Source organism: Furipterus horrens, unplaced genomic scaffold (assembly GCF_987537825.1).
Source record: "Furipterus horrens unplaced genomic scaffold, mFurHor1.1.pri manual_scaffold_6, whole genome shotgun sequence".
Classification (NCBI taxonomy): Eukaryota; Metazoa; Chordata; class Mammalia; order Chiroptera; family Furipteridae; genus Furipterus; species Furipterus horrens.
The window spans coordinates 102,967,418-103,039,506 of record NW_028327176.1 but is presented as its reverse complement, the minus strand read 5'-3'; the positions used below and the strand labels follow the sequence as shown (position 1 = coordinate 103,039,506).

Genomic DNA, 72,089 nt, shown 5'->3' with positions numbered 1-72,089 from the left:
CTGAAATTCCATGTGTCTTCAAAAGCTGAATATCATGAACTGTTGTTCACAAGCCTAGTTTACTTTGCCTGGAAAAATATTATTCATATTTATGATTTCCTTTTAGATACTAATATGTATCCATGAAAGTATGTAAATATAACAATAATATCTATAAATATATGTACAAAAATTTCTCAATGAAAATATAACAAATTAAATTAGTAAATGAATACAAATTAGGAAGAGCTAGTGATGGTTAGCATTTGATTTAGAAACATTTTGACACCAAGAAATGTCTTTTCACGTTGTTTCTACACAGATAGTAGAAGTGGTCCCCAAACATTTTATTTTTATTGAGAACATTCGATTAGTCTTAGTTTACAACATAATGACTTGATATACATGTCTATACTGTGAAATGGTTACCATCTATCCATTTAGTTAATATCTATCATCACACATAGATACTTTTTTTTTCCTCACAAGGAGAACTTTCACAATCTACTTTCTTGGCTATGATATTTCAACACTGCAGTGGAATGTCTAACACACTGATTTACAGATGCTGTCTTTGCTAGGGTATGTTTATTTCAAATCAGTCAAAATCATTTGCTAATGGCTCTTCTACTTTAGTTTTAAAAATGTACTTTTTGTATTCTTTCATATGTGCTGGTAAAGAGTAGTCTTTTTTTTTTTAAATGAATTAAGACAATGAATTTTCACGTGGTCAGGTAGTTGTAGGCAATCTATATTCTTCCTGTATTTTGCTTTAAAATTAATTATATTACACCTGTCAGTGATCAGTCATTTTACTGTTAACCAAGGTAACAGACATCAGCAGCTGCTGTAGCTTTAAAAAAAAAAGAACACCAAAAAGTACATTATTTAGTAACTTCAAACATACTTGGCCATGGAGACATACAGAAGTCCTTTCAGGTAGTTAACTTAGAGGTTCCACTGTAAAAGAGCAGACTAGTTACAAGCTATAAGCAGAAGTTATCATCATCATACACTATTTAAGATAAACTTTAAAAGTAATATCGGGACTTGAAAACGGGGCGCGAGGGCGGGGGCAAAGGGGTCAGGGGAAAAAAAAAAAAGCAAAACAAACAAACATCTTTCCATCTTTTAAAATACCTCCACAGGGCGCAGCTGTCTTGGTGAGCAAAGGGAAAAGGGAAGTCTTTTGCCCGGCGGTCGCTACCTGGCTGCGGACAGGAGACTGCTCAGGAGAGGATCTCACTGCTCTGAGAGGCAAGTTTGCTCCATTTCAATGAACATGAAAAAGTGTATTTTTAGGAGTCAGCCAACTCTGACTAGTCTCCTGTCGGATTGTATTTTGATTTGGGGAAGGCTGTGAGAGAATTGAAACCACTTGTTTCTCTCTCTCTCTTTCTCTACTTGTCACTGCAGTAAAGTTGGCTCTGGCTCCAGGGAGCCCTTGGTAAAGTACAATGCCCAGGGCTATGGGAGATGGAGGCCTCAATAACTGATATGAAAGGTCCTTAATTAAGCACTTAGCATTTCAAGGCAGTCATCACTGCTCGCCCACAGCCCGAGCTGGCAGTCCGTCACCGCCGATAGGCCACCGAGAAGACTAACGTGAGTTGAGTCCAGTCTTTTGTACTTGAGGCGAGCCGCCCCGAGGCACAGGCTGATCCGGTGACCCTCCCAGATACACTTTCTCTGCCGGAAGGAACAGGATATCGGATGTGACAACACCGCAGCTTGGGAAAGGATTCCCCCCTCCTCCCGGCCACCCCACGCCCTCCGGAAGATCAGGGATTTGAGGAGAAAGTTAGAATGACAGTGGCACTTTCTTGGCTCAGCAGACCAGCATTAATACAGCTGAACCCAGTGAATGAATAATGATGGATGTATTATGAAGTAAAAGGGAAACGCCTCCCCTCCCATTGCAAAATGTCAATTATTTTGCAATTACCCAGGGCCCCGAAAAAGTTAAATAGGAAAGAAACATTTCTTTTTCCCCCTCCCCCATCCCAGCACGGAATTCTCTGGGCATGCAAAACCAGAATAAACGTAAATGTTAGGGGAAGTTTATCTTCATATTAAGGAGCTGGGGGACTTGGCGGCATTAAAATGGAAAGGGTTAATGGAATGAACTATAGATTAAATTGTAAAGCAATCAAAGAAAACCAAACAGTTTATAGCAGACAACCATCTTCTGGTGTTTGGGTCTGTGTCAAGCCATGGATGTGGAAAATTAAAGCCATACTGAGAAGGGAAATGAACCATGTCTAATACATCCCCAGCAATAAAATGTTTTCACTAGGACTGTAAAACTGTGGCTTACATTAGGAAAAAGAAAATCAAACTATATGTCAATTCCACATCATGGGACATGAAGTGTCCACAAAAATTTATATTACTATTTAGAAGTGTTTCATTCTGGTGTTTTATTGTGATTGGATGCGCCCTCCTCAGTATCTTTTGACTGGTATGAAAATGATTTGAACTACTTTTTTTAGCATTTATTTTACATCTATTACCTGTTCTATTACTTTTTATTATTTTATTGTGCTTGTGTAGAGGATTTTGCACAGTTTTCATTATAATGTAACATTAAGTCAATTTATTTGTGTATTACATGCTGTATAATTGCACCTTTTTCTAGAACAATTTGGATTTCATTATCTAACAAATCAGCACTGCTACATTTCTAAAAGCTCTTGTTAGCAATCAAGAGCATTTTCAAAGTAGGGCAACAGAGGTCAAGTTTGCACCAAAAAGATTCCTTAGTAACGCTGGAGCTATTTGAACATCAGGTGAAGGTCATATTGAAAAGAGGGAAAGATGTGTTTCTTTGAGAAATATTTAATTATTCACTATTGTACCAGGTTAAGATCAATAAGGATCAATTCTGCAAGAAAAGAAATCTTGTAGAACAAAGGGTTCTGACATGGAACAGATAAGAGTGAGATATAGATCATGGACTATACAAATTAATCCAGGAAAAATGTCAATTGTAATTGTGTTTGGTTTATTATTATAAAGGCTATCAAGATACCATTTGGATGCTTAGTTTACAAAGGCTATAAATTGTAAAACTACCAGGCATGATGAGGTGTACATATGTTTTTACAGAGCTATTTTCATAAACTGATCTATGCCTAACACAGAGGTGGCATAAATGATTTCAGCAGTCACATAGGTAACAAGCAAAACACTAAAGAAACTAAACAACAACAAAAAGTAAAAGCCCTGCAATAACTAAGAAGTTGCTTAAGTTGTCAGTCATTAACAGAATATGGATTGAGGTTTATAGGCATAATTATATTTTATATTTTAATAAGTTAGGATGTAGGGATTGTAAAGATGGTAAGATCTCTGAGACTATGTTTTCTAGACTGCATACTTGGTATTTATCCCATATTATTTTGGGTTATTTGTTAATTTCTTGTGAGTGTTTGCCTTTTTGTTCTCATTAGACTGTTAATGGTCAGGATAACTATCATCTGATACTTATATTTTAGTACCCCTTATCTGTGGTTTCAGTTACTTGTGGTCAACCACAGTCCAAATTTTAAATGGAAAATTTCAGAAATAATTTATGTTTTTATTTTTTATTTATTTATTTATTTATTTAAATTTATGTTTTTAAATTGTGTGCTGTGCTGATGAAATCTTTTGCTGTCCTGCTCTAGCTCATCCAGGACATGCATCATCCATTTGTCCATCGTTTCCATGCTGTATACACAGTAAAATGAGACATTTTGAGAGAGATCACATTCACATAATTTTTATTACATTATACTGTTATAATTGTTCTATTTTATTATTAGTTATTATTGTTAATCTCTCACTGTATCTAATTTATAAATTAAGCTTTATTATAGTTATGTATGAAAGGGGACTCAAAAAAACAGGAATTATCTTCTGGAAGGCAGGCCCCTTGTAGTACAGGCTTCACCCTCCTGGTGAGTGTTCTAGCCACCCACTTGTATCTTTGTACCAGCTGGCGTTGTTGTGAGAGGCTGTGTTTGACTTGAATGAAATGTTTTTGAGGACTCTTTCAAGGTACTTGTCTATTTCATCATGGGTGATTTACGAGTGCACTTGTACATAACATGCTGAGTGTTCAGCAGTTTTTAACCAAAAATGGCTTGATCCCCATGCCCCACCTTCCCTATTCACCTGAGCTGGTCTCTAGCAACCTTTTTTTTGTTTCCCTGGATGAAAAGAGTCCTCAAAGGGAAACATTTTGCTGATGTGAAAAGGTGAACCAAAAAATGGCATAACCACTAAAAGGAATCAAAATCAACAACTTCAGAAACTGTTTTGAGCAGTGAAAAAATGTCTTGATAGATGTATTGCATCAAATGGAGAGTGCTTTGAAGGTGACTGAAGTTTAAACATGTAAAAATAAATACACAATATTTTATAAGTAAATTCCTGGGTTTTTTTGGGTCCCTCCTCATAGTTAAAAAAAGCAACAACAACATAAAACTGGGTGAAAAACAAAAGTGATTATTACCCAAAACAAAATAACTCAATTTTACAATTAAAAAAATAAGAACTATAAACAAACCAGATAATCAGTAATCAAGGTTTTAATATCATTACAAATTAAGTTCAACTTAAAAGCATAAAATGTAGGAAGAAACACAATCAGTTTAGAAGTAATGATCAAAAGTATGATAAAAAAGTTATATAAAGTACAATGAATTCACAGCTTCAAATTGCACAGCAGAGATTGGTATTTTAGAAGAATTCTGTTAAATTTTTGTGGCAATATTAATACCTATTATGAAATATGCTTTATTTTGAGAAACATCTATGACATTCTTCTCAAAATAGGGTTTAGAGCATCTCTTAGATTTTAAACAAAAATAAAAGGTCAGTAAAACTATATTACACAACTAAGAAATATTTGAAACTTTTTTCTGGTATTTTTAAGAATTGAATGTATAATGATAATAATGGTAAATATTATCATACTTCTTAATTTCTTGATAATTCCAGCACACAAATTATAATTAATGACATAACTACTTTAACCTATTTAATAAAATTAACATCATTAATCTAATCCGTATATTAAAATTATATTGCAGAGAACACATTTTTACATGCTATTTAAAAAATGACCATTAAGCCATAAAGGGAACTTTAATAAAATCAGAAATGTTGCAAAACACAATTATCTGTATATAGGGTGGGGCAAAGTATGTTAATAGTTGTGAGTATGCAAAATAGTTTATTTTTGTATTATTATTTTTGTTATATTCCATATGAACAACTGTAAGTAAAATTTTGCCCCACCCTGTATTATAGAAGTACATATAAATATGTAATTTGGAAACAAGTGAAAACCTCTCAACCATTTGGAAGCCTTCATCTTTGTTCACTCAACTATTCTGAATAATCTGCTGTCAAACTTCAGTTTATCTAGGACAGTTTCCCTCAATGTATTCAAAGACAATTTTATTGGAATAAATGTGGGAGCATTTGTTAAAAAATGAATATTCTTATTGCCTAATGTAGTCATTCCAAACCATAATTTTTTAGGGTACTATTGGGAATCTGGGTTAGCATGTAGGTTATTTCTGACTAAGAGGAATCTAGAAAACTAGTAATAATTAGCTCTAAACTATGTTTGAAATAGAAAACCAGAAGTTTCTGTTTGAAGAGGGGAGCTAGAACATGATTATCTCTTCTTCCTTGAAGAAATACTTCCTTCTCTGAAATACTATAAAAAGAATAAAGAAATATAAAACTATAGAAATAGATAATTGATAAACATAGATAACAGTAGATAAAAGTTGAAGAACAAGAGAGTGTGCTTCAGGCATCAAAAGGTCGCAGTAATTCTGGAAGATGAAAAGCAGATGCAAGCAAGATAATTCACGTAGTAGGACAAAGAAAGACACAGCTTTAATATTCATAAGGAGGATATGGGCAAGGGAGTTAGTTTCCTTCTTACAATCTTACAGAGGCTTATATTTAGAAGAAACCAGAATGGCAAGGTGAGAAATGTGAATAAAGACAGGAGGACTTGTAGAAAATTTATGTATGGGGTAGCTAATTCACAGCCCCTCCTTCATCCAAAATATATGATAATACAGTCACCTGTTTACTCCCTCCAGCCCCCAAACATTACAGGCAAGGGGCTGGAGATTCATTCTCTGGGGAAAAGAAGTGGCTGCTGAGAAAATAACTCCACATTCTGTACTTTTGTGCTTTCTTAGCAAATCGGCTGGCATTCTGATGAACCTAAAGCCAAAGGGAAAGGCAATAATTTAGAAACAGAAATCTCCTAATTGGCTGCTTAGTGTATTGCAATTATGGCTATTCAATCAAGGATTATCAAACATTTGAGAAAATTCTTCCTTATGAAAGAGGGAGACCAAAGGGGAGGAACAATATTAGTAGAGAAGCAAGCAACAATGAAGTCCTAATAAAAGACACTTGTAAAGTATTGAATCATAATTTGAAAAATATCAACAAGTTGTGACAAAGAAAGAAATCCAAGAACAATTCCTGAAATACAAAATTCAAACAAGTAGTAATATGTGGTAGAAGAAATCTGTTAGTAAGTAGAACAAAAAGACAGCAAGACAACAAACAGAAGAAATAAAAGAAACATAAAAGATTATCTTTAAAGTTTAATCCCTGAAAAATAGGAGTTCTCAAAAGAGGGAAGAGAGAAACCTGGGGAAAGAAATCATCAAAGAAATAACAGAAGAAAATTTCACAGACCTGAAGGAAATTAGGCTGTGGATCTGTGCTGAATAATAAAACAGCCACTCTCTGCAGACAGTCACACACACATACCCAAAATAAAAGCCAAATATGTTAACAGTAAAGCAACATGAATTACGCTGGCACAGATTTTCCAAAGTAAGACAGGAAGCTACAGTTTAATGAAATGAAAGCTTCAAAATTCTATGGAAAATCCTTTTAAACCTTAAAATCTAAAATCAGACAGATGCTCTATCAGACCACTTATAAGGTATTTTCTGGCCCACAATAGTCAGAAAATTTAATTCCCATGTACAGGTAGCAACTTGTGGATATGTCCCAACAAAATCTAGGAGTAAATCAAGAAATGGGAGGATATAAGAAATAGAAAAATCTTGGTTAAGCAAAGTTACAATGTAAATTTTCCCTTTAACCTCTCTGATATGGATTATATGAAAAATTCATATATCTCTGTTCACATGGTTTTGATTCTATTCTTGCAAATCGGATTGTGATATTAAAGCATTATCATTCTGCCTTGGGTTACATTGCTAAGCATCTCTTATTATAGAACCAGTCTTAAATTGTTTTTGCCTTAAATTTGTATGCTTTCCTCACTACTAGGCCAGGAAGTGGAAAAACTTACCTAATATACATTCTATTGGGTCTGTTGGTCTGGGTGATAGAATTTAGGGAGAATTTATTTTCTTCTTTATACCACCCAGTATTGACTGGATTTGTTTTTCTGTATGTATATCCTTTGTAAGCAGGATTATAAATTATAAAATTCATAGTAACATAGGAAGATCAGAAATAACATAAAAGACAAAAAGTGGGGGTCTCATTAAATTAATTATGGTATATTGGCACAATGAAATACTATACTGCCACAAAATGAGCAAGGTCTTTAAATACTGATACTTTGTTAAGTAAAAAAAGGCAGCATGACCCTCTTAATGTGTATTATGCCATTTGTGTAAAAAATAAGTAAAATATATATATGTACTTGTACTTGTAATCGTAGCCACAGGCCTTGCACTCCTCAGCCTCTGCATTGCCCCCGCAAGTGATCTGACTCCAGAGAGACAAGAGCAGGACCAGCAGGGAGGCCAGGCGGAGAAACACCGTCCTGGCAAAAGAAAAAAAAAGTATCAGCCCGGACCGCGTGCCAGGCCCCTCCTGCGAGGACTGTGCTCACAAGTCTCCCCATTTCACAGATGAAGAAACAGAGGCTCCGTGACAGAGAGCCAGGGCTGATTCCAGGTCTCACTGGATTTCATGGGGATTTCCCTGTCTTCTCTGCTAGCACCGACGTCCCTCGACCCACCGGCCCCACCCCCACCCCCAGCCGACCCCCCCCAAGACTGGAACCTGAGCAGGATTAGGATGATCTGGCGGCTCCTGGTGTAGCCCTCCAGAAGGGCAATGAGCTTGAACACGGGCGGCAGCACCAAGTTGACCCCAGAGATGAAGATGGACGGAAGGTAATCCACCCCGAGCATTAGCAGCGACATCTGCTGGTCAAGGGACGACTCCTGGCAGGAAAGGGGGGCAAGAGAAGAGGCTCTGGGATTCTGGAGGAGCCATGCTGAGAGGTGGAGCCCCAGCCTCTTCCTTCAGCACCCTAAAGTCCGAGTTCCAAACGTAACCCGCCATCCCTCCTCTAAGATCCCAAGAATCATAGTAGGAGTCAGTCCGCTCCACCCCTGACGATGTAGGTTCTGGTTCCCCGGACTCTCCTCCCTTACGCTCCACACCTTCAGCTTCCTGGCGGAGCCCGTGGCCCAGTAGATGCCGTAGAAGGCTGCCCCCAGGAGCGCGACCACCAGCAGGTTGAGCAGCGCCCGCACCAACCACACCCTGGCTTGCTGGCCCAGGGTCCGCACCGCAGCCTGGCGCCGCACCTCTGCTTCCTCCAGTTCCACCTAAGTCCAGCAGATGCATCCGCTTGGGTGCCATTTCCCCAGGCCCAGCCAGTGGCCTGGAGTCCTGGCTCAGCTACAAGCGATGTAGCAACACCTTCTAAGCACGTCTATAATCTTTGTCCTGAGCCCTGGCTGGTTTAGCTCAGTGGATTGAGCGTCGGCCTGCGAGCTAAGTGTCGCTGGTTCGATCTTCCAGTCAGGGCACATCAGAGAAGGAAAACTCTGACTCCAAAAAACCTCCGCTGCCTTGCGGCATACCTCTTCAGGGGAAAGGCTAAGGGAGTAAACCCCGACAGAAAATCCGGAGCCGGAGTCCCTAAGGCGGTTTGACGTTGTAGTCAACACCGGCAACTCCTGCGGCGCACCTGAAGCCAAGCTGTATTGACTCCGTCTTTCCCTTGGACCCTTCAGCTGCGAAGAGAGGGGGGGTCTGCTGCATGGGCAACAGCAGACCCTCCATATCACCCTGCCCAGGCTCTGTAGCTTCAGCTTCACTGGAGAGGACACTCCAGCGTCATCGCAAGATGTCGATTTAACACAGGAGGAGACAGATACCGTGTCACTCCCGAGTCGGACTGCACAGCCATTCTCTGCGGTGCAGATAGACTCTTAAGAAGCTACACCATCGTCTCTCGAGACGGACGGCTACCGACGACGACGACTTGTTCATGTACAAATATCTCTGATAGGATGTAGAGAAACAGATAAGAATAGTCTTTAAAGAGACTGGGGTACCCTTCTATGACTTTTGAAGTTTGAACTATTTGCATGTATTACTTATTAGAAAATAATATTTAAAAGCTATAACAGTATATATTACAATGCTTAAAATGCCTTTTTCCCAATTCTCAGACTACAAAACTCTTAATACAATACTCAGTAAAAGGGTGAAAGATTATTTTGATTACTCTCTATCTCTTTGGGATGGCAAAGTTAGCATTCCTCCTCCATTCTACCACAGTGCACTACGCACGAAGTGCTGTGCTCCTTAGAACATCATATCGCACCCTTTCAAGTTATCCTGTCTCAAAGAACAGCATCTCCATCTATCCACGTCACCCTCGTCAACCTAGTTGCCTTAATTTATTTATCTCTTCTACCCTTTATATCTCATCTGTTATCAAGTGCTCTGAATTTAACTTTTAAAAGGACTCTTCCTCTTCTCTTATAGTTTTACCACCAAATAGTTCAAATAGCTCATCAATTATTACCTGTGTTACTGCAATCAATTCCTGTCTTCCCCACATCCAAATCAGGGCCCTATTTAAGTGTGATCTTACTAAAATACAAATAGATTACCTTACTTCTTAATATTGGTTGATCCTTTAAAAATTGGAGACTGAAGCAATTTTAGACATAAGTTATGTGACAGGTGCAAACCTAGAGTGGGAAGGAGAAAAGGGAAGTGAGCAGGAGAAAATGTGAAGCATCAAACTGATGCATTACAAAATTACCAGCTATAATGAGATATACAAATTGTTCTGTGGTTGGTTCATTGGAAGAGGGATAAAAAGGGGACGGTTTAACTGCTCAGCATTCTTATCTCCAATTGTTCGAAGTTCAGTCCATGAAAAGCCAACTCACCTGCAACTTAACAGTTGTGATCATTCAGAAACTTTGTAGTCACTGCAGTTACCACATTCCATGCCTGCAATGTATAGTTTTTATACAAATCAGGAAGTGGCAGAAAATGCTGGAAACTGATCATGCAGCACTCCCAGGACAAGTGACCAGTCCTTCTTTGTTGGAGGAGATCCCATCCAGCAGTCAGTCAATGTCTTCCATAGGAAATAGTTACAAGATATGTGTGTCTGATACGGCTGTAATATTGAAATCTATCAGTGGCTCCCACATTTCTCAATCATAGTGTTCAAGGTCTGTAGCAGGCCCGATCTCATGGTAACCTTCTTTCCTCTGTCTCACCCTTTTTTAAAATCCATGCTGAACTCCTTGCACCACCCATAAGCCATACTCTCTCAAGTTTCCGGTCTATTTGCATGTTCTTTTCTTGGTACTCTGTTATCTCGATCAGGTGATGTGGGATTTATTGCAAGGATAGAGGTAGTTCATGGGCATTGGAAATGAAGTGCACCCAGGCCTTATAGGGAATGGAGCTGGAAATGCAATGAAACTTGCCTGCTCTCTCCCTCTCTCTCTCCCTTTCCCTCTCTCTCTATGTCTCTGTCTGAATTACTTTTCATCTCTTACTGATTTCCAAGTGACACATGAATGTGTTTTTACACCTTTGCATTCTCTCTCCTTTTTCTCTAGACAAGAAATAGATGAAATCTGTGTTTCCTGTTTTTTGTTTGTTTGTTTGTTTTGTTTTAATTTTTAACCAAAGCCCCTTTTCTGCAGCAATTGAGCCCTCCCCTTCTGGTAATTATTTTTTCACTCCTGAAAATCGTCAGTATCCCTCAGCTCCAGACAAGGGATTGGCATGTGGTACAAACAAAGCCATAATATTCTATTTTCCCAGGAATTTGAATTTTTTAAATCGTCCTTGCCCAAGGACATGCTTATTGATTTTAGAGAGGGGAAGGAGGTAGAAAAAGAAGAAGATAAACACTGGAGCAAGAGAGAAATATCAGTTGGTTGCCTGTTGTATACACCACTACTGGGGAATGAACCCATAACCTAGGCCTGTGCCCTGATCAGGAATTGAACCCGTACATTTTGGTTTACAGGATGAGCTCCAATCAACTGAGCCACACTGACCAGGGCCCTAGGAATTTGAATTATGAGAAGAGTGACACAAAATGTGATTAAAGCTGATAAACTCCCTGGCAGTAACATTATAGAGAGACTGAGTCCTTATTTAGAGAGAGTGCTTGGGTCTTTGTAATGAGATTTCAGAGCCTGTCCCCTAACCACTAATTCTCTTTCTGATATTTAATTTAGTCAGTCTCCGTTGCTAACAACCACAGAATACTTACTGATATTCCAGTTTTCTGTGCTTGCACTTGGCCAACTGCTTGAGCTCATGACCTTACATGTCCCTTTGTTTCAATTCCAATTAAGCTCATCTGGTTGCTGGTCAGTTGCATGCTGCTGTCATTAGTTTAGGTGTGCATACTTGTTCCTATCAGCTGTGGTCAGGTGTAGTGATTCCCCTTATAAAGATGCAGGTTCTTGGGCGCTTCCTGAAACTAGGGTAATGGACAAGAGAAGATACTATGGGCAATGTGAATTCTGAGGCATGTGTACTACTTTGGCACCTAGACCTACTGAGTCCCGTATTGTGCAATCTCCTTTCACAAGATGAAGGCTACTGGAAATATAGATAAAGTGTATGAATGAACAGTTTATTTATTTATGTTCTGGAGCCAGAACACTGAAGTTTCAATTCTAGCTCTACCACTCATTAGTTGTATGATCTTTGGAAAACTACTTGACTCCTTTGAGCCTATGTTTCCTCATCTCTAAAATGAACAATAAAACTATCTATTGGATTGTTTTAAGAATCAAATGAGTTAATTAATATAAAGTGTTTAAAACAGTGCCTGATGAGTAATAACTTCTAATGAATTTTAGCTAGTATTACTGATTATTTTTGATATTATTAATATTATGGTTGGGATGACACCATTCAGTAAAATGTCAGGAATAAACTATATACGATCTTGAGAAAAATTTGGATGGGTTTTAACTGCATACTTAATTTGCATTCAGTTTTCCTCACTTTAATGTCATAGCATGAGGAAGAATTTCTATAACTGGACACCAGAATCACCATGTTCTCAAACTGGTTTTAGTAACATTTCTGCCTCAATAAGTCAGACTCCAGCTCTTTCCTGCCCTGCTCTAATTTTGTGATTTCAGAGAGGTAAAATATTCAGTTTCCTCTATGTTATTTTACTTGTGTCTTCACGTAAGTTATACATCATAGTAACATATAGCACATACAATACTATTAAAGCGACAGTTTCCAAAGTATATTATCACATCTCTGCACTCCTACTTTATGTGTTAATTAATCTTTTATTTTTACATCTCTAGTATAATAAATTTATTTAAAAATGAAAATTGTATATATTTAAGGTATACAAAGTGATAATTCAATGTACATGTACATGGTAAAATGATTACAGTAGTCAAGCTAATTAAAATCATCTCACATAGTTACCATTTTAAAAAAGATATTATTGATTTATTTTTAGAGAGAGGGGAAAGGAAGGAGAAAGAGACGGAGAGAAACATCAGTGAGTGGTTGCCTCTTGTGTGTCCCCAACTGGAGACCTGAACCACAACCCAGGCATGTGACTCATTGGGAGTCAAACTGATGACTCTTCGGTTAGCAGGCCAGTGCTCAAGCCACTGAGCCACACCAGCTAGGGCAGTTACCACTTTTTGTATGTAGTAAGAACACCCAGATATCTACTCTCCTACCATATTTTCAATATTCAATATAGTGTTCACTACAGTTATCATGCTATATATTTCTCTAGAGTTACTCATTTTACATAACTGCAACCCTGTACTCTTTGACCAACATTAACTCATTTTCCACCCCTCTGCCCTCTGCCCCTGGTAATTACCTTTCTACTCTTTGATTTTATAGTTCAACATTTTTTTTTTTAGATTCTACATATAAGTGAGATCATATAGTATTTGTCTTTCTGTCTTGCTCATTTCACTTACCATAATGTCCTCCGGGTTTACCTAAGCTATAACAAATGGCAGGATTTCCTCTTTCTCATGGACTATATTCTATCGTGTACATATGTACCACATCTTCTTTACCTATTTATCCATCTATGGACACTTGGGGTGTACCCATAACTTGGCTATTATGAGTAATGCTGCAATGAACATGGGAGTGCAGATATCTATTTGAAATACTGATTTAATTTTCTTTGGGTATATAACCAAAAGTGCAATTGCTGGATCATATGGTAGTTCTGTTTTAATGTTTTCAGGCATCTCCATATTGTTTTCCATAATTCTCATTCCCACCAACAGTGTACAAGGAGATGAAATTATTTTTTATCAATACTACCCATTGTGATATCTAGCTGATGCTTAGAGAATGAATTAATTTTGGCTTTCCCATCATGCTTCTCCCATCCCTGTTCTAGCTATGTTACACTTCTTATATCTCTCAAATCATCATGCTTGTCCATACCTTTCTACCTTACATGTTGTTTTTTCCACCTCTGGAATGCCATATTCCTATTCACTTTCTGTCTGGCCATCTCACGTTTATTCTTTACAACTAGGATCCAAAGCCATTTCTCTGGGAATATTAAAAAACACTTTCTAGAAACAACATTGGCACTTCCGCAATGAATTTGGTGGTTTTTCAATCATTTGTGAGGTATGTTGCTTCAACTATTGTGTTAAAATACTAAAAGGTATATATGTCTTATTTTTAAGAATGAAGAAGAACAGAGTCAAGATTTTCACTTTCATTTAATTCTTACCAATTTGCATTGCCATATTTTGTCTTAAATGAGAGAGAAAAGCCTGGAGTCATTCATATATTTGCTGTGGCCATGATGGAGAGGTTAGCTATAATTTTTAAAGAGTTTTATAGATTTGAGGATTATATATTCTTTTAGTGTTAGACCTTACCAGAAAAACAATTTCTGTGAAATTCTATCATAATCATGGGAACTTGTAATAAATATGAACAATCTCTACCATGTGTACCATGATGGAACTAAGGGTGAGAATGTTTGATTTAACTCACTGATGACCAGAGGAAACTATACCTCTGGATGTGATGGGAGGTCCTGGAGTAGATAGATTGTTGGAAGATCTATGCCTTTAGCTTTCATATAGCTACTCATTTATGCTCTGTACCAAACCCAGCAGCAGAGAATATGAATTGTTACCAAGATTGGCTTGGATGGAAACCTCTTTCATTTCTATTCAGTTTGTACAAGTCACTGAAGATCAAGGCAAATCATTCATTTCTCCAGGTAATGAGAAGGTAGCCTTAATACTATTGAAAAGTGACAGGGGAAGAACCTCATTCGGGCTTTGCTATCAGATATCATTACTCAGGATAGTAGTAGAATAAGGCTCTCTCCTTGTGGAATATCTACTGAATTTATTCTTGTAGGATAGTACGTATATTTCTTAAAAATTCTTAGTTTTTACTTTTTGATTGTTAAGTAATATATGCTTAGTGTAAAAAAAATAGAAACACACTACAGAAAAAGATGAAACAACATTTTTGGAATTCCACAATCCATAATTTTCATTTTTAATGCTTTGATTTATTTCTTTTTAGTATTTTTGCTATTTTTGTATGGATTTCTCTTTTTATATAACTAGGATTTACATTGCAATGAGAAAGTGAAAATTGATTCTGCTGACAACCAAAGACTGAAAAACTTGGTAAAAAAAAAAAAGAAACAAATGAGACTTACAATGAACGAATGTTTTGCACAAGATATAGTTGTTCATAACAAGACAAAGACAAGGGTACATTGTGACCCCCCACTCCCAAATGACTATCATTCCTGTTTTGAGTGATCACTGCTTCCTTACTAGTGACAAATGTAGTTACATTTTAGTCTTCCCACCTCCTGGATAGAAATTAAGATACCTACTCACCAAATTGTTCACACTACCTGGAAGCATCCTATTTAGAACTGGCCCTGGCTTCTGTCAGTCTTCATTTTTTTAAAAATCTTATACAGAAATGCACATTTTACAGTCAATCTACTTTGCTATTGGACAACACAATGAGGAAATTTATAAAGGTGCTCTCTACAGTAATCCACATGATCGTTGTACAGAAATTTGAGTGAAAAATACTAACCACTGTTTCAGCAGTGAAGATGTTTTGATTTTATTATTGTCCACACTATTACAGATGTCCCCCATTTCCCCCATGCTTACCTCCATCCAGTCTGTGTCCTGACACCTGGCCTTCGCCATATTGCTGTCTGTGCCCACGAGCTATACATACATGCATATACATTCTCTTCTAGCCCACTCACCCCTTACCAACTCTGAGATCTGTCAGTCTGCCCATCAATACATAGATGAGTAGATAAAAAAGATGTGGTACACTCACAATGGAATACTATGAGGTTGTAAAAAAGAAGGAACTCTTATTCTTTGCAACAGTATGGATATACCTGGAGAACATAATCCTAAGTGAAATAAACCATTCAGAGAAAGACAAAGACCATATGATCCTACTCATATGTGGTATCTAATGAACAAAATAAACTGACAAACATGGAACAGACTGTCATTCTTTTTAAAAACGATCTAGCACCAGCTCAAATTCAATAAACATCTCCTTTCAATGCCTCATTGCTGAGGACTCTTAAGTTTTTTGCAGTGCATTCTTTCTTGGTGGAGCAAGCTAAATAAAACAAACTTTGTGTACCTCTGGTGGTTTTTGGTTGATGGGTTTCAACAGTACCTAGGGTTTTATGTAATGAACATCTCCACTTACCATTAAGTATTCTTAGAAAATACCATCTTTAATGCCTTTGTAGTATTCTACTCTATGGTTCTGCCATTGTCAGGAGTGTAGCCTTTCTGTTTGTTTAATCATTTTTCTATTACAAATGATGTATTAAAAGCTAAATATTTCCCTAAATTTTTACTTATTTACATAAGTAAACAGGGGGTAGAAATATGATTATGGTTGTCCATGCATGCTGTTAAGTTGGTTCTAGAACAAATATTATACTTTAGATAACAACCTGTCATGTTTGGGTACTCATTTCATTACACCTTCACCAGCATTAAGGGTTATATTTGAACAAATCTTTGTCAATTTGACAGCAAACAAATGATGTCTTATTGGTCTACCAATAGGCATTCCTCTGACTACTTTAACCAATAGATCCCAGATCTCATGTATCATGAATAGGTCAAAATTACAGCAATACCCCAAATATCAGTACTAACTTGGTTAGCAGAAACTTTAATCTTTCCCCTGGATTTAGCTCCTAATTTTATCCCCCCAAACCCTGGTAACAATAATAATGAGTTTAAACTCATTGAGTCCTTACCATATACCAGTCACTTTTCAAAGTATTTCACATGCAAGTGTTCATTTAGCCTTCATAATCTTCTGATTTATGAGTTAGTATCATTAGTGTCTTAATTTTTTTGTTTGAAGAAGCTGAGGCACACAGGAGATAAGTAACTCACCTATGTTTCTGTTAGCAAGGAGGCAGAGCTGGAGTGTGATTCCAGGAGGCAGGGTTCTCATAGACATATAGAGCTGCTGACTGCAGATCTGCACATTTTATGCTCAGTTTCACCCTCTGCTCCAACAGGACTTCCCTGTCCTAACCAAGTCTTCCTCTTGGCCCCACCTGGGCTGTTGCCAACTATCTCTGACATGCTCAACTTGAAGTACATCTTCTCTCTTGATAGCAGAAAAGGGGCATCTGCTTCTCTTGAGTAGCTTTCCGGGGCCTGTATGTCCCTTATTACGGTGGCCCTCTTTACTGGAGTGTAAATGCACCCCCAGGATATGGGGATGGCCTAGAGGTTGTGAGGGCACAGCGTTATCTTGCTCTTGCAAGCAGCTCCTTCTAACTTCCATAGCCTGCAAGTGGCTCCTTTCTTCTCTGGGGATGTGTTCCACTTATCATTGCTGCATAACAAATCATTTCAAAACCTAGTGGGTTCAAACAACAACAGTTATTTATGATGGTTACTGTGTGTCAAGATGTCAAGAATGGCTTAACTAGGCTTTTCTGGCTCAGGGTCCCTCGTGAGGTTGCAGAGGCTAGGGTAAGTGAGAGGTTCACATTGGCGCCTTCTCTATTCTCATTGCTAGTGCCGAGGCTGGAGCCCTTGGGACTCCTAGGGCCTCTTCTTTTTAGTGTGATTGCCACAAAAGATCTCTCTAGCTTGGTGGCTTCAAGCTAGCTGGACTTTTTTATAAGTCAGCTCAGGGTTCCACAAGTACACATCCAGAGAGAGACAGAGAGGTGAGGGTGGAGAAAGAATAGAGAGGGGAAAGAAGGAGACATGAAAGGAGAGAAGGGGGAAGGGAAAGGAGTAGAGTTACAGCAGGAAGGGAAGTGAGGGAAGGGAGAGAGAGGGTGAGGAATAGGGAAGGAGAGCTAAAGGGGGAAGCGAGGGAAAGAGAGAGAGGCAGAAGTTAAAAAGAGTTTCTGCTCAGCAAAAGAAAACATCAGCAAGATGAAAAGGAAACCAACCATATGGGAAACATATTTGCTAATGATATCTCAGGCAGGGGACTGATCTCCAAAATATATAAAGAGCTTATATGACTCAACATCAAGAAAACAGACAACCCAATTAAAAAATGGGCAAAGGAACTGAACAAACACTGCTCTGAAGAGGACATACAGAAGGTCCATAGACACATGGAAAAATGCTCAACATGACTAGCCATCGGAGAGATGCAAATAAAAACCACAATGAGATGCCACCTCACACCAGTCAGAATGGCCATCATCAACAAATCAACAAACAAGTGCTGGTGAGGATGTGGAGAAACGAGAACCCTAGTGCACTGTTGGTGGGAATGCAGACTGGTGCAGCCACTTTGGAAAACAGATGGAGTTACCTCAAAAAACTAAAAATGGAACTGCCTTTTGAACCAGCGATTCTACTGCTAGGACTATATCCGAAAAATCCTAAAACCCTAATTCAAAAGAACCTATGCACCCCTATGTTAATAGCAGCCCTGTTTACAATAGCGAAGTGCTGAAAACAGCCTAAGTGCCCATCTGTAGGTGAGTGGATCAAAAAACTGTGGTACATTTACACAATGGAATACTATGCAGCAGAAAGAAAGAAGGAACTCATGCCATTTGCGACAACATGGATGGAACTAGAGAGAATTATGCTTAGTGAAATAAGCCAGGCAAAGAAAGAAAAATGCCATATGACATCATCTAATACAGGAAACTAAAGAGCAACATAAACCAACGAGCTAAATAGGACAAAGAGCAGAATAGCAGTCAATAGGGGGGAGGAGGGAGGGAGAGAAGGGGGATAAGTAAGGGAAGGGTCTAATCAAGGAACGTGTATAAATGACTCATGGACATGGACAAGGGGGAGGGATATGATTGTGGGAGAAGGGGTGGTCTGGGTGGGGGGAAGCAATGGGGGAAAAATGGGACAACTGTAATTGAAAAACCAAAAAAAAAAAAAAAAGTTATATAGTCATTCCCAGCACATTCTGTTTGTTAGAAGTGAGTCACTAATACCAGTAAGTGTAGGACCTGTTTTAAAACCACTACAGTCTCCTTTGTTTTTTCTTCAGTTTCACCTTCCTTGGCCAGGTACAGTCAATGAGACTGTTTTGTGCGGTGTGAACCTCAGACGTGGTTTCAATTTGCTCCACAGTTATCCCTGCCTCCATGTAAGTCAGGCTCAATCTGGACTTTCCTTCTGGTCAATCTGAACAATTCCTGAGAATCAGAAGTTCCCTGCACATTGCATTCTTGATGGTCATCTGCTGGAATTTCAAGGAAGTTGTGTTATGTAACTTCCCACACGGTTCTCATGGAGCCTCAGCCCTGACTCTGCTGAAATAGTGTTTTATCACACAGCTTGGACAATTTTTAAATTATATGTTTTACTCATTTCAACATCCTCTCAGTGTTACCTTTTCATATCTTTTGCCACTTTTAAAATTTGGGTCACCACTTAAAAAAAAATTTGTTGTTAAGACCTTTTATATATTAAAGTAATTACCTTTAATTATTTCTTGTAAATATTTTTTTTATTGTCATTTGTATGTTATGTTGTTCATTTAAAATTAAAAGCATTTTTTTCTTGTGGTGTAAAAACCATGCAGTAAATTGACAGTTTAACATCAAAACATTTCTATCCCCCAGAAAGTTGTCTTATGCTTAATTCCAAATAACACTTCTAAAAGTTAATCATTATTTTCACTTTTATCACCATAAACTTGTTTTTCCTGTTTTTAAAGTTTATTTAAATCAAATCACACATTGTACAGTTGTTCTGGCTTCTTTCACTCAACTTTATGTGAGATATTAATTTATGTTGTTGTGTGTAGTGGTAGTTTGCTCTTTTATATTGATGTGTAGTATTCTACTGTATGAATGTTCCATAATATATTTATCTTATCTATTCTCTTATTGATGGGCATTTTTTTGTTTCTAGATTTTGGTTGTGAATATTTTTGTTATGTCTTTTTTTTTTTTTAACTTCTGATTTTATTGTTTTTTAAATTTATTTGTTTGTTTATTTATTTTAGAGAGAGGGGAAAGGAGAAAGAGAGGGAGAGAAACATCAGTGTGCGGTTGCCTCTCACTCGAGCCCCCAACTGGGGACCTGACGTGCAACCTGGTCATGTGCCCTGACTGGGAATCGAACCAGTGACACTTGGCTCGCAGGCCAATGCTCAATCCACTGAGCCACAGCAGCCAGGGCTTGTTATGTCTTTTGATGAACATATGCATTCAGTTTTCTCAGGTGTGTCCCTATGAATGAAAATGCCAAGTCATAGAATAGGTGTATGATTAGGTTTAGTGTATACTGCTAACGTGTTTTCCAAAGGGATTATTAACATAGTACATTTCTTACAATATTAATATATTATTATTAATTAAAGTTCATAGTTTATTCATTTTTCATAGTTTTTACTTAATGGCTTTTTTCCCCCTGTTCTGAAATCTCATCCAGGATATTGCATTACATGTAATTATCATATATTCTTAGGCTCCTCTTGGCTATAAAAATTTCTTAGACTTCCTTTGTTTTCAATAAGCTTGACAGTTTTATTTTTTTAAGATCTTATTTATTTATTTTTAGAGAGAGGGGAAAAGAGGAAGAAAGAGAGGGTAAGAAACATCCATCAGTTACCTCTCACCCTTACCCCAACCAGGAACCAGACCTGCAAACCAGGCATGTGCCCTGACCAGGAATTGAACCAGTGACCTTGCGGTTTGCAGAAGGAAACCCAACCAAGTGAGCCACATAAGTCAAGGTGATCTCTTGATTGTTTTGACACCTACTGGTAAGGTATTTTGTATACTGTCCTTCAACTGGGGTTTTTCTGATGTTTTTAAATTGGGGTTATGGGTTTTGGAGAGAAAGATCACAGAAGTTAAGTACCACTTTCATGACATCATATCAAGGCTACATGTTGTCAGCACGAGTTATCACTGTTGATGTTGAACTTAATCACTTAGCGAGGTAACACCTGGCAAATTTCTCTGATATAAAGTTCTGTTTTCTTCCCTCTCCCTTTCTATACTACACTCATTTAAAGAAAGTTACTATGTGCATCTGCCCTTAAAAAGCAGAGAGATAAAACAATATATTAAATTAGTGTATTTGTAATTTTTATTGCTATTGTGTTATTTAAAAAAATATATATGTTTGATATAGTTTCTGCATTCAATATATGCTTTATAGGTATTGCAGATATCTTTTGCCAGATTGGGTCTTTTTATTTTTTAAGTAATGTTTTAAAATTAAGATGTTCATAATTTTAATGAACACCAATTTATCACTTTGTTCTTTTATTGTTTGTAATATTTGTGTCTTATTTAAGAAGTATTGCATTCTCCAAAATTATGACGATATTTCTCTGTATTTTTTCTAAAAGTTTTATTGTTTTACCCTTCAAATTTAGTTTTACAATCCATCTGTTACTGATTTTTACATGTGCTGTGAGGTAGGGGTTGGAATTCATTTATTTTCTCATATGTATACCTAATGAATAATGCACCATTTATTGCATTTTAGTGGCACAATTTTAGCTTTTTTGACTAGATCACACATTTATGTGATTAAAGAATCAAAAAATATTATATATTATATATTAAGATGTCTTGCTCCCACACTGTAGCTGTCAGTTTTCACACTATCATAAATAATTGCTCTTTATTAGTCTCCAATGTTTCTTTATGAAAATAAAATAAATGCAAATATTTTATTACAACCTTCTTCATTTATATATAAATATATTATTCTATACCTTGGTGTTTTTCATGAGCAATACAGAAGCACTAATTAAAGGATATTATTGTGTAAAACTTTAAATGTTTTCAAAATCAGAGTAATGAACTCCCAACTGCTCATCACCCAACCACAGCAATAATCAATTAATGGCTTTCTTGTTTCACTTATCTTTCTATCTGCTATCACTCACCTCCCCAAACTGTTACATTACTATGAAGTCAATCTGAGATAGCACATAACTTAATCCAGAACTACTTCATTATTCATGTCTAAATGGAAAAAACTCTTTTTGAACACATACAGCCAAAATTAGTAGCATAATGTTTTTGATGTAAATTTTTATATATTTATACAAGTTTGTAGATTTGGAATTTTTTTTATTATTTCTATGTATTCCATTTTACTTTTGCTTAGATATCCTTCCTAGGACCATCAGTTAGATATTTACACTGTGGCATCTTGAGATTTTAGATGGGAAAGACTTTAGGAATAATGTAATTTATTTTATGGAGAGGGAAGCTGAGGGGCAATGAGATTAGAAGGATTTGCTCAAGATCTTATCACTAGTTGTTAACTAAGCTCAGACTAGGACATGTGTCATATAATAAATGAAGTGCTTATTTTCCTGCATCAGTCTGCCTCTTTTATTGGTGTTAGGTTAATTTGGAGTAAAAGTCAGACTGCGACCACTAAAAGCTCTTGCTCTCTTTCACATATGGGTAATGGAGGTGCTTTCTTTAAATATCTTTGTGCCAGATCTACTCTTTCTACAAACTGGATACTAAGCTACGTGAGCAGAGAAGTATGGACAAATGCCAAAGCATGTGGCCTAAAGTGGGTCCTGCCATTGGCTAGTAGAATGTCATCCCCTTTCCAAGATCCTAGGACCGAATGCTGTTTAGTTACGGAGGACATTACCTTATTTTGTGGAATATAGTATTGCCCATATATATATACAGTTTTTTTATTGTTGATGCTTTTACAGATGTCCCCATCCTCTCCTCTGCCCACCCAACCCAGCTCCTGCTCACCTTTCCTCTGGACATCATCACACTGTTGTCTGTGTCTGTGGGTCATGCATATATGTTCTTGATAATCCCTTCACACTCTTTCATTCAGTCGCCTCTTTTCCTCTCCCTTCTGACAGCTGGCAGTCTGTTCCATGTATCCATGCCTCTGTTTCTGTTTTGTTCATCAGTTTATTTTGTTCATTAGATTTTGCATATAAGTGAGATCATATGATACAAAAGTTGTTTTTCTCTGACTGGCTTATTTCACTTAGCATAATAATCTCCAGGTCTACCCATACTGTTACAAAAGGTAAGATTTTCTTCTTTTTTAAGGAGTGTCGCCTATATTTTTGAAGATCTTTATACATACCATGTTGTTTCCATGAGTTCATAGTTTTACTTCTGTTGCTTCTTTTGTTTGGAGTGACATTATAACTCTTTTCTCTCTTTTCTTCCCCTGTGAACTCATTCTTTGAGGCTCATCTCAGGTGTCATCTCCACAAAAATAATAGCCCTATATACTGTAGTCCACGTTTGACTATATGCTATTTTTTGTACTAATTATAATCCTGGCATATTCTAATTATTAATATCATCAAGTTCCAAAAAGTAACAATTCTATTTGTTTTTTATTTAGTCTCTTCCATGGAAGGAAATGGAGGTGATAAAGTAAGAGCAGGAAATCTAAAAGGGGTGAACAGTGCAGTCATAGATGCACAGTCCTGGAGCGATGTGTACACATGTGTGCATGCGTTTCTCGATGAGGCTGAGATTTAGGAATGCACACTGCATCTCTACGCCTTCTCTCCAGTGGAAAAAAATGGAAGCTGACATCTCAGGGCAATTCTTTGTCAGAAATATACATCTGCGTGAAGAGAGAAGAGTTAAAAATTTAATCTGCAAAGCTATTTAGAGAGTGGATAGTCCTTGACAGGCCTCCCAAATGTATTACAAGAGCAAGAAGAGTGGAGTTATGAAAAAAAAAAAAAGCTGTTGCAGCAAACAGAATGAAACTAAGCTTTCTTGACAGAATCAGTTTGCCAAATGACTTAAAATCACACTGTCTTGTCCTTTTTTTCTCCTTAAATATACTCTAATTTAAATGTATAGGAGAAACTTTTAGCATTTGTATGGAGCCTTTGAAGAACTCTAAATATACAATATAATGTATATAGTGTTATTTAGGAAAAGGGTGTGTGAAACAAAATAAAAACCTGTCAAACCACTAACCAGTCACAAAAAAAGTAACCACAGTTCTGGAGACATTTATGATAATCTGACTGATAATTTTCAACCTATCATTTTATGTCTAAAATATTGCTTGACATGAATTAATAGAATAAACCATTGACAATCAAATTTTTTCAGAAACATGACAGTTTGATGTCACTTTATGTTCATTTGCATTTTACCAATAATCATAGTTTAGAAAATTTACCTTTATATTACAGTCCCCATTTCATCATTGTTGTAAGAAAAAGTACTCTTCTGATTTCTGTTTTTTGAGTTAGGACTAAATTTTTTTGGCTTCTTAGTTCATATTTCCTTTCCTGAATACTAAAAAAGCAAACATGCAATTTTTGTTTTACAGGTGGTACTTGGAAGAGGTAAATCATCATTATCAAATAGTTAAGAAAACACGTATAAAATCATGTGACATTTTCAAGATATATAGACTATAAACAATTGTGTGATTAAATTAAACAATTATTTAATAATTTTAATGTTTCAACAAAGTCCTGGACTCCACTGCTATTTTTATAGCTCTAATTTTTTTTATCTGAGCAGGCCACAGCCTGGGCAAAAGCACACTACTTATTTTAGCAATATCTTTTCCATTAATATTGTAGAATTTTTTTCCATTAAAGTCTTAACAACTACTGAAGCATAACTTTTATGTCCTAAGATGTAAGTCTATCTTAAAATGGTCCTTTAAATCTTTAGTATCTAGGGCCTAACCATGAATTCTTGGTTTTCCTTTAAAAGACCCACTTGTTAAATATAAATACTGATTTCTTGGCTCCCAAAACCAACATATCTAGCTTTCTTAATCTACCATGTTCTTTGTTAGTGGGTTCTGGGCTAGCCAGCACTCTACTCAGGTATAGCCAAGGTAATAGAGGTATTTAGGTTTATTATAGTGTGGTAGTTATGAGGACAGTTTACAGTATTTTCTTTCTCCTCTTCCTGCATATATAGTAATTTTGCATTTTCCTGGTATATTTAGAAATGTACTGTGATCATATGTCTTACTTTGGCCAATGGAATGTGAGGAGAGGAGATGTGTTTTCACTCCCAGGAAAAAGCTGTTAAGAGATAGGGCATGGGGCCCCATGTTTCCTTTCCTTCTCTGGAAGTGTCAGACACATGGATTAAAATGAATCTTCTGTCACAATTGGCTTTTGAGTAATAAGATGGATATAGTCCTCTTCTCTGTGCCCCTGTCCCTGCTGGTGCTACCTGCTGGCCATTAATATTAGAGATAAACAAACGTTTGCTGTGATAATCCACTGCAATCTTGGGTTTTTTAGTTACCAGAGCATAATTTACTCTATCCTAAGAGGTATGCCATGTTTTTAGCTACTTGGAATCTAACTCACAGGGAGTCAGATTATTTTTAAAAGAATTCATTAGGTACTGAATTTTATCATCTACCTTTTCTGAATGTATCGAGTTTTCTCTTTTATTGTCTTAATATTTTAAACTATAATGATTGATTTAACAGCTCATTGAAGTTTTATTTACATACTATGTAAGTCTTTTGTCTTAAGTTTTTACAATTTAGTAATTTTTAATAAATTTATAGTTGTACAACCACCACTACAGTCTAATATTTAACATTTTCATCCACCTAAAAAAATCTAATGCCTATTTGCTGTCATTCCTTATTTTCACATGTAGTCCTGGCCAACCACTAATCTACTTTCTGACTTTGCAGATATGCCTTTTTTTTTGGCATTTTATATAAGTGAATCATCTAATATGTGGTATTTCTATGACTGGCTTCTTTTATTTGGCATCATGTTTTCAAGGTTCTCCCACATTGCAGAATGCTTCAGTTCTTCATTCCTTTTTATTGCTGAATAATATTACATTGTGGATATATCCATTTCTGTCTATCTCTTCACCTGTTGATTGGCATTTGGGTAGCTCCAGTTTATGGCTATTATAAAGAATGTAGTTCTGACCATTTGAATACACATATTTACGTGGACAAATGCATTTATTTTTTGGCTATATACCTAGGAGTGGAATTGGTGGTGGTATGGCAAATTGAGCAATTTTAAGAAGCTACTAACCAGTTTTCTATGGTGAAGGAAGCACCAGTTCTTCAGTTTAACAGCTCTATTAGGCCCATAACTTAAAGGCCCTTATATACCAATCAAGTGGAAATGTATTCAGAAAGTGAATCAGAATACAGTATTCCCTTTCTTATGATGGATATTATGTTCTAGACCCCCCACGAAGTAGGAACCTTACATTTATTTTAGTATTTATATATATTCTAAGGCTTTATAAACCTTTCCCACACATTTATAAACCATTTCCAGTCCCTTATTAACCTTTTCCACACTTTTATAAACACCACTTATGTTCTTAAACATATTCTACACTCTTAAACCTATGTAACTTTAACAACATACATATACAGTACCACAAAATCCCGCGATATAGCAAAAAATCCACGATAAATAATTAAATATAATATTTTAAAAAATCCCGCAATACAGCGAGGCCACGATAAGTGAACCGTGATATAGAGAGGAATACTGTACTGTTCCTCTTCTCTCTTCTCTCTTCTTTCTTCTCTCTCTGTCTGACACAGTCACATTCATACACACACACACACACACACACACACTCTTCATGGAGAGTGAACACCAGTATATTCTGGCTGGTATATGATTAAGAGTAGACTAGCCTTTAAACTCTCCATTTGTACCTGAGGGTCCCATTTATTGAATCTCTGTATGGGAACTAATTCCTAAGAGGATTGAGGTTTCTGTTGGAATAAAGTCTGGCATACAAAGTTAGGTGAAATTATTCCTCTCAAATACTATTTATAAACTTGAATTATCAGTGATGCTTTAACTGTTTAAAACTCATCTGTCTTGTCTGATTATATTTTTATCATGTGCTTATATTACTGTTCCAAAACAAGAAAAAAAACAGTATTTAATATCAGTATTTAATATATATGGCTTGATAAAGTTTCTTACAAGTCACTTAAGAAAAAAATTTCACTTATTATGGACTCTACTTATTTTATCTTCTGCTCCATTGTTTCTTTTCATTTAAGTTAACTGAAGGTATTTATTACAAATAAATATCCCAAACATTCACAAATATATGTATGTAATCCTGATACAAAGACCAAGCTTAAAGCTGAGACCTAAATTGCAATATTTTCTATGTTACACTAATAGGTGGCCAGCAGAGGAGAAAATATCCTGTTTCTATAGATTTCCTCTTCTGAACATTTCATATGAATAGAATAATATAATATATGGTCTTTTGAGACCACATGTTATTCTGATACTGACATATATTATTTTGCTTTCTTTTATTTAGCATCATGTTTTCAAGGTACTTTATTTCTTTTTATGGCTGAATAATATTTAATATATGGATATATACTTTGTTTATTTATCAATTGATGGATTGTTTCTACTTTTTGGCTATTATAAATAATGCTGCTATAAACATTTTTTTCTGTGGATATCTGCTTTCATTTCTTTTGGCTAGATACTGAAGAGTAGAGTTGTTGGGTTATATAGTAACTCTGTGCTTAATCATTTGAGCAATTTCTGGACTATTTTCCAAAGCAGCTTCACCATTTTTCAATTTCTACTAGTAGTGTACAAGGGTCTTGATTTCTCCACATTGACTAGTAGAGTCCTATTTTCTTAAAAATAAAATGATTATAATTTAAGTCTACAAAAACTTTACAATGACTTAAATTGATAGAGGATATAGTTCTTAGAATTTTAAGGTATTCATGCAAACTACATAAGAGTAAAGATGAGGCACCCTAATTGCACTCTATTTTGGAAAATTTGATGTCGGTAGTCATTTAACATACTATATTTTATAAGATAAACAGATAATTTAGTGTTGCAACTATAACACATTTGAGAGTAAAAGGGCTCTATCTATAATGATTCTGGAACACCAAGAGTACGTTGAGATTGTCCCAGGTACATTGGGATATGGGGTTATCCTATGTGTAATGAAAGTCTTCAATTATAAACTTACACTCATTTGGAAATATATTTTATTTATTTATTTTCTTAGCAGAGGTGATATATTTATGTTCATCTCACAATTGTAAGCAAGGGTATATGAATATATATGTTGGATGAAGTCAGGAGTTGGGTGAATTCCTTCAGAACAGGATCAAAATAATTGATGTACACAGGAAATGAATCTTAGCTTTTAAAGAAAACTGTGTTTTTCCCCCAGCTACACAGAGGTGAGATGCATCATGGATTTTACATTTTATACAATGTCTGCATTTTAAAGATTTTATAGATGCTATGTCACTTTTTGTATTATTATACCTCCCACTCCAAAAGTGCCTATTACAGTGTTAGATATATAAATGTTGTTCGCAAAACATGTGTATTCAAAAAATAATTCATGTCAGAGTCTTAGTGTTGTGGGAACATGCAAAGGGACTAGTTTGCAGTTTAAGGATTGGGGTTCCTTAATCTGACTCTCTTATGCAAATTCTCCCCCCTTTTCTCATTTTCTTTCCATCATAGTTCCCTACTAACCAAACAAACAAATACACACTCTCCAACAGTTCTAATATTATTATATCCTATTGATTGGAATTCTGATTTCAGTGAACATATACAGTCAATTTGAAAAGTTGTAAAGCCAGTCTCTGGCAGAGTACCACCATGAAAATGACAGAGAGGCACCTGTTAGTGCCCAGGAAGGTACATGCTGAATGCCACAGTCTTGCCCTAATTTACCTTCCCAAGGAGCTACATTTGTTAGCAGCACAAACTGAGTCAAAGCCATCAAAGAACAAACAGCTGGGAGAGAAAGACAAGCTGAGAGAGAGGAAAACAATGTTGTCCCCCTTGAATACACAGGAAGACTTCTTCAAGAACACTCCCATTACATAGAAGGTTGAACCTCAAACAGTGGCCTACTTCAGCAGGACCTGAGGGGATCCCTGGGGTAAGGTCTGGTGGTCAGGTAAGTTAAAGCCACCTTCAGGGTACTTTCAATTTAGGCACACTTTTCTCAATACTAAGGATAAGACAGCAATGTTTTTTAATTCAACTTTGTCTTTCACTTTATTTTTTCTTGTTTCCTCTGTTTCTGTGAGTCCAGTATGTCCAAGAGTGACTTCTAATGGCTGGGAACTTTACTTATAAGGATGTTGCCTCCTGGTCTGACCATGGACTAATTTTTAGGAATTCTAATTCATTTTCTAGGCTTGAGGCATGACTGTGCAAAAGTTTGAAAATGCATTTTTATTTCCAGCCCCTTAAGGTATAAGTCCCTTTTCTCCATGAATTATCCAAGCCTTTTCTCAGGACCAGGTTATAGGTAGGGGGAATTGTTTTTTGTTACAATTTCACTTCTCAGTTTTCAACTCACTCTATGTCTAGCTTATCTCAAATATCCCTGAAAGTGCCTTATATTTCTTTGTGCTAATCCGACTCCTACCTTGAGAAATTCAGAATATGTTTTTTTCCAGACAAAAATTATTATATTTTTATTAACTGTCAAAGTAGAATATTTATGGAAATAATCTTTCTAGTACATATGTATTAGTCTCATGTTCACATCAGTAAAGGAAAATGAAAAAAATATCTGTAGTTTTACTTACACTACAATTAATAAGGTTAATTAAAATTTGCTTTGAGTACAATTTGGTAATCTTAATATACTCACCAGATCTCTTTGCTGTATTTGAAACTCATTAATATTTTTTTCCTAGAAACTCTGCAATTTTTGGCTTAATTCTTTGGCTATTTTTCTTTAGTCTCTTGTGGCTTCTCTTTCTCTTTGAAGTTCATAGTTTTGTCCTTGATCTTGCTCTCTGCAATTGGGTATCATTCAGCAGCATTCAGGCAAAAGCTCTTTCATAGTCAAAGTCACCCGTGAAAATCTCCTAAGAAGTTGACATATGGGAGACCAAGATAGCATATCTCAGTAAGTCTTAATTATCTTTTTCTTCATTATTTAAAGTCCAACTAATACAGAGGCCCAGATGAAATAGTGACTTGCTCTTGGGCTATGTTGCATGAGAAGTAAAAGCTTTAAAGGTGAGAATCATTTTTAACAATGCAAAATATGTATCATAATGTAAGACTAGGAACTGAAACTGAAGGAAGGTATATTTCCTTTGGAATGGCAAGTAGAGTTATTGCATTTATTAAGTTGTGATTGCTCTCCCTCACCATCTCCCTAGCCCCCTTCATAAAGCATATAAAGTTGAATTTGAAGTAGTAAAGTGTGTGCGTGATCAGGGTTTGTAACCCTCGTAGGGTAATCCTATCCATGTTCATCATTTCACTTACCATCTCTCTTTTTTTTTCAGGTCATTCGTGGATTTATTTATTTACTTATATAATGGAAAGTTTTAAAATCTAGTATAAAGGATCATTAGAGTGATACTACAATGTTAAATCTCTTTATCCAAAATAACAAACATTTATATAGAAAGTACTAGAATTTCTTTCTTTTTGTGGGTGTCTCCTCCCATTACTTTTATCTATTTTTTTTAAGTTTTAAACTGTTATTCTATTACAGTTGTCCCAATTTTCCCCCCTTTGCCTCCCTCCACCCCTCCTACTCCTCCTCCCACAATCAAACCCCATACCATTGTCCATGCCCACGGGTTATTCATACATGTTCTTTGACTAGTCCCGTTCCCTTCTTTCCATTATTATCCCCATCCTCCCTCCCCTCTTGTCAGTGTCAGTCTGTTCCATCTTTCTATGCCTTAAGTTATATTTTGTTCTTTAGTTTATTTTGTTTATTAGATTCTTCTTATAGGTGAGATCATATGGTATCTGTCTGTCACTGACTGGCTTATTTCACTTAGCATAATAGTTTCTAATTCCATTCATGCTGCCACAAAAGATAGGAATTCCTTCTTTCTATCTGCTGCATAGTACTCCATTATGTAAATGTATCACAGTTTTTGAATCCACTCATCTACTGATGGGCACTTAAGACTGTTTCCAGCACTTGGCTATTGTAAATTGCACTGCTCTGTACATAATTTCTTTTGAATTTGTGATTCAGGATTCTTAGGGTATATTTCCAGCTGAATCACTAGGTCAAAAGGCAGTTACATTTTTAGTTTTTTGAGAAAGTTACCTACTGTTTTTCACAGTGGCTGCACCAGTCTGTATTCCCACCAACAGTACACTAGGGTTCTCTTTTCCCTGCATCCTCACCAGCACTTGTTTGTTGATTTGTTAATGATGGCCATTCTGACCACTGTGAGGTGATATCTCATTGTGGTTTTAATTTGCATCTCTCTGATGGCTAGTGATGTTGAACATTCTTTTATATGTCTATGGGCCACCTGTATGTCCTCCTTGGAGAAGTGTCTATTCACGTTCTTTGCCCATTTTTTAATTGGATTGTTTGTCTCCCTGGTGTTGAGTCATATGGGTTCTTTATATATTTTGGAGATCAAGCCCTTGTCCAATGTGTCATTGGCAAATATGTTTTCCCATAAGGTTGGTTCCCTTTTCATTCTGATGGTGGTTTCTTTAGCCATGCAGAAGCTTTTTAATTTGATGTAGTCCCATTTGTTTATTTTTTCCTTTACCTTCCTTGCTCTAAGAGATATATCAGCAAAAATATTGCTTTGTAAGATGTCTGAAATTTTACTGCCTGTTTTCCTCTAGGACTTTTATGGTGTCACAACTTATATTTAAGTCTTTTAGCCATTTTGAGTTTATTCTGATGTATGGTGTAACTTGTTGGTCTAATTTTACTTTTTTGGCATATACCAGTCCAGTTCTCCCAATACCATTTATTGAAGAGATCATTTTTACTCCATTGTATACTCATGCCCCCTTTGTCAAATATTAATTGACTGTAGAGACATGGATTTATTTCTGGGCTCTCTATCCTGTTCCATTGTTATGTGTCTGCTCTTATGCCAGTGCCAGACTGTTTTGATTACAGAGGCCTTGTAGTATAGTTTGATATTAGGTATTGTGATCCCTGCTACTTTGTTCATCTTTCTCAAGATTGATGAGGCTATGTGAGGTCATTTTGAGTTCCATATACATTTTTGAAGTATTTGTTCTAGATCTGTGAAATATGCCATTGATATTTTAATAGGAATTGCATTGAATCTGTAGATTGTATTGGGCAGTATGACATTTTAATGATGTTAATTCTTTCAGTCCATGAACACAGTGTATGCTTACATTTATTTGTATCTTCCATCATTTCTCTTTTCAGTGTTCTATAGTTTTCTGAGTACATGTCTTTTACCTCCTTGGTCTTCCATCTTCTTGACTATTTTGGAATAGTCCGAGGTGTTAATTCTTCTTAGAATGTTTTGTAAAATTCACTTGTGAAGCCATCTGGACCTGGGCTTTTGTGTGTCAGTAGTTTTTTTATTACTGCTTCAATTTTGCTAGTTGTTACTGACCTATTTAGGTTTTCTGCTTCCTGATTCAGTTAAGGTTTGGGCATATAAGCTAAACTGCAAAGAAATGTTAGATGAGGTTTCTTGGGAAGGCCTTTTCTTTCTTCTGAGGGTGCTAAGTGAGGTGATTCTCAGTGTTTGATGGAGTAGGAATACATGAGGATTGGAATTGGTGCATCCCTCTTGCTTGTACAAGATGAAGAGCCTGGAGGTACTTGGGGCTCACCGTGTAGAACCAATGACGGGGCTTACACTGCAGAAGGCTGAGCAGAGAATTTGGATCTTTGTGATAGTGTTTGAGTTTCATTCTCCCTGTACTTCCAAATGTTAGCTAATGTGGTTGAGAACTAATATTCTATTGGTACTTCACAAGAGTGTCATGAGACAATAAGATACTTCAATATTTAATAACTTTAAGTAGTTCATTTACTAATTTAAACATACCATGTTCATAATTATCAGATCACTCAAGATTCTGAATATGAAAGCATTATTAGAGAATCCATTTTAATATCATCAAGGTAAATCATGGGGTGCTTTAATAGAAAATATAATAAAATTTTAGTTTATAAGTGGGAGGGAGAATCAATGTATATATGTCTTCGTGTCTATAAACAAAGCCCAGAAACCTTGAAAGCTAATATTCTGCTTTAAAAAATTGTGCTTAGTTCTATAATTTCTCTAACTGTTAAGACTTGGAAGTGAAGAAAGAAAAGGTGAATGTCATGACTTTCTATAAAGTCTATTTTTTTCTTGTGATAACTAAGTGAATATTGTAACTAATTATGTAGTCTTATGATGAGAGAATGCAGGGGGGTGTCAAAAGTAACGTATCTTTATAGCATGTTATATGAGTATTCAACTTTTTTGTCCTCTGCAGTGTTTTCATAAAATGAACGTGAAGTTTACCCCAAGTTATTAGGGCACTGTGACTCAATTTTGGGAGATCAGAGGCTTCTCTGCAGTTCATCTTTTGGGTGGCTATGTCGGGCAGCTCTGCTGGGCAATGTGCTTGGGTCATAGACAATAGTAGAATGTGTGGCAATGTAGAAGGGGAAGTAAAAAACAAGATTTTAAGAAAGAAATCATTGACTATCTACCTATACCAGGCACCAAAGATACACCATCAATGCCAATAAGTATGTGCAAATGAAAACTATGCTCAGGCCTATCCCCCAAGGATAGTGTTTCTCACGCTATCAAACCAACCTCTCCTTTTCATAATTAATGTGTTATAATCTTTTCTTTACTGTTCTTGAATGAAAGTCATAGAAAATATAACAACTATACATGTAATTTAAAAATATAATCATCTAACTTCAATGACTCAAAAAATTCAAAGTCTGATCTTATACTATCCACTCACTCACTAACTGCCAATAGCACCCCTTCATCATCATGACCACTCCAAACCCCTACCAATTTCCAAAACTACCCATAGATCACTGTAATGTCCCCTTTGATAATCAGTGTTCTAGATGTTCGTAGTTAACCAAACCATAAATCACGGCAAAGTGTGAGTCTTTTTATAACTGTGTTATACACAACGACCAATGGGGATTCAGAATGAGGATTTTGCTTGGATAGTTTATGTACATATAACTTATATCTACATAACCTACTTTTTCAATTATTTCCATGTAAATATATGCATATCTGTGTTTTAAAACTTATTTTTCTAGTCTAAATTAAAAGAATTCAATGAGAAGTAAATAGTTACTGAGGTTCATACTTGGCACTTCAAATAAAAATTCTGTTTTAAAACTGCACTGTTTCTTTACATTTTAATATTTGATGTGGAGTCTGAAGTATGTGTGGACGCAAACATGCAACTCCAGGAGTGGCTTTTATTTTGGAATTGGGCTGTGCAGACACTGTTACTACATGTGTGGTATGGGAGCCTGATCAATGGCCTGATGAGGCACGTGTGGCCTGCACTGCCCAGCCCCACCATTTTCAACCTAATTAGCAGCTGCTCAAAGATGGGAAACAGGTGCAGATCCAGGGCCAGACCAGGGAAGTCTGCCTGTAATTAACAAGGAAAAAAGGGTCAGATATTGGGAAGAATATCAAATCAGCCCACTGGGGTTAGCATGCTGGCCTCAAAGGCATAGTCACCTGAGATCTTAAGCATGCTAATGCAAATTATGCAAGCTTTCAAACAACGTGGCTGCATAATCAGCTGGCAAGAAGAAAATGATTTAATTTTTGGAAAAGCATAGGGAAAAAGGGCATCTACAAAAATTTATTTTTTCTCACTATGTTGTGGACTTTGTGTAGGAAATATATAGAAAAAATAACCTCAGGTGCTTACAAAATTTCTCACTCACAGTGAATGTCTTGTGGATTGACTGTGGCTCCATATGGACTTATTACAAAGTTCAAGTTGAAAGAATTGTCTCTCTCTGAGACATTGCCTGTCTTGTGACAAAGAGAATACAACATGGCAAAACCTTGGGTGTGGTCTTCACTCTTTATATTTACACATAACTTAATGTCCTAGATCAGTGAGGTGAGATTTATGATTCTTTTGAGGAGGGGAGGGGAGTACTTTGAATAATAATAAAATCAATGGCAATGACTTGGGCTGAATCTATATACATCTTTTAAGATTTTATTTATTTTTAGAGAGAGGTGAAGGCAGGGAGACAGAGCAGGAGAGAAACATCAATGTGTGGTTGCCTCTTGCGTGTCCCCAACCAAGGACCTGGCCCACAACCCAGGCATGTGCCCAGGAATTGAATCTGTGACCCTTTGGTTCACAGGCTGGCACTAAATCCACTGAGCCACAACAGCCAGGGCAATATATACATTTTTAATGAGCTAATCCTTACTGTAATGTGAAAACAAGTACCAATTTGCCAAAAAGTGTGTATATGTTTTAGAAAAGAGTCAAATGAAATAGTACTAGCTTCCTTGTTTTTGTTTTCAAATACTTTGTGCCAGGTACTTTATAATTTTTTTTTTTTTTTTACCCTCATAGCAATCTTGAATCTTTGGGGTTATCATCCCCATTTTATCAAATTTTTGGCTTAGATACTTTCAGTGATTGGCCGAAAGTCTGCTCAGCTAAAAAGTGGTAGCACCAGCCTTTCAACCCAACTCTGTTTTATACTGCACTCTTCTGAAGGCACTACACTGCCTCAGAGGATGTGGCAGGTCTGGCAGGCACCTTATCCCAGGGGCTCTTAACACAATCTGTTGCATCTGTCAGTCTGATTCTGAGATGACTGGAGAGATTAGGATGTCTGTGTTGCCCAGAGAAAATCAGTCAGTGGCTCTGGGATCAATGCAGTATGCTTGAGTACAAAGCAAGGACACACAATTTGGGATTGAAGTGAAGGTAATTCAAGTCTTTATAGGCTCCCTTTACTTCAATATCTTTATATTAGGGTTCCTTAGTATTGCCACTCTTGGTTTTTTGCTCTGAATAATTCTTTGCTCTGTGTGTGTATATGTGTGTACAAAAATACCCCCAGTTAAGAACCACTGCTTGACATCTAAACGATAAAATTGGTACCAATTAAAAATAATATTACTGCATATATAAACTCTAATTTATCCTCTTGTGTTGTATGATGATCGTCCATTCTTGAAACAACGGTGATTACCGAGCACATGGTGGGCAGTTTGTTAGCTGAGATAGGGGAGGAGTACTAAGAAGATGAATAAAACCAGTGAGATCTTCACTAGATGATGTGATTTGTAATTTTGCTTTCAAAATAGCAAAAAGTTAGAGTTGAAGATATTTATGTGGACAAGAAAAGACTGAGAGTTTTAAAATATACCCAAATAAAGCAAAGAATTTTGAATGGGATTTGGTACTGAAAAGACAATGGTGCAACTAACTATTTATCCTCTTTTCTCCGGGATCAACTCTGAGCACCTTTAGTTGGAGACCAAGGCCCATGGAACATTAACTACCATATTTGATTACATTACATTATATGTAGGAATTCCTTAATAAATATTGGTTGATTGAGTGACTAATCCTACAAAAGTTGAAGTTGCATATGCTGTAAAGACTGCTCTTTTAAGTCTAACTTTCCTTGTGATGCTTATTTTTGTTTAAATACAAGGCATTATTTTAAATTACAAGCTATTCAAATTTAATAGTGGGGTGAGAAGGGAAATAAGCTGTTTCATCTCTATTCAATGAATTTTAAAAAGTTAAATTTAGATAGTAGAGGCATACCTCAGAGACATTGTGGGGCTTTTTCTAGACCATTATAATAAAGTATTGCAATAAAGAGAGTCATAAGAAATAAAAAATAAGTAAAACAAAATAAAATAAAGAGCATTTTGTTTTGTCTGGGTACCTCAGTGGGTTAGAGTATCATCTTGATAAGCCAAGGCTGCAGGTTCAGTCTGTGCTCAGGGCACACATACAAGAAACAGCTAATGAGTACATATATGTAGAATGATAAATCATTATTTCTCTCTCTGTTACTCTTTCTCTCTCTCATCCTTTCTTTCTCTAAAATCAATTAAAAAATTATTACAATAAAGTGAGTTGCAGTCTTTTTGCTCTGGGAGGGTCTTACCTTCAGTTTATAAAAAATGCAACACCTATGAAATGCAATAAATCAAAGGACAATAAAATGTGATATTGCCTGTAGAGTATTTTATTTAAAGTCACATGGTAAGGAAATTTAAGCTGGGACTCTGTTTCTAGGAAATCATGGATTACCCAATTACAACTACTTTCTTGGCTTTATATCCAACAAACAACAGGCTAAAACATGTTTCCTATAGGACTGAAATGGTTTCATAGGTGCTCTACATCACAGAACATATACTTACTACTGTGGAAAATGGCTATATCTTATAAATTAGAAGTAAATAGAGTAGCATCATTAGATATTCCAGTCAAGTTCAACAGCTGCCCTCAATTCTCCTTTTAAATTGCAGCAACTCAAAATAGACAGGCTAAGGTTTATAAAAATAGATTTGTCTGTCACTTCTAATTTTACATTTTGCAGACAAGTTGTGCTTCAATGAAAATTTGCAGTTAGATGAGCATCTGGCAATAGGAAGATTGTCATAAGTTCTGTGGTTTGGATTCAGACTAGACTACAAAAGATAATTGGTATAGATAATCTTTTGTTTGAATGGCCTAAATGATGTTACCTCACTAACCCTGATGACAGATGGTAAATATAGCTATTATCAACGCATTTTTATGAGAAAAAAAGACTGAAAAACCAAAACATTGAATCCCTCCTCACTGCTGAAGCAATGTACTATTGTGGAATGGGTTCTAGCCTAGGTTTTCGAGCTTGTCTTTATCATTAACTAGCTTTGTGATCCTGGATACATCTCTGAATCTTTGGAGTTTCCTTTTCTCAGCTGTAAGATAATAGAGTAGATTAGACCCACTCTATGCAAAGTGTGGGCTGTGGACCAGCAGCATCAGCATTGCTTGGAAGCTTGATAGAATTTCAGATTCTCGAGCCTCACCCAGACCTATGGAATCAGAACGTACATTTGAAGTAGATCCTACATGTCTCTGGTGAATGGTGCAATTCAAGAAGCTCTGGTTTTGAAGCTCTAAAGGCTTCCTTCCAGTTGAAACACTCCATCATTTTGAATATAAGGATGGTGGCTTTGGCCCCACAAGCCCTATTAGAGTACTTGATGTAGAGTGCTTTGGGGGATGAGTAAACAAATACAGAGGAAGTTATCCTCACCAAGTCAAACTTCAAAGATAAGTCATCTTGGCCAACAGGACCTTGAAATTTCAGAAAACTCCTTCTGTAAGTCATGCTGGTTGATTCCACAAGATCTCTGTATTCTCATACTCATTTCTTCCTTTTCAACAAGATGATCTTATTTTCACATTAAAAAAATAGTTGCTCCTAACCTCGCTCCGTATTTACTGATTCTAAGTGGTACAAACACCAAACCAATTTGTCCTTTTTCTTGCAGCTGCTTCCTGTCCCCTTTCTCAGCCGCCTGCTCAGGCCTCACATTACTGCCGGGCCATCTGCACCATCTGTCCATTTAAGTGTCAGTTGATGGGAGGACGGAGGACACCTGGTGACCATGAAGTTGGCCCAGTACACTGAAGGAAATCAGCAAAGTGGTGAAAAGACATAAAATAAAACAGACCTTGGGAATCCAGAGGTTTGAGTTTCAGAAAAAGGAGGGCCGAATGATGCAGGCTGAGCTTCTGAGGCCCTGGGCAGACTTGTAATTTCCTGACCTTTAGCTCTGTGAACAGAGCTCTGTGAAGGGAGAAAGATTCCTAAGGAAGCACAGGTACCTGTATTCTGCTGAACAGCTGCTTCCTGAAAAGCAAATGGTACATGATAAACCTGCTCTAAGTACCTGTTGGAGTGAAGATTGTTAACATTTCTGAAAGGGCACCAGTGTATCCAAGTTGTTAGCTAGGTCATTGCTTCTAATTCTGCAAAGCATCTGTAGTCAACTGTTTGTCATTTTTGAAGGCAGATTCAGACTGAAACACCTAGTTATAATATGCAGATCTATGGTCAGAGGGCTACTCTCTGAAAGACTGGGCCTCAGAGAACTACATGAAGGGCCCCTGGCCAAACTTAGGACATACAATCCTAAACATTCACCAAGGAGTCTCCACAGCCAGTCCTACATCTCCTGCTCAGCTGCTGAGAGTTACTTAAAATGTCACATGTTTATGTCATGGTTTCAATCCTTAACAGAAAGCAACTACTTTCTTTTACCTCAGCTGGCAATATGCAAGTTCATTAAGAATACAAGTGGTGGTTGGTGTGAGGATATTTCCATCTCTGAACCTTAACAGAATTACTTCGGAATTTATTATAGTTAATTATAACCATTTATATGGAAGGAGAATTAAGAGCATAGCTATCGGATAGAATCCTGACTTAACTTGTGTGACTAGGGACAAATTAATGCTTTTCTGCATCAGTTTTCTTACCTATAAAATGAAATTATGATAATAACCTACCTTACAGGTATAATATGTATATATATATATACATATATATATATAAATATATATATATATGTGTGTGTGTGTGTATACATATATATGTATATGTGTGTGTGTGTGTATAAAATAGTCTGTCCAGAAGGTATCCAGCCATGGAATATGAAAAATAGAGACATTTATTGAAGAAGGTACAAGATACAAGAAACATTGTACATAGGACAATAATGCCTCAGTCTCCTTCAAAGTAGGCACTTTGGGACTTCACATAGTTGCCATCAGCTGCCCCATCAATTTTCCTCAATCTCATCAACAGTCTGAAACCTCTTCCCTTTTAAAAGTGATTTTAGTTTTGGGAAAAGCCAGAAGTTGCATGGTGCTAAATCTGGGCTGCAAGGGGGCTGAGTCACCTGGGTGATTTGAAGTTTCACCGTTTCACCATAAAATCTCTGCATGAGACATGATGCATGAGCAGGCACATTGTCCTGATGAAGCTGCCAGTCACCAGTCGCCCAAAGCTGTGGCCTTCTGCCTCATCCGAATAGTTTCTGTGGAGGAATGTTCAAGCTTAATGCAAAATTTGATGTAGATCCATTGCTCTACTTGTTCAGTCATTTTGAATGTGACAGTCACACAGCACACATGCTAACTCCATGGCACCTACCCTCCCCACTGACTAGTACAGTGAAGTTGTCATTGTTCACACACATTCCAGTTCACTCTCCTTGGCTGTCACACAAACTGTTCTTGTCATATTAACAATGGCTGGACTTTTTCCGGACAGACCATTTACATACATAACACAGAGGCATTGCTGCCACAAAGCTTTGAAATGTTAACATTAGGCAAAATAACCTTTGTACTGGGCCTAAAGCAGCATAGCATCAGAAACAACTGTTTGAACAACTGTTTGCGAAGATAATAAGAAATCAGGTACTGTGATTATTGGAGTGATAATTATGGAACTGAAAATTTAAAACATTCTTTAGAATTGGCACCACTATGTTTGCTTAGGTACACCAATAGAAATTCCTTCTGTTTGTGTAATTGTTACCCTTTCCTTTCTTGTGATCACCCCTTGCCTTCACCTCCTCATTGAAATGCTATTTGGCCTTCTGTCAGAATTGATGCTTCTGAATTACTATGTTTTTTTTTAATCTCACATAGATGCTTATTACCTCTCACTTTGGCCTTTTATTTTTAGGTTAACATAGAGTTGTTGTAAAGACTACATGTATCATTATAAAGAAACAGAGCCTGGCATATAGATAACTGCTACGTAAGAGTTAGCTAATATTATCAAAGTGTGATCTTTCTGAAACTTGCTTTCTCTCTTCTTTACTCACAGAAGGTGGAAGCTAATTAAAGAAAGCAGTATGATCAGCATTCTGTATGGATTCCAGGAAGGTGATAAATCTCTTCCATCTTTCCATTTCCTGCCAGGCCTTTTCTCTCATTGTCTTATTATTTGACTTCTAGCTACTGTCAGAGAAAAATAAGAAAAAAGAAATCTATCTAATGATTCTTTCCTGTAGTGTCTTCCTTGTTAGCACAACTCCTTCACTAGTAGATATTGATGTATTGAAGGTTCCCTCAAGCTTGTTCAAACAGGGAATTAACTTTAATTCTCAGCGATGAGAGGGGGCTTAGTTGAAGCCGAAGTATCATGCTGCCTTAAAACTTAAAATCGCACAATGGGTTAAGTCAAAAGTCTCAAATGCAAATGCCCACGGGGCAAGATAGGTAACCTGAATATGTGAAGCACCCTATCACCCTCTTTTGTTTTTCACTTTAGATAAAGATGTTACTACAGACATATATAGCTCGACTTGTAGGGGAATAGCTGTGCAAGTGCAGTAATTAACAGCTACTCACACCAGAACACAGTTTGGAAAAAAAATAAGGGGCAGGGCCGTGGAAAATGGGCACCCTACAACCTCAAGGGGGAAGCTGTTACTCAGCTGTGGTGAATTCCTGACAGGTGAGCCCATTGTTGCTCAATTTTCTGATGTTTAAAGAGAAGCCCCAAATCTGGATTTTTTAAAAAAGTGAAGTCTCCAGATTTTTAAGTAGCTGAAAAATTCAGCTGTCAAAACATGGAGGGGGACAAATAAAACATGTTTAGCAGTTGAACCTGGTCCATAGGCTTCAATTCTGAGTTTAGGTACATACACTTCCATCCATCTCTGTGCCAGCCAGGAGGTTATTTCGAATCTCGCTTGTGCCTAATTGAGGGCTAGGTGCTGGAGGGAGAGAGAACGTCTTTTTAATTTTATTCAGTATATGTGAGTGTCACTCAGGAAGACTTTTTCAAGTTTGTCTTTAACTTTTTATTTTGAAACAATTTCAAATCTGCAGAAAGTTACAAAAGTAGTACAAAGATTTCCCAGATGCCATTCACCCAGCTTCTCCAAATATGGTAAATATTTTACCATATTTGTTTTCTTATTCTCTTCGTCCTTTTTCCTGTCTCATTCTCTTCTGGGGTTTATTTCTTTCTTTTCATGTATGCACTGTGTGTGTATATGCTTCCTGAAATATTTGAGAATGAGTTGAAGAACCAGTGTCCTTTTACTTCTAAATGGTTTAGTGTATTTCCTAAAAACAAGAATATCCTCTTATTTACCACAGTGTGATGGTCAAATCAGGAAATTAAGATTAATGTAATACTATATGATCTATAAAGGTTATTAAAATTTTATTCCTCAATTTCTTTATAGAAAAAGATGACATTTCAGATCCATGAACCAGCAGCATGTCACATGTTGCATTTAGTGGAAATGACCCTTTAATCTCTTTTGACAAGGTTGAGGTGTGGTGGGGGGATACTTTCTCTTTGTTCTCATGATAAAGGACAAATCTCTTCAGTTTTTAATAGCATTAATGTTTTAGAAGTACAGGCCATTCCTAAATATTTTAGGAAGAAACAGACTGCTTTCAATTTGAGCTTGTTTAGTATTTCCTAATGATTCAGTCATGAATTTTTGCCAGGAATATCAAGAAGTGATGCTGTGTCCTTCTCAGTGTGAGAAAGATGCATTCAGAATATTTGAGGAAGATTTTCAGTTTTGGGAAGAGAAGCACATACTGATCAAGTACTTATCTTTCAAATGACCATTTTGCTACCATTTTGTTATTTTAACCTTTTAAAAAATATCCTATACAAATTCTTTCAGTCTGTATGAAGCTCTCTCCCCTTGCTCCTTTTCTCTCTTCCCATATTTGTTTTCATAGTGAAATATCGAGACTCTTTGGATCCATTTAGTAGTGAGATTATATATAGGCCTGTGAAGTTTGCTGGATTGGTAAAGCAGACAGGACTCACTGTTGAATTTGGTAATAGAATCCTCTCCCTCTACTTGTTCCCTCAAAAGCAAGAAGTAGACCATGGATTAACCAGAGTGTAGAGACTCTTACTTTAATAGAAGAAATAATTTCTTGTATTTATAAAAATTTGAATAATTATCAAAACTATCATATTTATTATCTTTTTACAAAAAATCATTTCCAAGCAAAGGTTTTAAAATATTATCACAAGATAGTCCTGCACTGGACTCCTAGTTTTGTCCTATAGGATGATCACTCTGCAGATGCTTTATGAAACCCAGAAATCTGAAACCTGAGAGCAATGGCAAAGCATGGGATTTGTATTAGCAGGTTCTAGTTGGAGTCTCAGATTTGCCATCTGTTATTTGTGGAATCTTGGACAATTTTCCCTCTGGAGCTCAGTTTCCCCATTTGTAAAACAGAGAATTATCTTGCCAGACTCTAGTGAAGATTAACAAGATAAACAAAAGAAAAACTCAGTGTACCTAATAGATAGTATAGTCCAATAAATATGTGGATTTTCTTCCTGTTCCTTTTTATCTAAGCAACTTCAAGGATTTACTAATTTACTCCTTATAAAGTCCATTGGGAAGAAGTTCAGGATCTAGTAAGACTGGAAAAGATTTGGAAAAAAAGGGGCACTGGGAATTTTAAATAATTTTGAATAACCTGACATGTGGGACATAAGCACAATATTCCTATATGAAAGTAGATATCAATGACCAGGAAGTTCTTGCATGAATATAAGTCATTAAGCCAAATATTTGCAGAATCAATTTGGTAGTCACAAATGGGAAGCCTCTGGATCTTGGTACTGTGTGGAAAATTCTCTTTGTTATTTAAACAGTTCATTACAATTGAAACTTTAAAATTACTGTGACAAAGTGAAGGACAACATTTTTCCTGTGTTGAAAGGAGAATATCAGGGGCTGCAGAAGCATGGTCCTGTGGAGAGGAAATTTTTACTCCAAAGGTGTTTTGATTCCCTGGGGGAGTGACAGTGTGCATGTAAGCCCGGAGTCCAGGTCCAGAGGCACACACGCTCACTCTGTTCACTTTTGATTTTTGCAGGCGAAGTCCAAGGAAAGATGAAACAACCTGGAATTCCTAGTTTATAACCTCTGTAGGAAGTTACCTTGTGTGTACGGACATTTCTATTTTTCTATGTTTATAAGTAAATAAATCATCAGAAATGGAGAGTTGAGTTGGGGGGAAAGGAAGTTACAGATTGGATTATTGGATACTTTTTTGTTGAGGAAAGAGAACTATAACCTCATCCTCCACTTTTCTTTGTATGCTATATATATATATATATATATATATATATATATATATATAACATATGACCTATTATCCAACCCAGGCACTTTTGAGAAAGAAAGAGGGTGCTATTGGTAATCATACTGACTGAGATTTACCAAGGCAAACCAGGGCACAGGGTCATGCTCTCCTTGACCCTTGTGTCTGGAATGAAAATTACTATAAAAGTTATATTCGGGTAGAATGGTTAAGTAGCTACAGTTGTCAATGGGCAGTAATTCCTACTATTACCACCATGTCCTTTCAGTGCCCATGTTTTCCAGACTTTTTAAGGGCTCTTGATTGTCAGCCCCTCAGCATGATGATTCAGACTTCAACTGATTTTTCCATGAGAATGTCTGTAGTCAGTGCCCTGTTCTCATGACTTTTCAGAGAAGTCAAGTTCCATCTTACAAACTCTTTTAGGATAAGATGACTGTTTTCCATGATCTTAGTATGGCAGCCCTCTTGGGACAAATAAATTGATAGTTATACATGGGCTAGGATTTGAGATATCTGAATCCTGGTCTGGTGCACTCACCCCTGTACACCTTTTCTACCCTAAATAATTTGGTTCCAGTGGATGGAGTAGTCAGAGGTGCTTCTGAATTAATAAGAGGGATAATAATAATAATAATAATAATAGCTAAATCATATTGTACTTACCACATACGAGGAATTGTTCTAACTGCCTAATATGTATTAACAATCTACATTTAAATTTTTTCCCTAATGGTAAATGCAAAATTCAGATTTTTTTTGTGGGAAGTACAACTAATTGCATGCAACACATTAGCACTATTTTGTTTTATTTTCCTAGAAAGCTCTGGGTAAATAGTTTTCTCATATAACTTAGTGCTTTTAGCTCCTTCATTGTACATTAGAGGAGTATTTTTCAGCATGCTTCTTGCTGCTTCAATGCTGAGTGTGGCTTTTTCCTGGAATATTTATATTTGCACTGAAGTGGTGTGGACTCATATGATTAGGTAAGGTTTGTTGCTGGAGGCAATATTAGGCAATTGCTTAAAATCTTACTCAGTTCAGATGATTAACAGTCTTCATTGGCATTTAACTCCTGTTTTGTGTTCATTTGTATTCAAGTACTTTAAGACAAGTTAGCTACTTTCCTGGGGTGACTTTTTGCCTGATATCATTGTTGAAGCTACATTTTAAATACAGGGGAAAAAGAAAATAAAAAAAGAAAAAGGAACAGGGAAAGAAAAAATATAGGACACATTGTCATTCATTACCCATTAAATGTTTAGATAGTCTTTTTTCCCTAAATATCAACCAGAGATACAATTAGCCTGAAAGGCGTTGCTTTCTGTGTAATCTGACATGGAGGTTGCCTGGAGTGTTGGGCATGAGAATTGTTGCCTATAGTTTCTCGCTGTTCAATCAGGTTATGTTGGGTTTTCTTGGGGTTCTAGCACTGTACTTGCTACTACAAGTTGTTTTGAGAATGAAGATATGTTTTGTTGATAGATGCCAGGGTGGGTTCTGCTATAGATTTAAACAGAAAAGATTGATAATTATTTATGGGTAGCATTGAGCAGGAGGAGCCACATACCAACCTCAAGTGAGGACTCCAGGTGTGTGGAGGATGGCACAGATCAGAACACTGCCATCCCCCAGAGGTGGGTGCCTACAGACCTTTGCCCACTGCTTCTTCTGTAGGCTTAGAATCTTCAGGGAGGACTCAGCATTTAAGACACTGGTCAGAACAACACTTTTACTCACAGAGAGAAGAGATGCAGCAAGATCAGTGTATGCATGACTTACAGTATGCAATACTGTAGCACAGCCAGTAGGTCCCTCCTGATAGCAACTTAGGGTGGTGGAAAGAACACTTCCTGATGCTACAGGTAAAGACCTGTTTCCTTTCCACCTGGGAGAAGATGTACTGGTGAAGCTGGTCAGGTGCCACATGATGTACAGGGTTAAACAATATAAGGACATTCACTGTATTCCAGAACAGGGGAAAGTTTTCTCCTAATAAGAAAGAAGAATCTGGGGCTAAGCAACAGCTCTCACCTAGCTTCTGCATAGGGCAGTGATTTTTAACAAGAGTGCCACAACAATTTATAAAACATGAAATACCTTAGATTGTCAAATAAAAAATTATGACAACAGCCAACACAATAATAGCCATCTGGTGTGAATGAATCAAAATACCTATTTTTTTTGTCAGATTGACAAAAAATATATATTTTTTGTTGTGTTGCAGAATTAATAATTAGTTTATGTGTACCATGAGATGGAAAAGGTTGAAAAAGGAAGATGTTGCTGGTCTAGGGCACAGATTGGGCAATCTCAAGGCATAAAATCAGGTAGGAGCTTCTCCCACAACAGTAGAGAAGGAACAGAGGACTAGAAATGTCCACCCTGAAAGTGAAGATTTCGTGTAGCTATCTCCATCCCTCCCCCCAATTTTATGAATGGAAGGCATTACTAATCAATCATAGAAGGTTTTTTCCAGATAAATTTGGAGAGTCAGAATCCATTTTCTTTTTTTTTTTTTTTCCCTTAGAATCCTTTTTAGAAAATCATTTCATGTGGCCACTGTCATATATGTAGTTGGTGTACGACTTCAGATTTACTTATTACAGGACTAAAGATATGTAAAATTAAGGACATGTCAATTCTGAGTTATGATGAAATCGGGGGGGACAAGTGTCTGTATTGAAACAGGTCTTGTGAAATGCAGTCAGTTAGCAGGGGAAGAGAGTGGATCCTAGTAGAGGAGAAGTAGATCTTACAAACTCAGCTGGGTTGGCATGGATGGATGAATGAATGCAAAACTAATGAGCAGTACATTTGAATTAGTCAGAATATCTGTATTCCCCTCATGGCATTTCCTTCATTTTTAAACAACCTTGGGTAAACCCCACATGTCAGATATTTCCTAGCAAAGCGAAGATTGGGAGTGTGGCTACATCCTGATAATTCAGACAAAACCTCCACTTATGTTTAGAGAACAGGAAATAGCATTGGGAAAGAGAATTGTAAGTAACAATGTGTTTTTCTTTTATAACAGCATGTCATTATCACCTTTATGAATTTATATGACAGCTTTTACTTAGGAAAGTAAAGGGAATTTCATTAATGTTTATAAGGTATTACTGAAAGTACTGTGCAAGGTAAGTGAGCATTAAAATCCAGGACATATGTGAGGAACCTTAAGCTCTCATTCCTAAGCAATTGGCTAAACCCCTTAACAGGCATATTTTGACTAAAGCATTCAAATAAAAAATGCAACATTTTCTAAATTGTATATTAAAAAACAAAATATGCAACCATCAGAGGATGCCTTCTTTTTGTATTTTTGTAAAGTTATTTGGGGTGAGGTTCACATAGATTTAACTAAATATCTTGGTATATCATACTTCATGATGTGGGGCTCATGATTTTACTTTTCTGCTCCTTACTTTAGCTTATCTGTACATCATCGCTTGCTTTTGAACTGTTCAATGTAAATTAAAGAAATTATATTACACACAATTGAGTTGTAAAAAATTAAAAATATGTGGAAGTCTATAATCCAAAGTAACCTGTGTGAACATTTTAGTGATTTACACCCTTTAGAAAACAGAGAAGAGATTATTTTATACACTCTTTTGTAAAATGACTTTGTTTCCCCAATATGTTGTATGATACATATCTTCTTTGCATATCTATAAATTCATTTTTACATAAAGCATACAGGTACACCATTTTAAAATCATTACATAATGTTCTATTACATGGGTTTAACACAATTCTCATTTTTAGGTATAACACTTTTTCCTAAATTTTGCAATAATGTAAAGAAGAGAGATAATATCCTTGAAGATAAATCTTTGCATCCATCCTTAATATTCTATTTGGAATAAACCTTGGAAGTTCTATTGACGGGACAAAGAACATCAGCTGTAGCTTGCTAAATTGCCTTCTAGAAATGTTGCAGGTGTTTTCACTCTGCACGGCTATGTGTAGAAGTTCAAGAAGACTTGGTATTCTTTTTATTTCTTTTTCCTTTATCTTTCATGGTTGCTAATTTTATAAGTGTGCTACTATATCTCATTTTAATTTCACTTTTAACATTTTACTACTGAGTTTAAAACATATTTATTGGCCATTTGTATTACTTGATTTTTGCATTACCTATTCAGACTTTTACCATTTTTTCTATTAGTATTGTTTATTTTTCACTGATTCGGAAATAATTGTATTTATTAAATATACAAACTCACAGGACAGTGTGACTTTTACAATTCTGTAGTGATTCAGAGAGATCTGATTAAGAAAACCAGGGAAAAGTAGGAGGGGCCATAGGAGGAGTTTGCCGAGGCAATGTAAGCAGTCTAGGATGGGATTGGCTGAGAAGCTGAATGCCTCCAGAGCCAATGGAAATAAAAAGAGGGCTGGCTCTTTGGCTCAAGGGTGGTTATGGTTCCTGATCTGGCTCTCTCTCTCTCAGGCTCAGGCTCTGGTTCTGGCTCTGGCTCTGGCTCTGGTTCTGGTTCAAGTTCTCAGGCTCTTCTTCCTCAAGGATGCCTGGATGATCATGCTGCAGCTGCTTGCATTTCCCAGTGGTATTTTGTATGGGAAGGAACTCTGGGCACAGTCTAGAATCAGGCTGGCCTGGCAGAGGGTGGCAGGTTTATTCTTTGAGTGATCTAGAGGGAACAGGCTCTGAGGCAGAAGCCTGCCATTCTTCCAGAATTATGTAGCTTTTGTGTATTATGTTGTTTTCATTTGTAAACTAACCCTACAGAAACTGACAGGGGAATGATAGGGGAACCCAAGTGTTAGAGTTTAGCCTTAATTGATAGGTTTAAAAGATTAAAGCTGTGACTTTATGATTACATGATTGCTTTTGAATAAAGACTCCTTTACCACCAAACCTTTTCCTCTGGAATTTTTCCTAGGGGGCAGCAGGACTTCCATTTGCCGTACGATCACAGTAGGGTTTTTTTAAAACATATTTTATTGTATTTTCACCATTACCATTTAGCCCCCTTATATACTGCTACCCCCACAATCACCACACTGTTGTCCATGTCCACCAGTCCTTTTTCTTTTTTTCTTTTTTGCTCAATCCCTCTACCCCCTAACCCCCACCCCTTTAGCTGTCATCCTGCTCTCTGTGAGTCTCTTTTCTCTCTTTTGCTTGTTAGTTCAATTTGTTCATTAGATTCCACATATAAGTGAGATCATATGGTATTTGTCTTTCTTTGACTGTCTTATTTTATTTAGCATAATATTCTCTCCAGGTCCACCCATGCTGTTGCAAAGGGTAAATTTTTCTTTTCTTTCTTTTTTTTTTGTCAAGACGTATTCCATTGTGTAAATGTCCCATAGTTGTTTTATTCACTTACCTACTGATGGACACTTGGGCTGCTTTTGTATCTTGGTGATTGTAAAGAATACTGTAATAAACATAGGGGTGCTTATGTTCTTTCAAAATAGTGTTTTGAATTTCTTTGGATATATTCCCAGAAGTGGGATTGCTAGGTCAAAAGGCAGTTCCATTTTTAATTTTTTGAAGTATCTCCATACTGCTTTCCACAGTGGCTGCACCAATCTACATTCCCACCAACAGTGTACAGGGCTTTCCTTTCTTCACATTCTCTCCAGCACTTGTTATTTGTTGATTTATTGATGATCGCATTCTGACAGGTGTGAGGTAATAGCTCAATGTTGTTTTAATTTGTATTTTTCTGATGATTAGTGACATTGAGCATCTTTTTATATGTCTTTTGGCCATCTCTGTGTCCTCTTTGGAGAAATGTCTATTCATGTTTTTAAATTCTCTACATCAGGATTTCAAATGGAGAATGAGAATCCAAGCTAATTCCTATGTTTTAGAATTGTTCTCACTGTAATGACCATTAGCAGAAACATAGTATTGAAAATGGCAGAAATTGATCTGACCACCCTCTTAATGGTCTTCCTTGATGGTGATGAACTAAACCAAACTTAGTCCATCCCAAAATAAAATAGATAATTAAATCAATTATCCATACTTCTCAGCTACTAATAAGGTCATTTTTTTCCTTCATTATCTAAATACTTTAGATTAAAGTAAGTTTGTCTCATGGACTGCCACCCCCCAATTTGCCAGGTAATGTCTTCCATTCTGCATTGCTTAGTCATGCTAGTGTGGATGTAGCCAGATCTGAGGACCCCAACTTCAGATGAAACAAATATCACAAAGTAATTTTGTCTTACAGGGACTCACATCCAGGGTCAAATGTAAGGTGCTGGTAGGCACTTCATAAAGGATGGAAGAAGGAGGAGGTAGGGGTGGCAGCTTCATCAGCTTTGCAGAAAGGCACTGTCTGAGTCTGACCCCCATGCTTAAGAATCATCCCACTATATCATGATTCTCCACCAAGCTCCAATTTCAGCGCTTTGTCTTTGATTCAGCTGGTGCAGTGGGATGGATATTCATATCTTTATACACATGTCGCCTTCCCATTGCTAATTTTTTTCCTCATGGTGTTTGGTGTTAGGGTGAAGGGCGAAGGCCACATTTGAACATAAGTCAGATTTTTTTTTTTATTTTATGTGGGGGAAAGCCGGGGGCATTTGCAGAACTTAAAACAGAAATCAAACCTTTAAAGGTCGACTGTATGTGTCCTGCCACTCATATTTTCTTCTAGCTTCTAACTTTCCCTAGGCTTAAAATATATCTGGAGTCTCTTGTTCCTTTGTTCTTTGGAGAGTTCATTTCTTATTCTAACAAAACAAAACAAAACAAAACAAAAAAACCCACTCTTGTGTTTTAAAAGGGGCAACAAATAAATAAAATTTTGTTGATCATTATTTCAGAGGCTTTTTGCTTACAATTCTTGTTATTTCAGGGACTGTCACACTGTGCTCTAACTCCCTAGGTTTCTCAGTGGACAGAAGTTCCTATGCTTAGTGTTTTGCTGACTGTAAAATGAGGAATTGGGGTAGGAGAGGTGGCCACTTCATATTTAAATAAAGACAGATGAGAAAAATACAACTGTAAAAAATGCTAATTTAATATTTCCCAATATCTTTAATAAATCCAGCTATCAATTTGGCATACAACTTATTTCTAATCTTGTAACTCTTAGTGGTTATATCAGTATAGTCATTATAGACTGGAAGTGTATAGTTCATTAAAACAATGGGTTAAGTGCCAGCAATGCTGTTTAGGGATTTCTTCCAAATTCAGAATACATCATAAAATATCAGAGAAAATAAATCTTTGACTTGCTTCTTATTCTACAACATGCATGTAGACTTATTCTTAATCAAAACTATTTTAGATAATATGTAAATAATAGAGATGTCCCAGGCTACTATAAGGAAATAATAGTATAACAAGGTAACTACATTTTCTGCATTAAAAAGATGCATTTATTTTAGCAAATTTTGTTCTATTCAGCTTATAGGAAAAATATGTATTTCTCATCCCTGAACATATATCAGTTTTTCCTCCTCTCCCTAAAGGTTCTCATCTCTCTCTTCCTATTTATCCCCCATTCATAATCCTGCCCATTGAAGTCTCTCTTTTCTATTAATTCATACTTCATGGCTGTGTGCTGCAAAAAGAATTTGAGCCCAAACAGACAACACCCCTGTCATCTTTCAGTTTATAACCTAAAGAAATCTTCCTAGATTTTCTCTTGCTGCAACTGCTTGTGCCCCAATTAGAAATATTTACCTTCCTTTCTATATTTCTCTTAAATGCTTTGAACTCTAATCCTTTATCACAGTTATTTTTTCCACTTTATTAAAGTTTAGGTGTTGATCAATTGACTAGTTATCTTCTTCCACCCTGGGTTATGAACCAATTGAGATAAAACAATAAGAATGGGATATGAAATGCCATATTTATTTTGATAATGCTCAAATGGGCAGTAGGCCCTTTGAGGTTCCTAATATTGAACTCCAAAATTAGGCAGTTACTTACACAGTAGAAGGCACCGTAGGAAAGGCAAACAACACGAGAGTGAACTTCCAGCAAGGGAGAGAGCTGGGCCCCAACATAAAGGGGCAACAAAGGGGATGGCTATGCATGCCCAGTTTATCCTTTCAGGCTGGACATGAGTAAAATGTGAGGCCATATGTGGGCCTCCATCACACCTGGAGGGGGAAGAAGTATACCCATTCCAACATACTTTATTTCCCTACCAGCAGGTCCCTTTTGAATTTATTTTTTAATCCTGCAGAGTAGCTAGAACACAATAGGTATTTGTTAAATATTTATTAAATAAATCTATTAGGAGATAAACCCACTTCAGGGATTTACTCCAAAACAAAGAAGAAACAAACAAACATTTTTGGACTAAGTAAATTCCAGGGCTTACTACCTTGTAGAAAGTATATTCAATCTTGCACATATTTTTATGATATTTACAATGTCAAGATAAAACCTTCGAGCATTAGTTTCAACATTATCCAATCTCCTTTACTTATTGAGGTAAAAACGTAAGTGTGACTATCTTTGACAAATTCTCAATGAATGCAGCAATAAAAATTTCAAAGCACTTATGTAGTGAAGGTCTGAGAAGAACTTACTGTGACCCAAAGCACTTTTTAGAAATCTTGAAACTTTTTATGACATCATGAACTGAAATCTAGGATGTGGTAGGAGGGATGAACTGTATGTAGATAAATTCAAGAAACTTTGGCAACTTAGTGTAAGGAAGTCTGATGCTGTTTCAGCCATACGTTTTAAATATTCTTATTTAACCTATATTCTCATCCACAAGCATGTGATGATAATAGATAATCTTTGCTGATAATAGAACATCTGCTGACTTGGTCAGGGAAGCAGCCCTTCATTTAATCAGCAACATGGTCTGATTTTCCTAACAGCAAAGTTTGCCTTAGGGTTTACCATTAATTAATTGTATCTAAATATTAACTGACATTCATTCTAGGGTGTGAGCAAAACTTCCCTTCAGAGCATGTCCTCTGTGGAAAATTTAACATTTTCATTCTGAAAGTCAAAGGATGAAACGTTTTTGGAAATATAGCTATTGACCGCAAGGGAGGGGGCAAATATCTCCTACCAATTGAAAAAGAAAGAGAAAAAGACTAAGAAATGGCTCCAGGGAAGGGGATGGTTAGAGAATTGATTCATGCCAGGTTTCAAAGAAATTGAATCAAAAGAAGGAAGGAGGAACTGCAGGTTTGCTGAGGACTCTTCTTCTATTAATGCTGTAGAGCGTGAGTAGCCAGGGAGCTGAGATGGACAGGAAGACCTCTTATGAGAACATAACTTTGGAAATGCTTTTCTTCCATAGCGGAGAGGTTTGTTTGCAAAATAACTAAAAGCTGAGTCTTGGGCCATAGAGAAGAAATATATCAAGTTTGTTTTCCTTCTATTTCTAGAGAACTGACTTTGGTTGTGAGATCAAATAACAAAGTAATGGAAACCATTTACTTTATGGTCAATAATAAAATAATAGGTTATATCTGATATTACAATTTCTAATTCTTCATGAGGAGTGATTTTGTCCTGAGAAAATTATTCAAGCAGAATCTTTTCTCCTTTTGGTCAACTCTGAAAACTGAGACCATCTGTGTAAACATACTCTGACTGTTTGCACTTAAAAATTCTTACCAGGAAGATTAGACTGCAAGCCAATACATAATTTCACTCTTTGCTTCAGGATATTCTTGTACACCAATTTATCCAGGCAAACATTGTGCTTATCTGGGAAAATAAGTATCTGAGAAAGAGGACAATAAATTTCTTACCTGGACTAAGAGCTTATTCATCAGGACAAAAGTCAGCTTATCAAAATTTGCCTCAAGACCTTTGCCCTGTTGTGACCGTCAATAGAAAACTAATATGACACAAATTTTGTGCAGTTCTAACTAGTGGCCTCTTGAAAGGCTACTTAAATCACTTGAGCCCCGACCCCCAAATCTTACAAAAACCCCTCGATTTCTTTCCTCTTTTAAGATGCTATTAGGATTTGACTAAGCTAGTGTTTTTCCATGCTACAATAAATTTTATGAACTCAGCTTTCTTTGACCAGCCAGATTTGGTGGTGTTCTGGTGGGAATGGAAGGCTCAAGTAAGTGAGGGTCTCATACACAGGAAGAAGCACCCCGTAGATACTGAACACTCTCAGAATGTAGTTCAGATTTTATATGTTAATGCAGAAGAAACTAGACACCAGAGTTGTCAATGATATTGGGGAGAAGGGTGACCAGAGTGAGGAGACAAAGGTGCTGTATAGCAGGTCCTCAAATAATTCTGTTTCATCCAAAATAATTTTATTGTAACATTGATGAGAAAAAATATCTGTTCCCAGCTAGGGCCATTCTCTGTGTGGATTTTCTCTGGGTGTTATTCCCATGTCTCAAAGATGTGCATGTTAGATGAACTGGTGTGTCTAAATTGTCCCAGTGTGAGTGTGAGTGCACCCTGTAGGGAAGGGTAGGTCTGTCCAGGGTGATTCCTCCCTGACACCCTGAGCTGACAGCCTGTGCTCTGGCCACCAGCAACTCAGAATGGAGTAAGCAAGTTGAAAATGAATGATCTAAGTTGCTTTTATTCTTGTTTCTTAAATGTATGTGTAGCTCACATTTATTTAAATGTTTAATATTAGAAGGGTTCTGGGTCTTTATTTAGAAGTCTGGTAATGTTTTTGAGACAGAAACATGCCATAGCAAACTTAACTCTTGTTTATATTAATTAGCCCATAATAAAATTGGTTTTGTTACATGTTGTTTCACTTAACGGACATCAAGTGAGGCCTTAGTGTGGTAGAATAAATAATAGGAGCCTCGGGAGGATAGATTTTGAAACATAAGATGAAAAATAATGGTCTGGGTGCAAGACTAAAAACCAATAACAGACCTCTTCTCTTGACTTTTAGGTCCATGCTTTGTGGAAAAAAGAAGCTCCTGCTCAGATTTTCAAGGAGGCACCCGGGTTTTTGTTAGGGTCCAAAAGTAGACAACATTTACTTCTCTTATTCTATGAGGGATCCATGTCTAGAAGAAGAAAGGTTTCAGAGACCTAAGAACAATCAAATATTGAGTCCTTGTGAAAAAACAGAGAACAGGATTTGGCAATCATAACTCAGTGACTGGACCTTTTTAGAACTTGGAATTCTTTTATTTCTAAAAATATAATATAGACTTTCATTCTCTGACTCCACTTCATACATTTCCAGCTGCCTTAATTATTTAATCTTATCAGACCTGGTATTTTATGTGGTTGATATCTCAACTTGTTTGTTCAGTCATCTTTCTGCAGTACTTATTTATTTAAAGGCATAGGATCCATTGTTTCTAATCGTCTCACCAAATTTCTCAACTTCTTTTTCCTTTTAGCACTCTAGAAGTTCAATTCCAGATGGGTCCCACTGACTACCCCTCCAGCTTCTATATCCGAAGTGCTAATTTTTCTGACTACTGGTGTCCAACACCAATTCGGCTCTTGATACAACCTGAGAAGTTTTCTGTATATTCTTGTGAGGACCATCTTACTAATTCTCCATAGTTATATTTTGAAATCTTCTATGTTCTCCAGAAAGGATCTATCTGAATACCTCTCACTCAGTGTTACTAAACAAACAAAACTACCACCACTGAAAACAACAAAAAACAAAGAAACCTGGAAACAGCCAGGTGAAGAAGTTTCTTAACTTCTTCTACATCCAGCATTTATTTATTTATATTGAGTTATATTTGAAATATAACACTGTGTAAGCTTAAGGTGTACGAGCTATTGATTTGTTATATTATACTATAATATGATTGCCATTGTTGAATTAGCTAACACCTCCATCACATCACATAATTGTAATTTCTTCTGGTGATGGGAGCAACTAATATCTTTGTCGGCAGCCGTCCGTCTCGAGAGACGATGGTGTAGCTTCTTAAGAGTCTATCTGCACCGCCGAGAATGGCTGTGCAGTCCGACTCGGGAGTGACACGGCATCTGTCTCCTCCCGTGTTGAATCGACATCTTGCGATGACGCTGGAGTGTCCTCTCCAGTGAAGCTGAAGCTACAGAGCCTGGGCAGGGTAATATGGAGGGTCTGCTGTTGCCCATGCAGCAGACCCCCCCTCTCTTCGCAGCTGAAGGATCCAAGGGAAAGACGGAGTCAATACAGCTTGGCTTCAGGTGCGCCGCAGGAGTTGCCGGTGTTGACTACAACGTCAAACCGCCTTAGGGACTCCGGCTCCGGATTTTCTGTCGGGGTTTACTCCCTTAGCCTTTCCCCTGAAGAGGTATGCCGCAAGGCAGCGGAGGTTTTTTGGAGTCAGAGTTTTCCTTCTCTGAACTAATATCTACTCTGATACATATAATACAGTTTTATTGTCTACAGTCATTGTACTGTGTATTAGGTCTCCAGGACTTGTGTGTCTACTAGTTGCAAGTATGTACCCTTATATAACATCTCTCCCATCTCAGTCCCTGGTAATGTTATATATATAATTTTCCTTATATCCTGAAATAATGGAAAAGGCACATTGTCCTGAGACTGACGTCCCTCTCTCACCACTTTTCTAGCTCAAATCCATTCCCACATTTTCAGGCATTTGGTCAATTTGTAACTTCATCCCTGTACCTTTGTTTTTTATTGTATCTTTGGAATCAGTTTTGAAATATGCTCAATTGTTTTCTCTTAAAAAGAAAAAATATTGTTTTTTAATCTATACTCTACCTTTTATTCACTCTTCCTCTCTTCTGTTCATCATGATGTTCTTGAACTGAACCGGTGAGCTTCAGTTTCCAGTCTTCTGCTCACTCCTCAACCCTGCCACCCAGCTCTTCCCACTGAAATCCTACTGAAATGGGACTGACCATCAATGAGCTTTCCATGACTAAAACCATTAGGCATTTTTCATCTTTATTTCATTTATCTGCAGTGTTTTATCTTATTGCACAAAGAAAGCCCCAGAGAAGAGTGAAGAGAAATACTCTAGGTAAGGAATTATGCCATAAATAAGGGGAGGGGATGTCATAGAGTTTAAGGAGACAGTTAAAAAAAATTTTTTTTTTTTTTTTTTTTTTGGCCAGGACACACTTTCTACAAAATAATGGAAGGAAAAAAAAATTTTTTTTAAAAAAGTATGTTGGTGTTAGAATGTTGTAAGAGACTCTGAATGCCATGTTTAAGGAATTCAGATAGTATTCCACAGTGAGCAGGGAATACTGATATTTGAAGAGTATAATAATATGTGGTAAGAGATGGTAGTTATACATATGCCACTGTGTTTCAAACTAGGTGACTCAGGCCTATATATACTTATAGCATCAGTAACAATTAAAGTCATGGGCAGTTTAGCTAAGGGAAGGACAATTTTGTTTTGAGCTTGAGGTTGGCTGGAAATTCCAGTGGAAATCAGGAAGCCATTTAAAGATTCAGGAGAGAAGACAGCATAGATATGCAGATTAGAGATTTATTTCTGGAGACGTGAATGTTAAACTTCTCATCATGACCCCAGTTGGGAAAAGCAAGTATCCTCAGGATAGCCCCTTTCTTCTTTTCAATATGCGTGTTTTTTGTTTGTTATTTGTTTGTTTTTTAGCACACAGAGAATCCCTTGCAGTACCTTGTATAAAGTTTCATTGTATCTTACATTTAAAACTGTTGTCATTCATAGACGATACTGTTTTGTTACACTGATAGGTCCTTTTGTGACTGGTGGGTAAGGCACATTTTTCCTTTTGACAGTTGGCTCCCACTTTTCCCCCCCTGTATATGCTGAATTTCTTTCTTGCTTTTGCAAATATATTCAACATCACAGTTCTTCCATATGACAGGCAGAGAAGGCCCTGGCAGATTCCAACCTCAAGGAGAAATTATGTCTGTTTCTATAGTACTATCAAGAGATTCATGTATATATGTCAGGAGATACCTTTGCATTCATAGTGCATTTCCACTAAGTGAACATATGATGTGATATTCTTTCTTGTCACTTTACTCTATTGGATCCTTGTATTTGAAATTGTTAAAGAGCTGACTAAAAATCATTTCTGTATACTTTTTATATGATTCCATAGGTATATTTAAAAATAAAATGTAAGAACTAATGTTTGGATTTGAGCTTCTGAAATTTGGGATATGTAAATAGACAATGGTATAGTTCAAAGTATTAGTGACCAAATATCAAGTTTCTGATGAAATAGATATTCAAGTAGATAACAAACTTCTAGAATGTTTGAAATAGTATATAATTAAAGTCTGTAATAGTTTCTGATATATTTTTGTTGCCTTTTACTCAGAGATACTGGTCCTCCTTTGTATTATATGATGTCTTCAGTTAAAATTCATCATGATTACTCTACAGGATGCCCAATTTGCCACTGTTGTTTCTGTCTAGAAATGATGTATTAGTCAAAAAGTCTTTCAATGCTTGTTCTGAGAAACTTGGTAAAATTTGACCAATGTAATGTGTGTGTATACATACACACTGTTACATATACAGATATAAAATATACATAATATTAAATAATATTCAATTTAGTATTCTTAAGATGTCAGTTATGGATAGGTCAGCATCTCCCCCTTCACCATAGTCAGTGCTTTGTACATAATGGTTACACAATAATTGCTTTTTGTATTGAGAAGTTCTGTTCCAATGGAGCTCAGTTGTCCCTATTTACTCCCTCATCTCTATTATCTCTTGATAACATTGCTGTGTATATGTGTCTGCAAAATACCATACCTAGACTTTGGATAATAAATATTACCACTGTATAATTGTTATGATATTATTTTAACATTTTGGGGAAAAGGGCAACTAAATGATGACAACCTTCTTTACACCCAGACAAATCCTAACAATGTAGTTTATTTGAAGTTCAAGAAGTTTTCCCTTTGGAATGGGGAGAAGATGATCTTCACAATCATTTTGGAATAGCCATATATATGTCTAGTAAAGTACAGTTTGGTTTTTGAGTAGACAAAAGTGCTCTAGTAATGTGATTATAAGTCCTTACTATTATAATATCTCAGATAGAATGTGGTGGGTTTTTTATTTTGTTTTGTTTTGTTTGTTTGTTTGTTTGTTTTTGAGCACTGTATGTGGGCATTCAGGGAAGGGTCCATTTTTCTCTGAGAGGAAATCTGTTGGAGTAAGAATAAGTATTAGATGAGAAGTCTAGAGAAGTGGTTCTTCAAGTCTGGTCCCCAAAGCAGCAACATCAACATCACCAGGGAGCTTGTCAAAATATAAATTCTCTGGTCCCATCCCAGACTTACGGAATGAGAAAGTATGGGGGTAGAGCCAGCAATCTGTGTTTTTTAAAAAAAAATTAATTGATTGATTGTTTGATTGACTTTTTTAGGGAAAAGAGAGGGAGAGGAAGAGGGAAAGAGAGAGACAGAGAGATGAGAGAGAGAGAGAAAGAAAGAGAGAGAGAGAGAGAGAGAGAGAGAGAGAGAGAGAGAGAGATTTTGTTTCACTTATTTATGCATCCCTTGGTTGATTCTTTGGTTGACTCTTGTATGTGTCCTGATTGGGAATTGAACCTGCAACCCTGGTGTATCAGGATGACACTCTAACCAGCTGAACAAACTGGCCAAGGAGCAATCTGTGTTTTAATAAGTCTCCAGGTGATTCTGATGCACAGAGAGTTTTGAGAACTGCCGGTCTAAAGAGTGGTTGATATCTTAAAGAGGTTATACAACTTTGAGAATGTTTTACTTAGAGGACTTGGTTCCTAATTTCATCTCTGCACTAATCAAATGTACAACTCAGGTTTTCAACTTTCCCCTCTATAAAATGAGGGGTTCATAAAAGGTAATAGTTAGTATACCCTACCAACTCTAAAGTCCTAAACTCTGACAGTATGGCTGCTCCCCCAATCCAAATGTTGAGGAACTTTTCTCCGGTTAGTCTTATGGGTGCTGCGTAGTAAACAATTTCTGTTTTTTCTGCAGTCACCTGACTTGGTATTCAACGTATGTAAGATTAACCAAAATGAAACAAAGTAACTTTATAACTTGATGCTTAATTTATTCTTACACATCAGTGGCCTTTTAGAGTAGGAAGCTTACTGTATCTCTTGGTCCCATATTAGCACACCTTTGTATGTGGCTATGGGACCAATTCTGGGCTTCACCATGCCAGTCCAAGACATTCTGGCAGGGAGGCTGACTAGGTACAAATGTTTCTCATGAGATACACCTCTAATTTTTTTTCTATATATTATCAGAGAAAAGAGTGTGGAAATGTATAGAATAAGACAGGTACTTGGTATTTTGTAGATGTAAATGCCTAAAATGAGTTCTAATGGCTAAATTTAAACTTTTGCATCAGCTCTAAAACAAATGCAGTTATTCTTCTAGTCACTTAGCTTCAAAAACTTGGAATCTTCAAATAATTTTGTAACCCATAACTCTACTATAACAATCACTTCTTAATAGTGTCTGACTACATTCTCCTCAAACCTCAACAAGAGACATAACGTTGACTCAAAAAAAAATTCCTATAGGGCATTTTTTTACCAAGCAAAATTTAGGACTTAATAAATAAACATCATTACATTTCATTGAAGAGACAAAGAAATAGTTTATTCTGCCTCAGACTCTGTTTATGCAAGATGTATCTAATTCCAGAGGTCATTTTAGTGGAGATTTTAATTGATGTTCCCTGTATTGTGGTAATAGCATATAGGAATATGTGTCTTCTATGACTCAGGCTGTTTGTCAGTCTTATACATTGTCCAAACAAAATCTTATTTTCAGGGAAAAATATGTGAGACCAAAAATAAAATAGGATTGTAGAATTGTATACCAGTTTGTGTAACTGATCTAACCTCCTTTTAGTCACTTGGGTCTGGAATGGCTGCTTTAACAAATTCCTTACTCCATCACCTTGTTAAAAATATAGACAGTTGTACAACTTTGCCTAAGCTCATGCATTATTGAGCTGATAAATCATAGTGGCTTTGAAAGAGCCAATATGCTCCAGCTGCCTCTCATGCAAATTAACTGCATGTGCTAAAATTCCTCATGGAAATTTCAATGGCTAAAAAATATTAAACCCAATGTTATTTTTGCCTTTCCTCTACAATATTTTCTCAGTTGGTAGACATTTTGAAAGGTTCTTAATTTTGATCATTTCTGGATTTTGTTTTATTTTAAAAGAAAACCCTACACACACACACACACACACACACACACACACACACACACACACACAATCAATCAATCAATTCTCTGTAATTATGTTCTGTGAAGTCACCATAAACATGGAATTAGGAAATACTGAACCATTGCTCCTAGGGGAAATATGTGGTTAGTTTCCTCTGGTCACATTTTTGTTAACTGATAAGTATGTTATATGTGTTTTTGTTTAGACAGTTTATTTAAATATATATTATTGGTTTATTAACATCAAATATGGTCAAAAGAACTGTAACTCATGTCTGAATGAAGCTGATCTAATATACTTATTTTCTTCATGAGGCACACACATCACAGCTTCTTTTGCTTAGGAACACTAGACAACTATTCACTATTATGGTTGAGGACAATTTTAAATAGTAAAATCTCTAACAAATAGCACAAATGTGCAAAACACATGGCATTAAATACATAATAAACAGTACACTAGTTTATAGTATGAGAGCTAAAACAGAAAGGTACATTGGGAATGTGTGAGTTGGAAGATTCAAAATTTTTACCAGTGTGTTCTTGTTCATAAATGACCTTAAAATGGCTGCAAGTATTAATTGATTTGGGGGTTACAAATTTATTTTAGCAAGTAGGCAAATTTCTAAATATGTGATCTGTAAAAAAATGAGGATCAACTGTGTGATAATTAGATGAAAATGGAATGTGTTAAAAATTTAGAGCCCTAAACCTAAAACAATACAAGAAATCTACAAGGACACACTTAAAAATTTCAAAGTACCCCATTCCGAGAATTCATTCTCAATGAAGTTTATCTACATTTATTTATTTTCTCCTATATTTGGCTTTTAATAAACAAACAATATTACATTTTATTAAACAATGTAATGACATTATATTTTATTAAATTTCAATTTGTTTTAGATTTTTGGAATTTGTTATATGACAAAAGTATCATTTGGTCAGGCACTTGTAATTGAATTGTTAATTTATACTCTCTTCAGATTTTTGGATATGCCAAAGCATCTAGTACATGACTCTATAAGCAGAACATTCTCAAAAGAAAACTTGTGTGCAGAGCTATTGATGGAACATTTTCTTTCTCAATCTAACACCCAGGAAGACAAACAATCCAACTAAAAAATGGGCAAAGAACCTGAATAGACACTTCTGCAAGGAAGACATACAGTTGACCCATAAAATATAAAAAAATGCTCAACACCACTAGCTATCAGAAAGATGCAAATTGAAACCACAATGAGATATTACCTCGCACCTGTTAGAATGGCCATCATTAACAAATCAACAAACAACAAGTGCTAGCAAGGTTGCAGAGAAAAGGGAACCCTAGTGCACTGTTGGTGGGAATGCAGACTGGTGCAGCCACTGTGGAAAGCAGTATGGAATTTTCTCAAAAAATTAAAAATGGAACTGCCTTTTGATCCAGTGATTCCACTGTTAGGAATATACCCGAAGAATCCCGAGTCACCAATTCAAAAGAATTTATTCACTCTTATGTTCATAGCAGCACTATTTACAATAGCCAAGTGTTGGAAACAACCTAAGTGCCCACTGGTAGATGAATGGATTAAAGAACTGTGGCACATTTACACAATGAAATACTGTGGAATATAAAAAAAGAAGAAAGAATCCCTATACTTTGCAACAGCATGGATGGAACTGGAGACTCTTATGCTAAGTGAAATAAACCCATCAGTGAAAGACAAGTACTGTATTATCTAACTTACAAGAAGGATCTAATGAACAAAATAAACTAATGAGCAAAACAGAACCAGAGTCATGGAAACAGGGAACAGACTGACAGAAGCCAGAGGAAAGCAAGGAGGGGGGAAATGGTTAAAGAAGGGGCTGGGATTAGGCAAAAAACATGTATGAATGACCCATGGACATGGACAATGGTATGAAATGGACTGAGGGAGCAGGGGCTGGGCTGGATGGAGGAGGACAAAGGGGGAAAAACTGGGACAACTGTAATAGAATAAACAAGAATTTTAAAAAAGAAAGAAAGAAAGAAAGAAAGAAAGAAAGAAAGAAAGAAAGAAAGAAAGAAAGAAAGAAAGAAAGAAAGAAAGAAAAAGCAACCCGGAAGTGCCAGCCAAGTGGCCCAGAATGCTTGTAAATTTTTCCACCACACACGCGCAAACACGCACACACACACACACAAACACACACAAAATCATAATTATATGATGTAATAAAGATGTTAGCTAGCACTATGATGGTACTCATATTGCAATATATTAATGTATTAAATCAACACTTTAAACCTTAAGCTTACACAATATTTTATGTCAATTATATCTTAATAAAAAAAAAGTAACTTTCTATAGTCCTAAACTCCCACACATTGAACAAACTTTGGTGTGGTCTTGTTAGACAATGGAACTCCCAGTAATTTTTTAAACTTTATCCTAAACAAGTTTTTAGTCATTTTGAAAAAAATATATATGATTTTGAATTGCAGGAGCAGATTTATTAGAAAACTGAGAATAATAAATCAATTATTCAGTTGCATTGCACTGACCATTTAAAAAAATCATGATAAAATGATTTACATTGCCATAGAGTAAATTGCTCTGATAAAAAATAGCTTTATAGATAACTGGATGCAAATAAAATATATTATTTAGAAACCTAAACCCAAAATAACAAAACAAATCTACAGGAATGTTCTTAAAAGTTCCCACATAACCCAATTCTGAGAATTCCCGTTTAATAAAATTGAATTTATTTTTAAGTATCATTTCTTATCATGTTTCCTGACCATATTTTGTTTCTATTTTTCTATATACATCACCTGTTATTTTGATTATCAACACTGGTTACTTTTCTTGGTTCTTTGTTTCTTAGTTCTTGATATGATTAATTAGTTATACCTGGTTAGATAATCCCAACATTCCAATGACATTGAATAATCTCACTGAGATATAGTTTATGAGTTGTCCATGATTTTTACATAAATTTAATTTCTACATTTTATAAATAGATTTACTTTTTTCCCCTCTTTAACCTACTAACCTATTAACCAGTGCAATGTCCCTGTTAAAACAAAGTCACTTCTTGTATACTTAGAACTTCACTATTTTGACTCTAAATGCAGCCTTTAAAAGAATAAAAACTGTAATTAGAATTTCTGTTATTCATAAGTAGGGTGCCTTTAGGTGATTATTACTTATGATAATAGTTCTTAATCAAAAGTGTTATCTCTTATTTTAAAGTTCTCCAGATTCACTATAGAAGATAAAAACCTTTGTCCTCTATATGATATTACTCTAAATTATTGTCATGAAAGTATACAAACATGCTACTTTTAATGCTATTTTCATATGTTTAAATAAGAATACAAATAAATCTAACTATAAATGAATTATTTAGGTACTGTATATCATAATATTCATTACCTAATTTTTTCCCTACTTGAAAATTTCCAAGTAGATGAAATGTTCAGATATACTAAGAAATTACCAGTATTTCATATCAGAATATATTTCAAGATTTGTTAAAACTAGCTCTGTTGTTATAGAAGACTGATTTTGTTGTTTTCTTCAGAATAAGCTGTATTTTGATACAGATATACATTTTTTATTGGCAAATGCAGTACATAGATTGTAACCTATTTAAGATTGTTCTCTTTAAATTTGAGAAGAGCATTTTCTGAGTTCCATAGACCAAGCTATTAACAATGCATTACTTGTGGTATCATGTTTTTTAATAACTCAATAGGAGGGACAGTGTAGATGAAACAAGGATGGATGTAATTCACTATTTATACTGTCTTAGTACTATAACAAACCAACAGGATAAAAATATTTGCACAAAGAATGTACTTTTTTTTCAGATTAAAAAATATATATTTGTTTTTGTTATATTTTAAGTAGGGCAAATCTTTTCTATGTTTATGTGATAAACTTTCCCTGTGTTCACCTAGATTCACATGTCAAAGTAATCATGTTTATGACTTAAACAAGTTCCTCAAGTACAAAAGAACCGCAAAGAATTTATAAGAATTATGTTACAACTAGGACATTTTACTTAATCCAGTTATTTCTCAAAAGAAGACGCATGGGTAAATTTTAGCTAGAAATTAGAAAGAATGTGTGCATCCACAAACAAAAGTATCTGCCTATTCCCTTTCCGGTTTTTGTTTATACTAAACCAAATCTTTTGTATTCACAGGGAGAAATATCATAAGGAAATTTCAATGGTGGTACATCTATTCCTTATGAGTATTCACAGTACTGTAGAGCTGGGAAAGAACCAAGCCAGAAAGTGATTCTCCTGGGGTTGCTGACTCTACCAAGAGCATATTAACATTCCAGAAAAAAAAAAAAAAAGAAAGAAAAAAAAGCTGCTCTGTGCCTCACGGTGTTATTTATACTTGGCTCTGAGGCTACACCCAGTGAGAGACAGAGAAAGAAGCAGAACAAGAGAGAGGAATAATGATGCAGTTTCATAAAGGTGTTCATTTAGTTTCAGCAAAATGACGCAGTTTTGTTTTTTAACCCTTTTTTAAAAATTTTAGTTCTGACTATATACCACTTAAGTTAATGATAAAACTCTGGATACATTCAATTTTTCCCATGATTGACAATATTCATTTTAAAGATTCAAATTCAGGAAGATACAAAGAAACTTGCCCCCGGTCCTGTGAAATAAGATCATTTATCAGCTCTCCTTTATTTGCAAAAGCAGGTTCAGTTGCCCTTTATATTATTGTTAGAGCTCAAGACAATGTTTCTTTACTTATGAGCAGATGTTTGAAATCCTCCAGGAGGTTTCTATAAGACTATGGAAATGAACTTGGCATGGGTACTGGGCTCCCAGGTGGAGCAGTGCACATGAGCTTCCTTAGAAGTGTTAGATCAAGGCTAGTCAGGGAGAGCAACAGAGCCTAGCCACCAAAAGCCGAGCGCTTTGGTGAGTGACAGGTACAGGCTCCTTCTGAAGCATGAAAAGGAATGCTAAATGATCTCCCTGACAGAATAAATCTTCTGTTTGTTTGGTCTGGACCAGATGTGCTACAGGCTGATGTGGAAATGTCTGCTCATGCCAATTTCACTTTAAATCACAATTTGGCAGGCCAGTTAGTTTTGAAAGTTGCAGCCCATTTAGCACTTTAAACAGAAATGTTTTCTAATGGTCTTTTCAGTTAATTTGCAAATCCACACCAGGGCCTAAACAGGGCTGTAAGAAGCTTTTCTCTAGAGATGTGTGTGGGTCACTTGATCAAAGAATTCTGTCTTGAGATGGAATTGGAAATATGGCTTTATTTCCTGTGCTCAACTGAGTGATCTCTATGTATAGATGGAGTGTCTATCTGTGTGTCTAGCACTGTGCTGAGTATAGTACCACAGATGTATTTCTTATTGCTATTTTACATGCAAGTTGATTTAATATTTTAAAAACAAGAGTAAAATGCTGATTACTGAGTTTCAAGTTCTGAACAGTTCTCAAAATCTTGAGTTAGGAAAGATCTAAAAATACTCTTTTTAATATCTGTTAGATACTTAAAATCTATGGTTACTGTCTCAGATTCATCAGAGATATGGCCTCTAAAAAAATCTATGGGGAATTTTAGGAATATAAAAGATTCTCTTTTGAGAAGAGAAATTCTTTCTTAATTACTTGAAAATACAATTGTCTTATCATCATTTTTCTTCATAGAAGTGATCTTCATAGCTCTGATAAATGAATAGAAATTTTCATTAGTACTCTTATTTCTATTCCATGAGGATAGGAATCTTGGTCTTTTTATTAACTTCTGTATTCCAAGTGCCTAGAAAAACCCTAGTCCATTGTAGCTGTTCAGTAAAACTTTGTTGAATAAGTTAATTCAGATATTTGAATGTACTTTTATCATTCAATTGGTGATTAGAGGAAGGGTATGCTATGAAAAGTCAAGAAATAATATTCATTTCTGAGGATTTAGATGCAAAACCTAAACTCTTACCTGTAGTTCTTCTTTTTCTCCTCCTCCTCCTCCTTCTTCTTCTTTTTCTTCCTCTTCTCTTGATGGCTGCATTTATTTATTTATTGCTTTTTTAAATTGTTATTCTTTTACAGTTGTCCCAATTTCCCCCCATTCTGGATCAAAATACCTCCAAAGATTTCCCATCAAAAATGGGACTTGAATGTGACATTTGTCAGTGGGCCTGGGACAATGAATCTATTGTTCCACTGTAAAATTTTAATTTGAATTCACTTTGTTTTATGAAGAACTATATTAAAAAGTTATAATTTGTTTTTATCAAGCTCCACCACCTCTATGGGGGGAACTCATCAAATACTAATGATTAAAGTAAATTAAATACTTTGTTATAAAGACACTATCTAGATATAAAGACATCTTCACCTTTCAGAAGAACATACTGGAGAGGACTTTTATTTTTGGGTTTGGTTTTAATATTCATTCAGTTTAAATATCTTCCTAAGCAAGACCAAAAACCCAGAGGTCACATAAGAAAATAATTTGTATTTAAATACAGAAACAATGAACTCTGCCTGGTTAAAAAAAGAAAAACAACAAAACATAAACCCAGTCAAAATAAAAATTGTAAAGCAGAAAAACTACAACATAGCTGAGAGCAAAGAACCAGTTTCTTTAATATATAAAAACTCCCCAAATCAATAAAAAGATAGGTATATATAAAGCTAAAGGTACTCTAGCTAACTTAACGAGAGAAAGGTTAATTAAAGTTCTGTCAAAATTTTATATTTTTACCTGACATACTGGCAAACACCAAAATAAGTATAAATTGCTGTATCCTGTCTCAAGGACACATTTGAAATAGCTCCTAAAATCAAAATTAAAATCACATGACTTTTGACCTAACAATTTCATATCTAGGAATTTATCTAATGGACATGTCTGCACCTCTGCGTAAAAGTACACGTTCAGGGATAATTTCATGTAATACTTTTGTAGCAGCCAAACACTGAAAATAATCTAATTGTCCATCATTTGGAAAATAGTAGTTAAATATATTATGGAATGCCCATATTATGGGGTGCTATGAAGTCATCAAAAAATGAAGCTCTTGCATATAAAAAATGAGTTCATTTTAAAACAAAATGAATCAACAAACATTTAAAATTAAAAGCTGTTTCCTATTCTCTATTAAATGTGTGAAATAAAAATATACTCGTAAATAAACTAATAGTATTCATAAATATTTAAGAATCTGTGTGTGTGACGTTAATATATATAATGATGAAGTTAGTGACTGCTAATTACACTTAACTGTCTCATAAAGCAATCTGTAAATTATCCTTAACTTTTAATCATGTTTACAGACATTGGTATTTATCTAGAGGTTTTCACTGATATTGGGTTGCATTTTAGACCACAAGGAGAAAATGTAGACAAGTTTTTCCCATGTGTGGAGCTTTTGGAACCATTAAAGTTCTATTTTGTAAAATTACTGTTCCATTGCTATAAATGTTGCCCTGGGAACTTGAAGAAGTCTGTTATCTCCCTAAAAAAAGAATATTCCATTTTTTAGTCACTGCAGGAATGAACCTCATAAACCGAAAGAGCTTAATGGACTCACACTGAGGTTAAATGGCGGTATCTGCTTCCTCAGTGCCTGATTTCTGCCGCACGGGATGCGCAGCTCTCCTGTGACTCTGCACAATGCAGTCCGCTAACCGCTTGGCTGCGAAGATTACTGGCTGAAAAAGAGGACATGTGGAAAATCCGAGGCACCACTGAACCCTTCACGTTCGCGTTGCTAATGTTAAGCGGGTAAACTGTTTTCAATCACATCACTATAAATATTGGAGATGAACTGGAGATGGAAGAAAATATAATCCTCAAGGCTTTTTCCCTCAATTTTTCTATGCAATGAATAACCTAGAGTTGTCTACCAGTGCTGAGCAAATGTGTATGTTGCTGGCTGTAATTCATCTCTAAGATCGGTCGCTGTGATTAGTTAACACTGTGACTGAGTCTTCCAACAGTCATGTTAGAGATATTAGTATTAAGTGCATATGGATTTGGCAACATGGTGGATCAGGTGTCAAGCTTTTCCATGTGGGAAGGAAAGAAGTCAGAAGGAATGAATGAGACAGCCTGAAGTTTTAACCATGGAAATTAACTAAGCATTTTGTGGTGGATAAGTTGACAGAGGTGATTTAGAAATGATGGTGAGCTGTGTATATATATATATATCTAAAATATCTGTGTTTAGTTTAGCCTTCAGCATAGATAGGCTGCGGACTTTTATTCAATTACTCATCTTTGTGGTTTCTCATCCTAGGTTTAAGGATCCTTAGAAGATGTGTGGATGGACTTCAGGATTTCTGTGAACTCTCTGGAATTAAACTGCAGGTTTTTCTTGTAAGTTCATTTGTCCCCTTCAGAGAGCCCATAGCATTCACTAGATTCTCAAGAAGACAAATGTAACAGGTGTATACAGTATTCCCTTACTTATCTCAGATATTATGTTCTAGACCTCCTCGAGAAGTAGGAACCTTCCATTTATTCTACACTCTTAAACCTATGTAACTTTAACAACATACATATACAGTACCGCAAAATCCTGCGACATAGCGAAATATCTGTTATAAATAATTAAATATAATATTTTTTTAAAATCCCACTATATAGTGAGGCCATGATAAGTGAACCGTGATAGAGAGAGGGACTACTGTATAGGTATAATTTGTTTACCCTCACACAAATATTCAAGTTACTATATACCCTGGCAAACTCTTTGAAAGAGCTTAAAAAGTCTCTAGAGTGCATAGTTATCAGTGGGGTGGCATTGGGGGAGGGGAAAAACAGGCCCAGAAGCTTTTAGGAAGCCTCCAAAGCTATGCTTACATAACTTTCGGATTATATGAAGCAAAGCTGATGCTCATTACTTTAACAAAACACAGGTGAATTTACCCACTTTAATAAGCTACAAATGCTCCACATTAACAGAATATACTTGAATATATTGAACATATGTACCCTTGTGGACAGTTTCATCAGGTTCTTCCTATTCTGGAAATATCCTCTGTAGGAAACCTTCATTAAGATGTCCCCAAATCTGTGATCTTAAAAAGTTAAAGCATTGTTATTTTTATCTTAAGGCTTCCATCTTTGTGGCCTTTCTGACTTTTTAAATAAAAACTAGGCATTGAATACTTCTTACCTCAAATTCACATTTGAATAATTTCCTTGAAAATAATAAAAATATATGGGAATTCAATGCATTCAGGAATCATTCTTTATTTGTTCAACAAACATTGGCATAATGCTTAGCATGACCAGCAACTGAATTTATTTTTTGGAGTACAAAGATGAACTTTGTCTTCGCAGAGCTCATGAATTAATGGGGCTGGTGGGGTTGGAAGAGATGGAGAAATAAGCAGATAAATTAAAAGAGCTCATGAGTGCCTACTGTTTGATATCAAATTTTTGTATCAATCTAATATTTGAGATTGGAATGTAAATACTTCTGGCATCTCTTTGTTAAATCAGTGAGTATTTCAGATTTTTGCAAACTTTGGTGCCCACTAGATCACATTGCAGTATTTTCAATATGCAGTTGCCTGGAGCTGAGTTTAGACCTAATGAATCAATAGCTCTGGGGACAGGGTCCTATTGAGTGTATTTGGAAGCTCCACAGTGCTTCTGATGTACTATAGATTGAAGCCCTGTGAAGCTGTATTAAGTGTTTATTATTTGATCAGAAATATGTGTCTGTCATATCACTATTTAGAATGTCAACCCAGCTACTGGGAACTACATACCTTTGTTCTTACTCAGTGTCCTGCATATTGTAATGTGTTAACCTTAGGTATAGAGCAGTCTTGCATTTATGGCAGTTTTATAACTAAACTTTGTTTTTCAGAACTGCTTATATTGCACTTGGCTACTAAAATCCCATTTTACTTCAAAAGGAAGATAAGCTGTGTTGATTATTAGAAAGTCATTTAAATATACCTCGAGGAGTAGTTAAGTCCTGGTGGAAAACTGACACCTGTTGTCTTTTACAGCAATCCCAAGTCTACCTCATACATTTTCTTTATTTTTTTCTCTCTTGTGCTTGGGAGATGATTTCCATGGAAATGAGATCTTTATTTCTTGGGACTTCATCTGTTCCTGCTGCTCAGAGGAAAAAATACTTAAAATTTAAGCCTGATGAGTTGAATTAGCATGCTTCTCGGCATTTTCCATAAGAATCAGTAGCTTTTTGTGGTCTTCTAGGAATAAAGCCCTGCTGCCTCCCAGCTGCTGTTGGGACGGAGGTTTGCTAGGGCTGTTTTTTCGTGGACATGTTTTTCTCAAGAACAACCAGTCCAGCTCCTGCGACGGCAATTAGGGAGAAGGTTGCATTCCCTTTAGTCTCTGGCTTTAAACTTTGCCCTCATCCTATAATCTGGTAATACCTGTCTGACAGCAGCTTCACTGCAGAGTGCTGTGTTCCAGTTGACAGATATAACACTTTATAAACTAGAGCTTCTTTTCATAATTCTTTTTTTTTTATGTGTCACTTTCCCCTTTATTTTACATCTCTTTCTACCGTAAAGTAGATACTATTGCAAGTAAATGTAACAGAACTTTGTAGTTAAGCACTGTCTTAGGTTAGCACTTGCAGATGGATTGACTAATATGTTTTCCCACTTAACTGATCTCTTCTTGGATTCAGTATACTAATGGCTGAAAAAGCTATGTACTATTTGCTTCAACTTAGAATGAGATAAGAGGGAAAAAAGGCATGCTTATGTAATATTGTGATTCATTCTATTTAAATTTGAATGAAATCAGTGATATGTAAATTCCTTAACAATGGCTTACGGGCTTCTAAAAACTATGTAGAACAAGTTGTAATTTGGTAGAATTTTGAGTACCAGATAAATTATAGCATGTAGCAAACAAATGAGAAATAAAATAGTCCTATTTTCAACAACCCCCAAATAAATCATTTTTTCACTCATATAAAATTATAATAATAAATATTATAAAAAATTGAAGTCATGCATTTAGGTTGCTTTAGAAATTTTCTCTAACTAGTTACATAAAATAAAATAGTACAATAGTTACATAAAATAGTACAACAAAAGCTATATGTTATGCTTTGCATATTTATTAGTTAAGAAAATACCCATTTCTTCAATTTTTTTAGCTAAGGTCCTGAAACAAGTTGGCAAGAGGTTCATAAAAAGGTACCTCTTCTTTGCAACTCTCCTGAATCTCCTTCTTACAACAGTTATTTCTTTACTACAGCTGTCATTGATGGTAACATACCCAAAAGCCATCTTTCTCTGTCTTCTCCCACT

The 72,089-nt window shown here is 36.1% G+C and overlaps 2 long non-coding RNA genes across 2 annotated transcripts; one reads left to right on the top strand and one right to left on the bottom strand.

Annotated features, from left to right (window-relative positions):
• Nucleotides 1-7,709: 7,709 nt before the first annotated feature.
• Nucleotides 7,710-8,719, bottom strand: LOC150007143 (uncharacterized). The gene is made up of 3 exons (XR_016511788.1): nucleotides 8,442-8,719; nucleotides 8,056-8,219; nucleotides 7,710-7,813 (listed from the first exon to the last, which is right to left on the bottom strand). It is a non-coding gene; the product is annotated as an uncharacterized LOC150007143 (long non-coding RNA).
• Nucleotides 8,720-18,840: 10,121 nt separating this feature from the next.
• On the top strand, nucleotides 18,841-69,313 carry LOC150007142 (uncharacterized). Its single transcript, XR_016511787.1, has 4 exons — nucleotides 18,841-18,933; nucleotides 20,428-20,559; nucleotides 68,321-68,562; nucleotides 69,077-69,313. It is a non-coding gene; the product is annotated as an uncharacterized LOC150007142 (long non-coding RNA).
• Nucleotides 69,314-72,089: the final 2,776 nt, after the last annotated feature.